The 72,089-nt window shown below is 37.7% G+C and overlaps 3 protein-coding genes across 3 annotated transcripts; 1 reads left to right on the top strand and 2 right to left on the bottom strand.

Moving 5' to 3' along the window:
* Positions 1-17,816: 17,816 nt before the first annotated feature.
* LOC105388728 (neuropeptide SIFamide receptor) lies at positions 17,817-68,859 on the top strand. The gene is made up of 3 exons (XM_048621794.1): positions 17,817-17,832; positions 18,679-18,778; positions 68,091-68,859. Exons 1-3 carry the CDS (start codon positions 17,817-17,819, stop codon positions 68,857-68,859), a joined length of 885 nt encoding a protein of 294 aa, XP_048477751.1.
* Positions 25,090-26,892, bottom strand: LOC119694140. The gene is made up of 2 exons (XM_038119853.2): positions 26,786-26,892; positions 25,090-25,788 (listed from the first exon to the last, which is right to left on the bottom strand). The coding sequence occupies exons 1-2, from the start codon at positions 26,795-26,797 to the stop codon at positions 25,522-25,524; spliced, it is 279 nt and encodes a 92-aa protein (XP_037975781.1). The 5' UTR covers positions 26,798-26,892; the 3' UTR covers positions 25,090-25,521.
* On the bottom strand, positions 38,471-39,315 carry LOC105388718 (pupal cuticle protein C1B). The gene is made up of 2 exons (XM_011559676.3): positions 39,184-39,315; positions 38,471-38,964 (listed from the first exon to the last, which is right to left on the bottom strand). Exons 1-2 carry the CDS (start codon positions 39,193-39,195, stop codon positions 38,566-38,568), a joined length of 411 nt encoding a protein of 136 aa, XP_011557978.2. The 5' UTR covers positions 39,196-39,315; the 3' UTR covers positions 38,471-38,565.
* Positions 68,860-72,089: the final 3,230 nt, after the last annotated feature.

Raw genomic sequence — 72,089 nt, 5'->3', positions numbered from 1 at the left:
CTTTGCGAAGAAATACAAAGTCAGTCAACAAAATAAAAAAGTATCATTGTAATGAATATCGGTCTTACATCACAAAGCAATCTCCTCGGGCAATCGTGATTGTGATCGAGAAGGGATGGAAATTAAAAAGGGTCTTGTTTTATTTAACTAGAATTCAATATCTTCTAGATATTGATTAAGCTGGCTGGTTTAATTTAGCTTTACTCATAGGAAATGTTGAAGTAGATTTTACTGTCATTATTTGTGTTGGGGGGGGGGGGGGGGGGGAATTAAAAATGTCTTACCTTTTTATATTCATACCAAGAGAACAATTTGTTATTTGACAGAGAGTGACAATAGCTAGCTTCCAGTAACTTTTTTATGAATAAGAGGGTTAAGGTATTCTTATTGAAATGTACTGCTCACAAACCCTCAGCTCTAGTCTTTATCACTGGCACGATAAGAAGACGAAGGCTGATGGATCTAGAACCTATACTAAACTATGTACTTTCGGGAAGTCCATTAATAAAATTCGAACAAGAATAACGAAACGGATTCGAAGATGAATCCATACAAGAATAACGATTGTGAATTTTATCATTATACTTCGTGTAGCGTCCCAGTAATTTTTTAATACTACGGAAGAATGATAACAATCAGCAATTTTCCAGCTCAGAAATTCAGAATAAGATTGCAGATGTAGAATAACCTATCTACATTTTCTTCAGAATTCTAATTTCACTAAAGCAATGATAATACGGAGAACGCCTTATTCGGATTTCTATAAAGGCCTACTTAAAGCTCATTTTATTATGTTTACACCATTTTAAGCTGCAATTACAAATGGCTGAAGAAAACAAATACTATCTTGTAATCATTAGAAGGTATAATGCTCGGTAATTATTAGGTATTATGGTATGCTACTCTACAATAACCAAATCCACAAAAAGCTTGAGAAGAAATTAAGCTATAAACTGCAGTGCTTTATAATAAGATAACATAGCGTATTATTATACCTTTGAGGGTAATTATAACATAAAAACGAACTCTACATTTGCAAGATGCTACCTATAGTAAAACGACTCAGACTTGAAATGACTCAAGAAAGCTATCCATTGACGTTTTAATGAGCTTATAGACATTCTGTATTGAAGCCAGCCGTCAAGCGATGCAGTACATTTGCGAAGACACGCGGTGGTACAGTCGCGAAGATAATAAGTTGGTTGGGTCTTTCTTTCTGACGGCGCGGGGTCGCGAAATCAGGGTACTGGGTCGATGTGTTCCATGGAGCTCTGTTAGATTCGTACTATTTTTAACCGACTTCAAAAAAAAAGGAGGAGGTTCTCAATTCGTCGGGATATTTTTTTTTATTAAGTAGGTACTTGAATAAATAGGCAACTTCGTCTTTACATATATTATAAAAAAAATATTAAGAACATTATAGGTATAATTTGTAATGAACGAGCAATGATATAATGAGTGTAAAGTGAATTTTATTGAAAATGGAAGAAATAATTTTTATTAGCTATTTTTTATTTTCTAAAATGCAAACTAAATAGAATTTAAAATTTTATTCCATGGAAACTACTATATTGTAAGTAGAATACACTGGTTGCCAGAGTCTTTTTTCTTGACGACTGTATATTTTACAATTCAAAAGTAATGTGTCTAAAAAGAGGTTCTTGCTATTTTCGCGGAGAAATGTAATGTAGGAGTTAGATATTTATTGTACAACTAATTACTAAGGAATTATTTCAAGAAATATGTTTAAAAATATTTTAAGAAATAACACTCTGTAGTTATATAGTATATAATTCAGTATCACATCAAAATATTAATGCAGCACCTTTGAAATAGTAATTTGGCCCGTAGGGCTTTCAGAGAATCGATTCGTTCTGTCAAAAACATATTTTTTTATTAAAATATCCGATCTTCAAAGAGTTTTTCGCAGAAAAATATAATATTCTCCAAAAATACGGATACCGGTGAACCGTAACCGTTGTGATCAGCAGTGTACCTAATCTAAACGAGGTGAAATAGGTAATACCTGTTATGTAACTCGATAAGTCACTCAACCATCAAGCTGGTATTTATTAATGAGGTCCCACTGACCTGGTTGCCTTGTTGGATCAATTCTTCAATGCAACGGTAATGTAATCGATTGAATTACAAATTGGCATGGCACGAAATAGGGGCGTTTACCCTACAGGGTCGCAACAAGCATGTCACGGTGGGCATACTCTAGCAGGTACCATGACCTGCCCTATTTTGTGTTGCTACCAAGTTGATGCACAACATATTAAGGGCTTGTTTCACAATATCTGGTTAGAGGCTACCTGACGGATAAAATAGGTGCTGTCACTCTCTGTTATTATTTGTTAGACAGTGTCAGCATGTATTTTATCCGACAGGTAGCGACTAACCAGATATTGTGAAACAGGGGCTAAGACTATTTCAATAAACTAACTTAAGTTAAAAACCCCGACATTCAACCTTCCGATAAATAATAAGTACAATTTTATTATTAGGTAGGTACTTGGAACGTGGACACTGACGGTAGGACTGGTCCACCGATTTAAAGTCGCTCAGCGTGCTATGGAGAGAGCTATGCTTGGGGTTTCTCTGATGGATCGTATCAGAAATGAGGTTATCCGTCAGAGGACTAAGGTTACCGACATAGCTGTCAAAATATGCAAGCTGAAGTGGCAGTGGGCTGGTCATATCTGCCGAAGAACCGATAACCGTTGGGGTAGACGAGTTCTCGAGTGGAGACCACGAACAGGCAAACGCAGCGTGGGACGCCCTCCTGCCCGCTGGACCGACGACCTTAGGCGGGTGGCCGGTAGTGGTTGGATGAGGAAGGCCGAGGACCGAGTGTTGTGGCACTCCTTGGGAGAGGCCTATGTCCAGCAGTGGATGATTATTGGCTGATGATGATGGTGATGACTTGGAACTTGTACTTATTACAGTAAGTAGTATATCCTTCAAGTAGTTTGATATTGGACCACAAGGACTTTTTACCTTAATAATCTGTACATAATTATTTTTTCTTTGAAGCAGTTTACCGTCCTTGTTGGCAATGTCTTCATTTTAATTAAAGTCCTTTACATTATTAATTTACGAAGTTGTAACTAAAAAGCCAGCAGCTGTCACCATACTAATTGTTTTAATAATAAATTCTAAGTTAGAACCATGGATTATAGTTCCATGGATAGAACTTAGGACTGAGAAAAATGTCATTTGGCTACGTAAAGTTTAAATATTTTTAGAGTCAGCTAACTGTAGTTGCTGTCTGTCAGCTAGTTTCACACACTCGATGATCATAAAGCCTTGTGAAAAGGCACACAACAGTAGTGAAGGGTTGCGTCGATATGTCAACGAGTTGTGGAGAAGTCTGACATAGATACCAGGGGAGCAGGTCAAGTGAGGAAGTAGCCATCGAGCAGCGAGCTATGTGACCACGCCGTGGCAAGACGTGACAGGGAGCTCTTGCAGAGTTATGCAGCCCTGGTATTTTTTTGGTAAACTACAATGAAAAAGTTACAGTGACAATATTTAATTACTCCTAAATCGAAAAGACTAGTTTAATGACGCGGTCTGCAATATTGAAGTACATTTAACATCGCACCAGAATATTACCATCTAAAAACGTAAATATTTTTATCAAATTCCAAATGAAATGATTGAAAATTGGGGTCATTTGGTGTTGACATTCTGTGAGTGGAACTTGCGAGTGTCATTGTACCTTCTATTGGAAGGGGCGGCGTGTAAAACTAAGGAGAAATACAGTAATGTTATTAAAATAGGTAGGTAATTATATACCTACCTATCTTTTTAATAATTAAATTAATCTGACCTTGTTCACCCCTACAATTATTAAGATTTAGGTTTAACTAAGTTTTGATACAGTTATCATAATTTTCGTTTACTGTCATTGTGTATCCCTATTAGAAGGGGCGTGTAAAGCCTAGGAGAAATACAGTAACGTTATTAAAATAGGTAGGTAATTAAGTATATACCTCATATATTAATTTATTATTTATTTATTTATTTTTAATAATTAAAATAATCTGACCCTGTTCACCCCTACAATTAGTAAGATTAAGGTTTAATTCCGTTTTGAAAAAGTTATAATCTTCATTTTATAATCAAAAATACACACAATAAATGCTAACAATGAACGAAATTCCTTTAAACTTAATCGGTTGTCTCTTTAAAAAGGTCGCAGGGTCGGAGTCTAACCTACTTTTAAAACTTTTGACCGAAAACTTTCTCTAAAGTTTTTTTATCTCTTTTCCTCTTTACCCAACCGTTGTCATTTTGACAGTGGCATTGAACAAGTTTAAAGCGGGTATCCCCAAAGGATCCTTTCAGAAATAAAAGACGGGTTTACACTTCTTAATTGGACAAACTTTTATCTCTTTAAACCTTCAGGTAAACTAAGAGTAAATTGTTAGTATTTATCTTTTTATGCTTCCATTTCATAGATTACGTTTTAATTTTCAAGGTATTCAAGACCTAAAAATTTGTAGTGATTCAAATTTGTCGTGCATGTAAGTCCCAATAGGCACCAATAAAGTGGTTTCTTAATTTTTTTTCTCGGTAAGAAATCAAAGCATATGATAGGTATTTGAAAATTGCAGCTGAAGATTTTTATAAAAAGAGAAGATTTTGCGTAAGAATAACTATTAATAATATGATTGTAATGAAAAAATCTATTATTACCATTACACTAATAGTTTCGAAAATCAACATAATAATAATAATTATTATTTTCTTCATTGCACCGGTAATTTTTCAAATGAATTTTTTTTATTATAATGCTCTGATGTGTATGGCATATTTATTTAATTTATCTGTACCACTAACACAACCTTTATTCACAAACTTTATATCTATAGTCAAATATTTTAGTTATTTTATCTTTGGCATTATAAATAAGTTCATTCCACTCAATAACTCCCATATCCATATCTACTAGAGTACACTTGCAGGTTTAATAAGAAATACGAGTGTTTCAGATTATGATAAATTGCACTCCGCCCTCGGCCAGACGCTTAGATTAACAATATACGACCAAATGGTGTGTCACATATAGAAACAAAGAAAAAAAGTGTCCAAATTTTGTTTACTGTCAAACCGTTTTATGTTCAACCTAATGACAACCATTGGTCACAAATCTTCTAACCTTCGACCATTTAAAGATCCTTTCACCACGGTGTCAAACCCTAGAATTAGTATAGGATTCCAAAGTGTGTAGTCTATTAGTTTATGGTGTAGGTAATAGGTATTATAATTACTTATGTCAGATGCTGGTGTCTTCGACCATCAAGGCATCAAAGCTTCTAACCTAACTAAAAATAAGAGCTCAGTGGTACAAGTGGGGTGTTATTTGTTGAGGCGTTCATTTTGCACTGACACTCCATCTAATTTGTATTAAAATATCGTTGTCCAGACTTGTTATAAATAGTCTGCAATAAACTGAATTAGGTGTTTAAGATTATCAAAAGAAAATATTTTCGATAATGCCTTTTAGTGTCTAACTGAAATTCGATATGATAATGAAGAAATATTAGAAATTATTAGCCCTTTATGTTTTATTATGTTTGATATGTTCATATATCAAGTTACGCTACATTATTAGTTTTCATTTGAATAGATTTCATATATGTATTCTATACACTCGTAGGTATTTCTGCGAATCATTCGTCGTCCTATCATATTAATATTATAAAAAATTGCTGAAACATAGATACGTTTTCCATTAAATTCTCGGGGAAGTGTTAGTACCAGCACTTAGCTCTCTTGAATGAAACCTTTGTACATATCCCCATGCAGTATATACTGCATTCCTAGAGGTATGCTTCGACTGAAAAATATAGACCAAAACGAATTTAAATCATTATATCGTCCACATACAAAAATAATGTGTGTCTTGTGTCGTGCATTTGTGCAACATTCATTTCCTGTGTGGGCCACACCACTGGTTCACACTATATGAATGAGTGCTGTGTTGTGTGCACACTAGCACAAAATAATAACTAACACTAAAGGGGTTCGAAAGTTGTAGGCAGAGTTATGTGTGGGGGGAGAGGGGGGGAGGGGGGTTAGGCTGCGTTTTGTCCATTAAAATTTCAAGTAATTTCAACTTATACATTTTTAGATATTATGTCCTCCCTACTTGACTCTGTAATTTAGGTACCATTAATAATTCAAATCCCGTTATAAATGGCAGTATATAAGTAGATACTTTAATGTCACACTTCCAGAAATAAACTAATTTAAGGAAACTCCTTGCAATTGAAGTTTTATGACGACTAGTTTTTATTTTACTTACAGCAATAAAACTTTGCGGACAGCTGGCTGCGGCGTAAAACTTAAAGTTAATAAAAAATAAAATACCTAAGTTTATATTTTTTCATTTATTTTTATAATTTTACAATATACAGGGTGCAATTTTATAAGTGAGCTTCCCGTCGGCAGGTCAATGGACCCCACGGGTCACGGCAGAGAAATCAGAGTTACTATAACCACTACACCAACCATTCGGTCATCGTTGGTGTTGATTTCTGGCGTGATATAAAATTGGTAATATATATTAATGGAAGCAAAATTCATTAAATTTAAATATAGGTTGTCTGAAGACTCAGACTCACTCTATATGACGAAAAACTAAGTTTCAGTGAACTACTGAGCGAGCCACGACGCTGTCCCGTTTGTAATAAACGTGCCGATTGAACGACAGCTCTCTCGTTTGTTTTTCGTACGTATAGAGTAACTCTCCTGTCTTAATTTGGGCCTAAACCTATGTAGAGTCTAGACACACACCTTTTAGCGCACATAATTATGACCCAAGTTTAATTAGAAATGCCTTACCTTTGCTACAATTATAGTACGGACCGACGCATAATTATCATTTAAATACCATGCCGCTGCATGCGTTTGAGCTTGTAATGATGATGTAGCAATGTACTAAGTAAATACCACTGTTACAGATAAATAAAAATATATTTTTTACAAATTGTCTGCGAAATTGTATGAATTAAAAGCCAATAACACCCGAATCCGCGTTGTACTATAATTCTTGGTGATCACTGTAAAGAATTCAGGTACCTACTTATTTAATATTAACATTTATAGTTAGGCTAGGTACCTTTAGTCATAATTTTTCTTAAGTTTAGAATAAGTTATTTAGATTGTATTGTGTACATAGATATTTACAGTTTGATTAAATGATTTGTATATTAACATAGGGTTTAGAAGATTTAAGAATAATATATGACCATACGATTTCTCAAATTTCCTAAGGACAAAAGTAGCGTAGAATAACCGCTTTAATTACTAGAAAAAATATTATTACAGTTACGTAATAACGCCACTTCTGATTTCAGTATAAAACACATAATAACAAAATCCAACAAAATTTCTACTGTTCTGACATATCGTGGTTAGCCCTTGTGTGGAAAAACCGCCACAAAGGTACATTATGTACTCGTTATATGTAATCAACCCGAGTTTATGTAACACAAACAGAAATTCTGACCCTCACCTGAAACTGAAATTCAATTTAAAATAACATTTCTAGCCACTCTATCCCAGTTTATGCAAATACTAAATTAAATAAGTTATGTTAAGTTCCCTAATTTACATTCCTCTTATTTTCAATATTTTTACATAATATAAAAAAATAATATTAGTAGTATTTATGAATTCTCATTTTTAGTTTATGAATAAAATACCTAAGTCATGAAATATTAATTTGCCTCTAAATACAGTAAGAATTTCGCTTATAAATAAGTTAAATCTATATGTATCTTTTTAGCATACATACTCTACATAAACCCACAATTATATTAGTAACTCTGACATAACACTGGCAAATGATTGTTGCCCAATACGCTATATTCCACAACCTTGCCCTAAAAACCCGAACCATCACTCATTTGCCTATCCGAAGAAAATTAATCATGTACCGAAGAAATGCAAGCAAAACAGATTCATAGTCAAATATGTTGGCCGTAACCCAAAAATCGTAGGCAAGATGAATAGTCTGGCTGAGTAGCCCGAACTTGCCCGAGTTACCCACATCTCGTGAAAAGAATCACTAAACACGCAACGTCATCGCGAGTTAGCAACTTGTCTCTCACTACAACACTCTGGTCAAACTAGGTCAATATTGTATGAAAAGACGAGTGTAACATAAGCAGGGATAATATTATATATTCAAGACTTGGGTAACAAATTTGTATCCGATGTTAATTTTTAAACTGAATGATAGACCAAGGAGAGCACCAATATATGTAAATATTATACTATTGAACAGTAAGAAATTTAATAATAATAATAATAATAAATAGCGACCCCACCCACCCGATGCCGGGGAGAACCCTGTTCCTCATCTCTGGCTTCCCTTTATTTGAATTAAACCATTTGAATTTGAATTTGAACACTGACGAGGAACAGGATCTCCCACCTCTTGCTTGCCTTCATTGGCTGGCTTGAGTGGTGTACCGCTAGAGCATTTTGCTCGGAGGAAGGAAGTATATCCAGTAAGTGCTTGTAGGGGTCTTGACCGGCATCCGCGATTGCTCTGAGAGCCTTGGTATACCTCTCCACCCTCAGCACCTCATGCCATGTTGCCCCCTTGTTGCTACGTCACTGTAATGTGCTAGCGACTGTTTTGGGGGGCCCATTTAATGTGTGTGCGAGTCACCCCCTGCCTTTTTATCCCTATGTGAAACATATAGGTCCAGGCAGGGGCCATAGTCCTTCCATAGTCCCAGATACCCAGTCCATTTAGCACCCCATTCCATAACCCTGTATTAGTTTTCTCCATATCCTTCAATAGTCCTGCACTAACCGGGGATTTTCCTTGGGTTTACTTCTATAGTTTACACAGGGAAAATCGTCGGTTAGGGTCACATTTCATATAGATTAATGTTGTCAAACGGGCCTCTACATGTTGGCTTCGGCCCCATGCAAGCCTTCCAAATGCCCGGGACCCCATGGTCCCGAGACGGTAACGACACAACATAATAATAATAATATGTGTGGACATCTTCACACACGGCCATCCGACCCCAAGCAAGGCAGAGCCTGTGTTATGGGTATCGGACAGCTGATATATCTACACAAATACATAGATAATGAAAAAAGCTATGAAATATCCTGCAAATATGAAGAATTTCTCCATAAATACGTTCATTATTTAGTCGGGCTTCAAATCAAGTTGATTAGAAAATAAGCACACCTAGTACCTACTAATAATATTATATTAAAGAATATTATGTAATACAGTTCAATGACACGAAACGGTTCAGGTAATTTATATATTGGAGAATATTCTGTACAAAATTCCAATTAAGTATTTATAGGAACTTTTCTGTGTGGAAGTTTCACATACTTGAGCAATTATGATTAGTGCCGACTCTCCCACGCGTCTCATGTAAGTTTTTGCTACGATTGCTTCTGTAATTTCATTCAAGTTAATTTGATACTAGAGTAAATATAAATAGTACCTTCTCGGATATTTAGTTATTCATATTTATTTATGACTTACATATTTAAGTATAATTATAATGTTAGGGTAATTAATACGGAGACTGTTTATCCGTATAATACGAGTACAAATCGTAACAGTTTGTTACTGAAATCAGTGCACATTCAACTATTTTTTGGGTTTCTAACTGTGGAAGCGTGAAAGCTTCCATAATTTTTAAATTCATCATCATAATTTAAAACCCTTTTGATAATATGCACGTATGATTTTCCAGATGAAACTTCCAGGGTCAATGAGAGCATCGACTAATGTCCTCTGCAACCATCAACGCGGAATTTCAATCAGGTTCCTTTTACTTAAACCCATGCCCTTGGCCCGAGGCGGAGAAATGCGTGTATTATACGCAACAATGTTCAGCCGACTTTTGAACTCAAGGATCCCATTATCGGGCCTGCTTTTGAACCTCCGGAATTAACATATGGCCTTCACTACTATGGGGATACTGAATGGAGACATTCTTGATTTTTTGCGGGAAAGTGTCGTCACATCATCCCACCTCTGAAGGTTAATGGTTTTAATCTGTGTGCAGGCAATGGCTCGTCCCAAACAGCCGGGGTAATGCAGCGATAAAAATTCAAATTTAGAATGAGATGTCCTTGCGGGCAATTTTTGGGGGAAATTATAATGCGTCCTGTTTTTAAGTGGCTCTCATTTCTGTTTGCCTCGTTTGGTGTTTGAGTTGTGGTTAGCCAATTGTAATACTTGGATCACAGAAAGGAATGTACTTAATGAAGTCATTCCCTTGCGCCTCACGGATACGATTTCTTCAGTACATAGGTACATACAACAAATTGCAATTGCCTTAGTTCTGTTCTGGCAAAAACTGTACATCCAATACGAAGCTTGTTTAACTGAACTGCGGTTTTCTTTGCAATTTGTTCATTGCCCGAATAAACGAGAAAGACCGATCCGTATTAACGAGCTTGTATAGCATTAAACTAATTAGTTAACCGCCTCAGTGTCAATGTCAAGCGTAGGTACCTAAAATTCGATAAACTAAATACACTTATCTATAATATGTCTGTATAGCTATTATTTAATCAGTAAATACCTCACATTACTCGGTATTTGCTGATTAACTAAGAGCTTTTATAAACCTTTACTGCCAGTTTCTATAACTCTATCTATCCATAACTGGTAGTTACTTTCATACAATTTTGACATAATCAAAAGTAACAATCTGTCAAAATCGTATGAAAGTAACTACCAGTTATGGATAGATAGAGTTAAAGAAACTGGCAGTTAATAAACAAGATACACTAGCGATAGATTAAGGTTTGTCAGAAGTTGATAGTTGTCCAGAATGACGAGATGAGTCACTTTTGGATTACCGTACAATTTTTGCAACACCTGTTCAAAACGAAGTGTTCCAGTCAACGATATTTTAATACGAACGAGATGGAGTGTCAGTGCAAAAGAAACACGTCGACAAATAACACCCCACTTCTACCACTGAGCTCTTGTTTTGAATTGTCTCGCTTAGAAGACTTGCGACTTATTCATTGGTACAATAGTTGTCGTTAGGATGAACTTAAAACGGTTTGTCAGTTGTCAGTAAACAAAATGTGGACAGTTTTTTGTTTTTTTATGTGACACATCATCTTGTTCGTATATCGTTAACCTAAGGTTCCAGTAATGAGTAGGCGGAGGCACTATTAAACACCGTTTAGTAACGCGACGCTTCAAACCACAACAATCACACACATCGAGTCCTGAAATCCAATTTCCCCATCAAATGAAGGAGAAGCGATCCAAGGCAACCATCTCCTTTTCAAGGCGCACAGTGATTGATATCAGAGCCTTGAACAATGGAGATATGACTGATGTAGGTTGGACCAGGGTTCGATGGAAAATGGTTTATTTTATCGAGCTTTTTAAACACTGTTGTAATGAACGATTGTTACTCGATAAAGAATTTTAATTAGCTTAACGAAACGCAATAAAGAATTAAATAAATAATATTATTATTAATTATATCAACGGCACTATTCAGTAAGTATTCAATGTATTGACAATAGATTGACAACAACATACATAATTATTCTATGGATGATTGATGAATATAAAATTTTAATAGAATGCGTCCAACGTCCCTATTCCATATTCTATTGACAATTGTTCAGTTTGGATGGACCATTGACAAAAGAATAAAGAGGACTTGGCATAAAAATCGGTACTTAAAAATATATCGTCGTCTCTTTTTAACTTATTGGTGTTATCGTACGTAAAAAAAAGGACAACAGTAGTTTTGTCTTTGCCTAAAATTACAACATTGCGATCGGTCGCCATGTTGATTGACCAAGATTGACATCCAAACACAAGGTACTTCAGCCGTCAAACAATTTGTTTGTTTACATTTTTCAAGAAAAAAGCCGCCATTTTAATTGACACCAAAGTTTAGGTAAGCGCATTTTTTTCGTTGATATGGCATGTCCTCTCTTTATTCTTTTGTCAATGGGATGGACACATTCAATTTGATACCCCATTTTCAAGGCCCATTATAGTTATGCTTTATTAGGTCAAAATTAATTATTAAACAGATTATGTTTCTAGTTTGAAGATTTATGATGAGAATCTTACTGTACTTATATCGAAACAAAACTACCTACCTACATAGTTGTTTTGCATCCTCTTATTCCCGGTGCTTTAGGTTTGATCCAAAGTTTAGGATCTCATGTCTAGATGAATAGTGTTTTGTGTTTATGTAATCTTAAACTTTATGTTAAAAATCTTGCTGTGTAACCTGTGTATGTGTTGTGTTAAGTAAATAAATAATTTATCTATCTATCTATGAATCTACCTCGTCCACATAACTAACGCATTTTAGTAGCATGTTCCTTGTACCTTGTTATATTTTATCATTTTAACGTATTCTACATTAACATTTGTCTTTGAGTAGTCTATATTATATAGTTTAGAACCCTTGACCCATAAATAAAATCAATTACAATCTATTCAAATAAAAAAGTAAGCACTTTATCTTTCCCTATATCTACATAGTTCAACAAAGGATTCTGGTCCTTGAGCCTTCAGAATTTCTTGCAATCTTTTCCCATCGGCCTCGGTGCAGGGTGGCTAGCTAGTGATGGACGTCAGGGCCACATTTCTACAAACTTGTATAGATCTCAATAGCATGGCAAATGGATTTAAACACTAGGACATGCCGAGTTGCAGGAAGAAATTTTAAGCTAATGTAGGTATAAAATCTATTTATGTCTCTTTCTGTCCGCTCCGTATACGAGTACTACCATAGCAAGGCAGCAATACATTTAAGTCTGACATTAGCTAAAAGATCATTTATTCATGCAACTCAGCGTTATTTACCTACAAATAACTCTCAGATGTGAAATTTGCGAATGTTTATACCCAATGGATATCTACAGGGTGTTGCAAAAGGGTAAACTAAGCCGAAACCTACATGTGCAGCATGTTATTATCTAAGCACAAAAATGAAATCAGAATTTTAAAATTCGCGAAAAATTTCGGGCTTAGATATAACATGCAGATGCTGCACATGTAGGTTTCGGCTTAGTATATCCTTATTGCAACACTCTGTATAAAATTTAGCAGACCAGCTCGTCCGCTAAGGTCAAGGGTCCACTCGGTTGGGTTCGTGCTTCGTTCATGATTTATCGAGGAACGTCACAGAGCAACCTTCGATGAAAGGGTCCGGTGATCTGAGGACTTGACAAACGATAGCTTTATAGCGCTAAATTATATTGTTATGTTCAAAAAAATGTATTTGATTGACTTGATTCAACTATTCACTACGACTCTACAATCAATTATGTCTATACTTAGAAAAACACAGCCTGCTTACCTGTAGCCTATTCTAGTTTTTATGTATTGGGTTTAATTCTAGTGTAAAATAATCCGATGTAAAACAAGCTGCCTTGATCGAGTAGCCTATATGCTTGTAATACTTACAGAAGCGATGTAAGGCCGTGTACACACCGGGCGTAAACAGTGATTCGTCACGGGATCGCTATCATGTGGACTCGCCCTAGTTTCCGACTAACAATCGGCACGATCTCATTGAACACTCACCTTTAACTGTGTTTGTATGACATCGGACATGGGGCAGAAGGTATAGAGAGGATTTTATACCAGTAAATTGCAAAAAAATTAAAACATTATTTTTTTTTAGTACTTTTACAATAAAATATAACTTGAACAAAGAGATCGGTACAACGTTCTTGCATCTTAGACTCAAGAGATTAACTCATCGATATTCTATTGAACCCTATTCAATATTCTGGATTTTGAGGATTACATTCCACAATTCTACAAATCCCGAGCTTAAGCATTTAGGTCCCCGATCGACGTTTATCAAAAAGTTTGGCCGAGTCTTTGAGTGTACTTTTGGGGATAGCCTTTGGAGATACCCTGCATAGTGTGCATAGCCTTTCGTGATTAATAAACTTTAATAGTGTTCGAAGGATGATTATTTTTTACACTAGGTTAGAAACATTGATTGAAAAACGTCATCAGTTAATCAAGGGTTGACTGCTGGATATAGACCGCTCCAAGGCACAACACTCTGCCCTCGACCTTCCCTGTCCAACAATTACCGTCTACCTGTATAACAAATGAATAAAATATACACTTTTAAATATACTGGATACCTGTGAAGCGTATGGTATTTATCAAAGTAAATAAGCCAAGGAAAGCCCGCAAATAGAACGTAACAGGTGCCTAATTGTGAAACATCTTGATATCGTCGAGAGGCGCCCGGCGGCGGCGGCGACGGCGGCGGCGGCGGTAACCATGATTTATGACTCACTGGGACGTGGAGCCACTTGCGACAGGGGTTACTCTCTAAATCTAAAAACGAACGAAGTTTTGTTTTTCCGTAGCTTTGGAGCATTGGGCTAACCACGAGTCTATCCCCTTGGCGATTGCGGGACAATTCTCGTTTGTTCGTTCTTCGGTTTAGAGAGTGACCCCCCGGCGCTGGGAGGATATATTTTTTTTAAAATGTTCTTATTAGATACTTACAGGAAGTTCTTACAAGAAGGCTTACTTGGCGCACGGATATTTAAAACAAAACACAAGTAAAGTAAAAAGTAGCAGCATAGAACGTTCGTCTGGTTATTTAATTTAAAAACTTTAAATCGACTCTTTCTAAATAAGGATAAGGCAAGGAAGAAGAAGAAGAAGAAGAAGAAGAAGAAGAAGAAGAAGAAGAAGAAGAAGAAGAAGAAGAAGAAGAAATCGACTCTTTCTGGCTAGAATCAAGTTAGGAAATAAAAAGATCACATGTTGTTCTTACTTATTTGCTGCGTAAACCATGCGCCATGGTGCATTGTTGCGGTCACAAAACTAGCTTTTAGGGAGGGAGGGGGAAAAAATCCTGAATAAAATAAAATAATTTACGCGTAGCCATTTATTTTAAATATATTTACTCTAAACGCTATTCAAACTAAAAAAAATACACACGCATATCAGTTGTTAGAAAAGTTTCCAACCGACACATATTTACTCGGATCTAGTTTATCTCAACTAGGCCACTCCTGAGTTAGCCGCAGGACCGCGACATAAATCTTCAACTCCTCTCGTAAAATAGACCTTAAGTCCTCAAGCAAAGATGCTACTGGCCAGTAGAAATAGTGTGGTATTTGTCACCTAAAATAATTTTCTTAGATTCCGGAATCTGTGGGATTATGTTGTTGGAAATTGGAATGAAATGGGGGGCATTGGGGGGTGCGCTAGAAAATAGTTTTTTGGGTTGGAAAGGAAATCGGTTTAAGATAACTCAGTTTGGAACTGGGTTTAGGGTCAGCTGTTTCAGTCCCTAATACTTTTTGACATAAAAATATTGTTTGATCAGTGTTTTTCTGTAGACATTTTGGTGCCAAGTTTTATCTTTCAAAATATAAGTTCCAGATACTAAGCTATTTAATTTGTATCTAAATGTAGCTATTTTAAACGTGCACAACATTGATGTATATTTTGAAACACTTATGTTTTCTGAGATCTTAGATTAACAATAAGTATACGAACGTTTTCTTTCCACTGACACTCCATCTTGTTCGTATATTGTTAATCTAAAGCCCAGATGCTCAGTACAAGTGTCGGGAAGCCGGGTGCTGGCAGGCGGTGAACAAGGTCAAGGACAAACTCTCGTGCATTGCTTTTATCAACATTTCTTCACATTTCCTCATTATTTTAATATCTACCATTTTACGAAAATGTTTTTTTTTGTCTTTCAGTGATATTATAGCAACATGCTAGGTTTAATATCGAAACAATAATTAAGTACCTGCCTACTTAATTTCATACACATTATTAGCACCATAATAATGTCGGTGACATACACTAGAAAATAAATAGAGCAATTATTCGTTTTTATTCAACTAATAAAAAAAAGAATATTTAACGACGTAGGAAGAAGGTTTTTTTGCTGCAATCAGCGAAATTTTTCACATTTATCTTTTTTATACTTATGCCCCTTTAATCTTACTATCGACAAAAAGGCCCTTCATTCTACCGCCAACTATTATTATGGTCTTCCTACCCGCTACAGTTTGGACCGCGCTCGCATGCCCTTTGTAAAGCGTTCAGCCGCGGCTGCATATTTAACCGCGTGCCGTGGCCTTGCGGAACTAGGCCGGCGGGTCGACGCTCGCGGGTACTGTAGGGCACAGGGTACCGGGTACTGTAGGGTACAGGGTATTGTAGGGTACAGGGTGTAAGGTATAGTAATAGGGTACAGGGTATAGGATAGAATAAAATACTTTTTATTTTGCACCATTAAAGAAAATATTACAAAAATACAACTTATCAATAAAATAGTACAAGAAGGCGGCCTTATTGCTTAAAGAAATCAGACAACCTTTGGATGAAAGAGACAATTTATAGGAGGGTACAAGGTATAGTAGGGTACAAACTACAGATGAAGCTGAAGAGACAATAGGGCTAAATGTGGAGCCAGTATCTACCCATATCTGTCTATGCGTGTGAAATGTGTTATTTAAAAAATAATAAATATCTTACTTGCATACTCATAGAACCTAAACAAAGTTTTTCTACCTTCTTCTTCTTAAATTTAAGAGCCTTGCTCTTGTCGGTGTAGTTCCCGCCCCCGCTGTTCTACCTTAGATAATTAATAATGTAATTTTCCGTAGATACGTGTTTAATGTTTTTCTATAGTGACTTACCGCATATGAGAGGTTTCAAGTATTAAATACGCCATCATTTTTTTCTATAGAATACGCGCTTACCATGTGTCCTTAACCTTAAGATTATGTTGTGATCACTACAATAAGGCTCCATGAATAAACAAATGTTATTATATAAATAATAAAGGCCTCAGTAATAAATTTATTCGATAATCGTGAGTATCGGAGGCTGTAACTCATGTTTTAAGCTAAAGGTCATTTCGGAGGCTTACTTAACTAGCTTGAGGCAACTTAATGCGAATTTAAATGTTTATAATATTGAAAATGTAATTTATAGCCTTTTGTTTATCTGCTTAAGTCAACAAATTAACCGTTAATTAATTAATTACGTACTTATTGAGTTTCAGAACATTGAATTCGTACATGTATACTTACATTTATTGCATAATTATTTACATCACTCAAAGCTTTAAGCGGATGATGAAAGAACCTACAATTGTAGGTAAAATAATATAAGAAGCCCACATACACGTAGCAACATTTATTTCGACCCTAAAAAACAAAACTTTCTCGGAAAAACGTACAAAACACATTAACATCATTAAAAAACTACACTAATGTTCAACATTCGATACAATATGTCCGTAAACAAATCTCGGGGTCATCATTAAAAACAAATCAGTTCCACAATTAAAATCGATCGAGCTTCGAATGCACCACTGTGTTCCCAAACAAAAAGGCACGTAATGACTATACCCATAAAGCACATTACCGCCGTTACCACATTTGTATTTCCGTCTTTTCTACTTCGGGTGGCTTTTCTTCAGGACAAGGCCATTGTTAGAGGGAGATGGGTTTACGGCTGGTTGGGCGGGTGTGAGAGGGAGGGAGGAATGCACACGGGTCACAGGTAGGGCGGTGACCTGACCTACTTCTGGTGGTATCAGACAGAGCTGGCTGGTATCGATTCCCTGACCCCGGGGGGTTACTCTGGCTTTGTTGATAGGCTCTGTTTTGGGCAGGGTAAGCTTTTTATTTATTGGCTACTGTTGAAGTATAAATAACACCTGAAAAACTAGATGCACATAAAACTAAATTTTACGGTATCAAATATTTATGCATTCACAAAACTTACACGGTAACAATCACCCGTTACTATGTTAAAGGCTTTAGGTAATACTGCGGTTTCTGGTAACGTTAACGAGGACCATCTATTATAACTTATATATAATAAATTCTTAACTTTATATGAATTCGATTTAAAATAAGTTTGCAGCTGATTTCATTATTAATTTCCCGAATACCGTGTCAATGCGATAGCCTAGCTTTCATCGTAGTACAATGTTGTAATTTCACATGTAATTCCATGAACGTAAAGCCAAAGTAGCCCCCCCTGTTGTATCGAGGGGGTGTTGTACTTTGCGGACGGTTTTCTAAGAAAATGGTGGGTATTATTGAGTCGTAAATATGCATTAGTACGGCCGTGTCAGTAGGTTACAGCTATTGTTGCTAGTTTCGACGAATCGGACTAATCTACTATAATGATGCTAGTATTTGTGCAACTAAAACAAATACAGATTAGAATTCAATGGCTTACGATGAATTTTCTAATATTGGAGGAGATAATTATAAAGGCAGAAATGTAAAGCAAATATATAATGTACTTGCCTTATTATGTGCCCTCTCTAAGAATAGAAGGAAGAAAATAATACAGTCGGCGGCGGGGAAACCTGTCCTATCTCAGATAATACAAGGCAAGAGGCCCAAGTGTAGGGACTTACCCCATAGAAGAGAATAGAATAGATCATATATTATTTTGATATTAAGTTAGCATCGATTTATGTGTCGACATCTTCTCCATTACCATCCCGTTCTGACCGCTCTCTGGTTTGGTACAAGACCAACCCTACGGCTTTGATTATATACAACCCAAATGGTCGAAGCCTCAGTGCAGCATCTAATAAATGCATTTTCTTTCTTTCTTTTCTATTCTAACTTCAAACCCTCCGTTTGTTTCAGCGTGGGTTCTGGGCTGGCTGATGTGCAAGACGGTGCCGTACGTGCAGGGGCTGTCCGTGGCAGCCTCCGTGTACAGCCTCGTCGCCGTGTCGCTCGACAGGTGAGTCACTTACGAGTCACGGTCGGAGAGCAGCTGTTTGAACACAGACCAGACCTGGCCAAGCCTGGGTTACCACCACCAAACATTAGCAATTAATAATACGAGTCACGGTCTGAGAGGAGATGGTTGAACATAGGCCAGACAGAGCCAGGCCAAGCCTACAGTGGGATTACCACGAACGTTAGGAATTAACTCTTCGCAAATCAAGTCTGACGTAACTTGTATGGATCTGACAGATGTTTGACAGGCGAGCGACGTCGCTTATGGGTTGTTAATTGCTAATGTGCAGGCTGAATTATTGTGATAGCACAAAAGTTTAGGTGTAAATATTAGGTACTCTTAGGTACTAATTTTGTAACTGTTGCCTAACGGCCTTTAAGTAAGTTCCTTATTTTTCCGGTATTATGTTTCTTCGTAAAGGTTACACGTTTTGGTAAATACTTCAATAAATTATTGAAAACTTCAAAGGAATTGTGTACCTACATCAATCAATCATTGTTCGCCCGAAACAATAACAAATGTTTCTTTATTAAAGAAGTTGAATAACAAAAATATTTCAGATTCTGAGAATTTTCTAAGTCTTCATCCACGAAATAAGTGCTTACCTGGCTTTAGGTCAACATGGTAACTGAATGTTTAACTAGGAACAAGGTTTTTATTGTATGTGAACGTATAGTGGAGGGCAAAGAAACATGACCCTATCAGAGTGAAGAAATGATGTACTTACCTTCGGCGGCGTGTGGCGCTCGCGCTCGTTGCCAATAGGCCGTGGCAACCCTAAACAATCCTGACCACCCGTGGCCAGATCATTATTAAACCGCGTGATCCGCCTGACTTAACAGATTAATTCCGTCCTAAACTATCGTAATCGTAAACACAATATTACGTGGCGCGATTAGTCCCCCGTCCTTGAAACTACGCTAAGCTCAGAACAATCACTGCTACCGTCATTAATCATACAGATTACTACAAATCTGTATTTTGTGTCCTTGAATAGACAGTTTAGGCAAAATGCTATTAGTTCCTATACGAGTAGTAATACGGAACATGTTTCCGTGACCCGGAAACTCAAGTAGACGCAACAGTTGGTAGAAAACGTCGACGTGTATTGTGTAGCAGCTGATTTTGTAAGGCGCTCGTAATATTGAACGGTAGTAGGAAAATATGCGGTTTCACGAAAAACGTGACATGATAGTATGATACGTTTTTGAAACTTAAAAGTCAAAAGAGCTTTCAATATACCTATCCATATTTATAAAAGAGAAAACAATAATTACCGAAATAGGTATACAGTACTAAGACATTATTACACACCAAAAAGTTTAGACAATACAGCCTATTCAGTATAACACGAACACGTAAAAAAGTAACGAGATTTCCAAACAGGAAATGGTGTGGCTTTACCAGGCGCGACCGCGGTTGTCGATTCAAATTTAATTGAGACAAAGCACTTGAAAAACCCTCAAGTGAAGACGCTTCCTCAGTACCCGCGGGTCAAGGATGCAACCTGGATTTTTGACCCTTTTAAATATTAGTGCTGAGGAATCTTCGGACTGCGGGCCGTTCCTCGGGCGTATTAAATGGCGGTTTTGTTCTGTGCAAGGCCGATGGCCATAGAATATACAACAGGAATCCCAATAAACTCATCAATATAATGGAACGCTATTTTGGCTGCAAGAATACAGGCTAACGTAAATAGACATAGGCGTGAAACGGTGTGATCCGTTTAATATTATTTATATTTTGTGTGGTTTTGCTAAACGGTGTACTTTTAATCGCATCACGTAGGATATGACTGTGTGCATATCTCGTGTGGTTAATATTTTTTCAATAACAGTTCTTTGATAACACTTTACTTTTATTTCAATAAAAACTTTTTAAACAAGTACGTGCGAATACTTTAAAAAGTCTATATTTTTACCAGTGTTTATTTTTGGGCTTTCGTAAAACCTGTACGAAGAGTAGGTGTTTTGGAGTAAAAATAAACAATAACAATGGAATGTGTCAGTGACTTATCATCCGAGATCATTTACCTTAGACTAAACATCTGTTTATGGTTTCAGGCCGCTACGGATGAAGGGTTTGGGCCTAAATGAGAAATAATAATTATGAAAGTTATGAAATGTGAAATATACCATACACATACCATGAGTCATGTCCAAGTGTAACATAAATGAAAGTCTGGAAAAAATATAATGTACATACATTTAACACAGTATTGAGTATTTATATTTTTGCTAGTTATTCCTGTAACCAACCTATCAACTATCAATAATATTTACTCTGCATAGTTACAGGAAGTACATAGTAGTCCAATAAAGCAACGAATTAAAAACTGAAATTCAATACCTCTCTATATTATTTGATTATTTACAACCAGGAGTAAAACTGATGCTCAATACTATTTATTATTTCATTATTTCCAACTTCGATCATAATTATCGAAGATTTCCAACCAGAAAAGTCAAAACATACAAACAAAATAATAATATGTCCAGACGGGAACGCGTGGCGCAGTAGTCGTCAAAATTGATATCTCAGTAATGATTAGTGATTCACCGCACGCAGCTCCTCGGCCCGAAGTTACTTCACCAAAAGTACTCCGGATTTACGTACACAGGGCCCAGGGGGTTACTCTATACTGACGATAAATGAACGAACGAGAGCTGCCGTGCAATCGGCACGTTTAATACAACGAGATAGAGTCGTGGCTCGCGCAGTAGCGCTCCGAAACTTAGTTTTTCGTCATATAGAGTGACCCCCCCAGGATCCGTGCCATGCCATCCCTACCTTCAATGCTATAGGCATAAAGTTTACTTTAGCAGAGAGCGTTAATGCTAGGATTCTGGAGCCAAAGCAAACACCAGATAAACGAATTCTTGCACGTAGGTAATTAAATGATACTTACTATCACTTTTCTCTTTAGGGACTTTCATATACGAGAAGTAGCTAAAGTAAATCTGATGTTCATGAATGGATATAAATATGAAAGGAAAAACGGATCGACTGACTGATATTGGCGAAGGAGTTTGAATTATTGTGTGAAGACCCTAGCATATCAAAGAAAATAATATAATAACATCATAAATATATTGTGTTGATAATATTGGAAAACTAAATTATACACAACAATAAAAAAAGACAAGGACACTGTCTCACAAAACACCAATTTTCCCTATTATCCTGTGTGGTCGTAGAAAAAAACCAATTTACCACAGGACCTTCCAAGGACTCCATGGGCATGGGCATAACTGCCATCCCCCGTAATGAGACACTTCTTGCACCGATACATTCAGTCTCAAGGGCACACAAGCGATAATCTGCGCGTACATTGCTGCCTTTGAACCGAACCATGTCCTTGACATAGAGGCGAGCGCGCGCTGGGTAGCACATTGCGATATTGTCACATTGTCCTTGCCGATATTGGTTCCGGGAATCCGCTTTGCAAGATGGATGGTATAGTGTGGTGTGCCTAGTGGAATAATTGGATTTATATTTATAGATAACTATTTTAATCACAGATTTTTATTCATAGATTCCTTTTCAATAGCGAATTTATTATGTGTATTTTATTGAGAATTGAGATTCATGTCAAGAGTTGACTATTCTCAATAAAAATCAGAAAGAAAAGATAACCTTATTCTAGGAAGCCTATTTCAAGAAATCTTCACAATCTTATGATATAATTGAAATGCTATCAGGCAACCCTCATGTATAAATCCGTTTAACCCAAAAGGATTTACATTTCAATACCGCCCACAACCTTTGTCTCCATAATATGAAGTAGTAGAGTAGTAGATTAACCACGTGTAAAAAAAAACAAAAAATATACTTAAAAAAGTAAAATTATTAACACAATATAATAATATATGATATGAGGCAGCTTCATATATGAGATCCAGTATCCTTATAAATTATGTAGTTTAATATAACATCTATCGCCTTTCGCATCAAAGGAAAATCCGTCGACGAAAAAAACTCAGTTATTTCTGCAGAAGCCATATTTATAATAATTAATAAATACAAATATTATCTTGAACATATAATAATATTTATGTTTCTTAGTAAAACATATATGAATATGATTTCCCAATAAAATTAAATGATTAATTAATTTGTACACAGTCGATAATATGAGTACTCCGGCACAAGTCGTCGAAAATCGGTGATTAAAAATATCAGCTTCAAAAGATTTAATTTATTACTAAAGAAACCTCTTTAAAGCTTGTAAAGGGAATGCCAAGATCGGAGCATAAAGAGCTAACAGCCCACAGATACTTATACTTATAAATGATTCGAAGACAAGTCAAGGACAGGCCACGGGAAATGGGCCGATTCGCGAATAGAATAAAATGGAATATAAAATAAATTTTATCTCCGCCCGCGGCCTACATCTGCCGACAAACAGGATACAGGATACGATACAGGATGCAAGGAAATGGTGACTAGTATCACTGTAATGGAAGTTTTTTCTTTGGCCTATAGCATTGCTGGACGTAGGCCTTTCCCAAATCACGCAATTGGATGCCATCTACAGCTTTCGCAAGTCGTCACCTCATCTATCCGGAACGCGTAGATTTTACGCACACAATGCAAAATATACAAAATTAATTAAATCTATGAACGCCGGACTGAAAATACCAATAAATAATTAAAATACGCCCGCATGTATCCCGAAGGCCGCGGTAAGAACCGAGCCTGGCCGGAGGGCCACTTTAGCTCGGCAACAAGCGAACAGACGAAAGATGGCAAGCAAATGGTACGCTTGGTAAAAAGACAAGAGTCATGGTTAGCACAACAACACTCCGAAACTTTGTTTTTTACTCCCGATGAAAAAGACTGTGTTTATAAGTTTAACGTGTCTGTATATCTGTGATAGCGTAGCTCCCAAGCGGCTGAACCGATTTGGATTCATTTTTTTTGGATCATAGGAAATGTTACCTCGCGTGTTCTCAGCCATATTTTCACAAAATTGGCTTAGCCATTGAAAATATGTTCGCCTTTTAGTGTTAAATGTCGAGGGTTTTTTACTTTTTTATTTATTTATCGTAAGCTAGAGGCCCGGGCCCGGCACTGCACGGATTGTACGATAATTTTGATTTAGGACAAGGTCACTCTCGGGTCCACTGCATGAATATTTTAATGAGCCTACGCGGAGTATTTACGGGGCATACGTTTGCTGACAACTTAAGATACATGGCGGGACCTTTATGGTTTCGGAGGCTTTTGTTATGATGCGTAAGAATTGCAAAAGTATTTTTTCGCACATACGCGTCATAGCGCTTTCTTGCAGAGTTAAATAACAATTCTTGGAAAGCTACGAAAAGATTCCATCCATTTTTGAGTTTTTGGTATAGAGTTATGTTACGAGTACTATGCACGTGATACTTCGTTTATTTTGGATTCTGAAAAGGTTTTTATATTTTACTACCTTGACCATTTCCAGTACTTAACACTCAATACCATTTAATTGATATTCATTTTATGGGGCTATCGATTTGAGAGCCCATTTCGTTTGGCATTGATCGACACATATGGCTATTACTAGCTCTTCAAGGATAATCACCGACGCTTGTATAATGTGGGCCACTCTCCCGAGATTACTTAGGGGTCTTAATGTGACCTACGCTGAGGTCTAGGGAGATTTTGATCGCTCAGCCTTGGACCCTTTTATATTGGCTATCATCAATACCGCAATATTAGGGTTTGAGTTGTTAAACGTTTTGAGGGCCGGTTTCAAAGGAGACATTACAATGTACGTGCAGTATGAGATGAAGACGTCAATTGTTTTACAAAACTGCTTATTCCTTTTCGAGAGAAGAAGATTCCAAGAGGATGTTTTGATGGAAGAGAATGCTTTTAGCATTAAGTTCGCCTATGTACAAATTAATTTATGTGCAATAAAGAATTTTAATAATAATAATAATGTTTCTTAAAGTTGCCTTATATTTTTTCAATATTACCTAGCTATTCTTATTCCTGTATATCGTCGATAAGTGATACTTTCTTGAGGAGGTCATCCGAATAGTTAGAAAAGCCACCAAATGACTCAGAAAATGTATCCCTTATTTCCACAAGTGAAGGCTCAGTTTCGACAGCACTTGTTCCTATGTCCGAATAATATACTGACGGTAATAAAAATTTAACATAACGTAAATCTCCCACTTTATTGTTCGTACATAAAGGGGGGCGCAATATTCACTCTTCTATGGACAAATAAATAGTACGTTTCCTTGCTGAGATATTAGGTCAAACATATTTGCAGACACTGTCTCGGGCTGGGGTCGTTGAACTAAAAGATTCTATTTATAAACGAATACCTTTATTTATAGCAAATACAGATACATAAATATTACGAGTATTATTATGACTAAAGTTGGCTGTAATAAATAAGGGAAAGGATTTTAGAAATACTTATATGTTTCATATTTTCCGCCTAGTGTAGTCAATCACATTTTCAAATCTGAGAATAGATTATGAAAATTATAATTGACGCACAGGTTTTAAGAAAATATGAAATGATAAAAGACAATAACACCAGCAACCGAGGGCGGTGGTGGACGATCACTCTAATAATTAGATTTGTGAAGCAACTTTTCTAATTAAGTCGACAAGATTTCAGTCCTTAAAAGTTTCGCGTCTGGATAATTTCGCCAAAAACTTCACGAACCGATGACTTGACAACTTTCATATCACTGGCGTTTTAAAATTGGCAAGAGACAACTTCAGCTTATCACACGTCACTAATGATGGATGAGGATGGGCGCATGCCTCACCACCGGGATGGGGTGGTGCACCAGCGGCGCGGCGTGGACCACGGGCGCGTGGACCACCGGGGCCACCACCCTCACTGGGGCCACGTGGTGGACCACGCTGGAGGTGTGCGAGACGGCCACGGGGTGGTGGGCCACGACCGGGTGGGCCACCACTGGATGGGCCACCACGGGATGGGCCACTAATGGCGCGATCACGCCAGCCGACGCCACGGCGACCAGAGCGACGAAAACCACCTGAAAAATAAAAGAAAAATGAGTAAAGCGAATGTAGGTAATGCCGAAAAACCAACGACCAATGCCGATGGCGTAAACGAGTTCTCAAATGCTGGAGAGTACGAACAGTCAAGCGCTGGTCCAATGACATTAGAGAGGTAGCTTTTAGGCTGGATGATTAACGATGAGGACAGAGTGTTGGGAAGTGGACGATTAAAGGCTGTTAGTGAATGACTCCGTTTAAAATACACAAGACATGGTGTGAAAAGATACACGAAAGCAAAAACTAATCAGTCTATGTCCATGCAAATACCTAAGAAGCTTTCTCAATAATTTGAGTATCTGCAGATTAGTAGGTTTCTTCATAATGAATGATATATAAAAAAAAAAAAAATGAGTAATGAGAGGCTGAAACTTTCAGACCATCACTCAAGATTCACGTCTCAAATGGTATAATTTCAGTTAGAAGTCAATGGCCGAAAATTACTAGCGTACGAGCATCGCAAAGACACCAAATATAAAATATTTTATATGAATAAAATTTCAGTTGGTACATAATCAACTTATAATAATAATTATAATCATTTTGAACTTATTGCAACAGACATTGTTTACAAAACTATGCGTTATTGCTGTAGCAATGTTGTTTTGACCTGTAAAGTGAACTTTAATATTTCTGTTTATATCGAAATTGATTTACATAAATTAGAATAAGATTAAGGAATGCACACTTTTTCTAGATACTTAAAGTGATTATTTTTAAATTATGATTTTAAAAAAATACATGCAGTGGTTAGTAACTGACTCTGAAGGTCCCAGGTTGAATCCTCATCCAGGAAAGTTTGTTAAAAAACAGATAGGTACATATTTGTTATCGGTTCTTGGCTGTGCCCAAAATATGGAAATATCGTCGCCCCCTTTTTGTGTTGCTACAACTCATAGAAAAACGGTTCTAGCAATGATAGAACGCTACAAAATCTTAAACACGTATGTTACATATTAAGCAAAATCAATTTACCAGTTTGATCATGATGAAGACTGCAGCTTCTAGGTACCGATGAGTAGTGTGCCTTAACCGCAAGCCCTAGGTCCTTTTATAGCCCTCCTCGGTCTAGGCTAAGCTAGGCTACAGGCCACTAGTAGTGTAATAAATCTCGCTGTTTGCCAATCTGTGCAACCCGAGTGCGTTACTGTGCTGCAAGTACAACCCGGGACAGTCGAGATTGCCCTTTATTTATTAAGTTTATTTAAAGGTGTGTGTGTGTGTGTATCTTATTCTTTCATGAAAAAACTACGCTCTATGGCAGTGTGGACTCTGATTTGAATCGGCTATACTTACTTGTTTTACTGTCTCATTTATTTGTTAATAATAATTAAATTCATTTAAGTAACAAGACTCAGATATTGTTAGTAGACACGATTAATAAATAAATTTCAAAGATCTTCTTTCAATCAAAAAATAATTGCCTGTCTGAAAAGGTTATTAGAAAAAATTCTGGCTAGGGTAGAGTAGTGGACATAATTGTGTTTTTTTTACAAGAAATTTGAATTAATCGTTTACCGCTAACTGTCAATAAGCTTTCGGTGGTCAATAAACGTCTAAGATGTTCATTGCTTCTGCCTTGAAATTGATTTTGCTTAATTGAACTAGGTATAGGGATTTCACCAAAGGACTTGTTAAGTTAAAATTAATTGAATTTGATACTTCAAATGGTTTTTATTATTGAAAGGTTTCTTGTTAATCATTGGATTATGCACTTAAGTAGGTATATCAATTTACTTACTAGGTACAATTTTCAAAATCAAACACCTTCATTAAAATCATATACATTACAATACATTATACAATTAAATTGAAGAAAGATTTATATGCGTTGAAATGTTTATTATAATGTGAACGTTATAATATTACAATTTGAACATATATTGCATTGTTCTATTTTAAATCTACTAAGCCTGACAATGCCATAAAATCCCATCCAATTAAACCTCAAAACTAACTTTCGACCCACGCATGTATCCTTTCCCACCACTGACTGCACGCACTATACCTCTCCACTCAAGTCGCATGACTCAAGCTACTCGGCGCGGCGATACTGAACTATTGTTAATTGATATCACTATACTTAATTACTATGAATAGATCGTGGATCTAAGCCGCCTTCGGATGGACCTGTCACGAAATGACCTACTTCCTGGGAAGGAGTAGGTGGCTGTTACCTACGCATAGTGCAGGTTTATTGTCTTTTGAAGTAGGAAGTTGACGATAATAAAAGAAACATTGATTGAAGAAAGGGTTTTGTCACAAATATTTAAAGTTCTATATCTTTCCGTTTTCTTTCTCTATTTAAACTAAAATAATAATCAATACAACTAAATCTAATATAGAAAGAACATTCATATATAGTGTTAATTATATCGTTAAAATATGTTAAAATATATGGTTCAACACGAAAAAGAGATTAGGAGATTGTTCATTACGATTCAATTTTACAGAGGATTATGAAACTATGTAAATTGAAAGGACACTAAATCTGGTTTCGTACACCGGTTCATTTGTATACAATGGCTGACTCTACATCATGTTCTAATAATTACGATGTAACCAGAAACCAGAAACGTGCTAGAAAGCCCATCGTTTTAGTCAATGAACATTTAAAGACGGGTAATTTAGTTAAGCGTTGGCTAACCCGATAATAGCTCTCTGTTATGAATTAATATAGATCATTAAGATCGGTTAATAAATTGATAGCGTAATAAATTGTATTTAGCTACTTTAACTCTACACTTTCTTGCTAAATATTCCTGAAATATAGTGCAATGTTTTATGATAACGTAAAACATAGGGTCTTCTTTGACTTATATGCTTTAATCTTAAATATAGCTGAAAGGATTTTAGCCAGTCGGATTATACATCACTGGGAAAAGGCATTTTTAATGTAAGAGGAGGACCCCTTTTATGCAATCACAAACTTATGCACCAAGCGTAAACTATGAACCTTGTAATGTGTGAGCATTACGCAGATATGTCATAAAGAGACTAGTTTTATCCCAAATGGTTCATAATTACATTCCGAGCTCACCTGACACGCGTGAGCGGCAAACGGTAATTATTATAATTATATTCACACTGTCCTACACAACACACATTACTTTAATAGTTGTTACCTAGGTAATACCTAACTTTGGTGCATAATAAATATGTTATTTAATATTAGGTACACACATTTCAGAAGCTTTCAGTGTCCTAACATTGTTATAATTACTCACTGTTTTAACAGTTTTCAGACCTTTTGTTACCTACCTAGTAAATAGTCACTCAGCTATGACTTAACACCTAACGTGATAATATACACACACACACACTCACGCCTTGTACTAATGTACTCCCTTGCGGGGTAGGCAGAGGTGCATTGCTGCACCCACTTTTCGCCAGAGCGTTATGTTATGCTATTGCCATTTTACGGGCACATCCAAGACCCGAGAACAAATATCTGTGTTTAAACAAATATCTGCCCCATCCGGGAATCGAACCCGGGACCATCGGCTCAGTAGTCAGGGTCACTAACCACTACGCCATTCGGTCGTCTACAATAACTGATAATATACATTTTAAACTGTTTCCAAACCTTATTTACATTGAAATACCTAATCCATTAAAATATTATAATTACAGAAGATTTAGAGCCTATAATGTATTAATCCTCCCCTTATATTTTATCTTTATGGGTAAAGTTCCACTTCCTGCAGTGTGAAGTGACACTTGTTATTAAATTAAGGAAACAGAACCTTCGTTAATGGGTGTTTGTAACTCTCCGGTTCAATGAACTTTGCATCTCCTTTGCCCCACTTCGGAAGGTAGTAGGTGCCGACAACTGCCAACATCGTAAAAGCCTAGAAACACTGCGATTCATACTTTTTGTGACGTCGTTTAGCTGGCTGGAGAAGGAGCCTTATTCGGAGAAACTCAGCTTTTCTGAAGCGATCCTGAATTCGTAGTGCGTAAACTATGTATTCTGTTCAAGCATCAAAGAGTAGATGTACAACGAACTGGCAATCGCTTTGGAAAAGTCGAGTGGTTATGAATATAGAGATACCTAACTGCAAAGAGTGCTATTTTTACCAAGATCGCAAATAGGCAAAATCTATAAATGCGTACCCACTGAATGTACTGAATGTTGTTTTGACATTTTACCCACCGTTGTTTCTTTATTTTTTACCAATGGGATTTAGAAAGTGCCGTTTCGTTATACTTTGTGGAGGCGGTCTGATGGCTGATAAGGATCTACCTGTTCTAAATGCATTGGACATGCCAAATATCAAGTGTATCTATAAATTTTATATGAACTTACCAAAATTATACTATGTTATACATTTCAATTCAACTCTTACAACGTACGAATTAAGGTGCAAAGACCAAGAGCTAAGTTAAACGACTGTTTTCACTGCACTTGAGCAGATCACGTACCTCGTAGTTTACTCCTGAAATTACTTCAGAGATAGTCTCCGAACTGAAAAGATTATTAAGTTACATTCTCTTTAAGCTTTGTACAAGATTTCAGCCATCCATCTTAGTCAAAGTATATTTTATGAATTTTCATAGAGAATATTTATATGCTAATGCTTTTGTCTACGTCGTTTACATTCTAAACTCTAACTCTATTGAAATAAGATGAATAAAACTTGATAGTTCGAAGGAAATGGTTTGTGTAAAAGATTTAACTTTCCTGGTATTTTGAATAAATCGTTTGGAAATCTATGTTTCATGTCTACAATCATGTTCAACGAAGATGTCTGATTATTACATATTTATCTACTAGTTATTAATAGAAAATAAAATATAATTGAGTATAATAACCACACTCTTCAAATTATAACCCCAAAATGTCTACATAGTCAATAAAACAAAACAAATACGGTATAAAAACTCATTTATTCTTACCAAAAACTAAAACATAAATACATATTTACAAAATGACTAGCAACAACCAAACACTAACCAAAAACGTGGTAGTGATTCTTGACTTTGTATTTCACTACTGGAGCGTGGACGGCGTGCGACGTGTGGTACACGGGCACGCTATGCACGGAGTGCACACTGTGGTACACCGGCACGGAGTGGACCACCGGCACGGAATGGACCACTGGCACGGAGTGGACCACAGGCACGGTATGGACCAGCGGGGAGGTGTGGATGTGGATGCCGGGGATAGGTACCGCTGTGGCTAGCATCGCTGATGCTAGGACCTGAAAAAAAATAATATTTAACTTATTAAAAACAAAGTCCCTTTGGATTTCTGTTTATAAACTTCCTGTTAATTGTAATAAACCAAACCTACATGCTGCTGCAAACCTACTGCTAGACACTGTCAGTATGTTATTAAGTAGGTAGTTTCTTGAGTGATAAGGCTAACCTTTCATCTCCAGTAAGCACTTATTACCTAGTAATAATGGGAGCCTTACCGTTAGCGCACATAGTGTCAGTGTCATCTTGTCAGCTGGAGGTCCGATTATGTGCAACTGGTTGTGGGTCACTTATTTATATATACGGAGTTTTTTCGCCATAGACTTGAGAAACGACTAGACATGTACTGTGGTAAATGGTTAACACAATAGCTAGGAAACGTGTTCATCACGCGATGGTTTTTCTTGCACTTGTTTCTGGTGGAACTTGTACTAGTCTAGGCTTGGATTAGATAAGAAACCGGATGGTGGAGTGGTTTGAGCTATGGTTAAGGGCAATTGGTTAAAAATAGCAACCATTAGTTAAAACTTGACTTTACATCGACGGGGACAAATATACTGGCTTAAGTGAAAAATATGACAAAAAATGTGGTTCGTTAGCACAGTATCACAAATCCTAATCCTAATCCTAACTAATATTATAAATGCAAAAGTAACTGTGTCTGTCTGTCTGTCTGTCTGTCTGTCTGTCTGTCTGTCTGTCTGTTACTCTTTCACGCCAAAACTACTGAACGGATTTGAATGAAATTTGGTATACATACGGTCTAGACCCTGGGAAAGAACATAGGCTACTTTTTATCCCGGAATTCCCACGGGAAAACTTTTTAAGGCGAAGCGAAGCGCGCGGGAACAGCTAGTATTTTATAAAAACGAAAAAAGTTGCTTATAAAGATATAAAAATACCAATCGTTTTAGTATAATTAAATAATAAGTCATAAATAATGCATCCTTCTACCTATTTATGTTGCATAATATTGATGCAGTAACCATAACAATAGAAAGGAAACTATTAATGGCCTACGGTGATTCACGTTTGCTATTTATACAGTAAATACCTGAACAGTAAGGATTATTACTTACTTATAACGATCCAGTTTTATTTACGTAGTTATTTGTTTTTATAGTAAATATATAGTATTATCTCTATCCTCCACGGGACAGGCATTGCCTAGTATGGGGGTCAGTACTTCACCATCTCTTGAATATTTTTAAAGGAAATAAACATTTTTACTTTACTTTTAAATTGACCTAGTATATTTTATACAATCATGTACTCTAAATCCATGAAAATCGTGCAGTTTAGACAGGCCGTGAAATTAATAAAAAGTAGGATAAAATAATATAACTTTTCCCCAACTCTAGCCATTCCGAAGTCACAGAACTTTCCCTTATACGAGATAACGAGACGTCCTTTTCCACTATAAAGTACCTACACACGCGTACAAAAGTCAGTGTCACCATTATCAAGGTTATGTCAGTTAAGTCGGTCACAACAGACTCGTATTTATGACTACAATTATAGGTATAGGCGCCGCGCTTGCGCACTGTAGAATGTTCTAGAGATGAACGGGCTTACGATAAAAACTAGACTATCATAATGTTCAGAATTACCCCCTGAGCCACCCCTCTTTGGCTTACTTTACCACTTTTGCAACATCTAACTTTGAGATATTGGTAATGCTAAATGACATTAGAAATAAATAGTATGAACAAGGTATTAACACAGAATAATGTGACTGGTAATTTAAATAACAGATATAACTCGAGATTACTGCTGATTAAAGTTTGACGGTTGATGTAAATATTATGTGAAGCTTTTAATACTTAAAGCTCAGGTGGCTGAAATATATCAACCCAAGGTATTATTTAAATTTATGTATTGACATGTTTATGTTAATTTATGATTTATAGATTTCTATACATGTCATGTACGCAGGATTTAAATGTCATTATATAAATTCAATGGCGATTTTCAGATACACTGTTAAGCGTTTAGGTACAATTTAATTTAAAAAAATGATAGTCGTAGCTCCTACTTGTTTCAGAGATAAGTAGGTACTTAATGAAGATATTACCACTTAACAGAGTCCGAAAGATCGATAGTTTTGCAATGGATTGTCGATCGCCAAAAAAGATTCCTTATCAATTGGGAAATCGGTGCTATCAATAGTTCTTTGGTTATGTATTATTATGCATAGTGTTCCTGTTTACTAATAATTATTACATATTATTATGTTTACTTCAACTATCGACAGACAATAGATATGGGTTTATCGAGCCGCGAACACCATTTAACACCCATTGTGGACAAGTGCCTCGACTAAGCGGCTACCCGCGGTGTGATATCCTCATTTCTATGATCTCTATTGAAGGTCTCCCACAGTATAGCGGTTCCGACTATCACTTCCGATCTCTCACTTCTCGGGTCCTTGTCCTCTTCTTTATATGACTAAATGGCGATAAGATTTAGGTATATAAGACCACCTATGTATTTTCACAGATATATATTTTTAAAGCCTTATGATTTCACACTTTTGGGAAAAGGGCTCCTCTTTGTAGTTGTTATCTATGTATGTATGTAAATTAAAGTTTAAGTTTAAAGATACAGAAGATCTGATGTTTGCGTGTAAATTCCTTTCTCAGATATATTTTTGTAAACAAACCTTTTAAGGTCTGTGGACGGGCCGTGATAAAGTTCCCTACCTTACTAATTAGCAGAGAAAAATTCTGCCCAATGTCACTGCGAAATTACGTACATATAATATACCTATAATTTTTTTTCAAAAGGTAGTGATATATCTTGAAGCTCGAATATTCTAGATAAAACATGACAAGTTGACTGAGCTATTGACAGTTAAAGGTAAAAGTATCCAGTTTGCTGAGGTCGTTAAATATAACTTGCAATCATTTCGTATTGCCTAATTATATTCAGAATTAACCTTTCTAACCTTCTTTTTTCGGTTTAGGTAACCAACAATCGAACTTGATGAAGAAATGTACTATGGTGAATATTAAAATGACTAACATTTTTAAATGTTAAGAAAATAGAGTACGTACAAACTAGCTGCTTATCTACAAAAAATGCAGTCAAGATACTTTTAATGCTAGCATGGTTCCCATACCACGAATAGCAGGCGCCGACGGGCTTAGTTAAGTCATATTTCTTAGAATGCCTAAGGCCTAACGTAACAAAAATAGTCCTCACATTACGATTACGAATTCTAACTTAGCGTGAGTTGAGGAAAATTATAAACGGATTTGAAAATAAAATAGACTTCTTAGGAAACACTATTTGAAGCTTAAACCGAGGCTCAATAAAACAAACAAAACATTTTCAAAGCTTGCTTTAATTAAATTAACTTCCTATAATATGTACATCCGTATGCGTAGCCATATTGTCTCTGCTGCTCTCCTCGGACCGATCACTCAAACCCCCTAGTAGTAGGGCAGTAGCGGCGCGGCGGGCAACACCGGCGCGGGGTTGTAGACCGTGCTGACGTGGGACAGAGCTACAGGGGGGTGCGCGAGCAGCGGCGCGCGGTATACAGGGTGGTGGTAGAGAGGCGCGGGTAGCACCGAGTGCGGGTACACGAGGGGCGCGTAGACGGGGCGCGGGGCGGGCGCGGGGGCGGGGGCGGCGCAGGCGCCGGCGAGCAGGGCCAGGGTTGCCAACTGTGGGGAGAATGAGTGCGTTAGTTTTGATTTTTTTTAGATAGAAAAGTAAAAAGTGAAAAAAAAGTACAGGTCATATCATATCGTACAACTTAAGTATAGTATTAAAAAAATTAAAAAACCGACTTCAAAAAACCACTAAAATGTAAGAAATAATTTAAGGTTTACACAAATTCTACTCGTATGTGACTGTACAAATATACCTAAGCAGGAACTGTTCTCTTTTGATGTTGGTGCGGTGACAAAGTAATCTGAAGAAATATGGCACCAACTTCAAAAAAGAACAGTTCCTGCTTAGGTATATTTGTACAGTCACATACGAGTAGAATTTGTGTAAACCTTAAATTATTTCTTACATTTTAGTGGTTTTTTGAAGTCGGATTTTTAATTTTTTTAATTATTATTTTATTTTATAGTTTTTAGTTTATTTGCAATATTTTTCAATCACAAGTAAGGTGCAAATGATACCAAAAAGTCCTACTAATCAATACGAATCATTCAAGCCTAAACACGAAGTAGTTGCTATATACCGTTGAGGAGTTCCCCTGACTGCCTTCCGTTTCCATCATCAGATCAGCTCAAGGTCACCATCATATTTTTTTGTTATAAGAACTATATTTACATTCTGAATTTCATTAGAATCGGTTAATATGTGCCCAAAATGGAAATTCATACCCTGCTTTTACCCCTTTACCCACCCTTGGGGGTGAGATAAAATTCTGAAAAAAAAATGGGACCACCTGGGAGCTCAACCCAATACAACAAAAAAAGAATTTTCAAAATCGGTCCATAAACGGCGGAGTAATCGGTGAACATACATAAAAAAAAAGATAAAAAAAAAAAAAAAAAAAGATCCCGACGAATTGAGAACCTCCTCCTTTTTTTGAAGTCGGTTAAAAAGTAAAGTACCCTACATTATAGTACCTACATAATAAATGCAACATTGTGGTAATTAACTCTCTAAAGTCCCTTTACAAATAACACATGTATGGATGGCTATATCTCCTAACGGATAACAATTTAAGAAAAAGTTCCTTTCCTTTTGGAAAATACCAAACTGCCAATTATCCTTAGGTTATATCCTAACTTAAAACCTTATATTATTTACCTACTTGAAAATAAAAACATGATATGAAAGATATGATAGTTGATTATATTATCAAAGATAATGAAGACAAAATTAATATCGGGGGTAAAAAATAACTCTGAAAGCACTGTAGGGTTAAAAACAAAATTATTTTAAATATCCAATTCAACAAATACTTCACGTTAAGCATGATTACACAACAGTCATAAATTAAGGGACAATAGGACGAAGCTATAAATCTTTAAACGGTTTTCAAATTAAATGGTTCATACATGATGGAAATTTATAGCCCACATGACTGTGTTGTAATGAGTAGTGACAAAACCTTTTATTTCACAACACTGGACAGTTCAACATCTAAAGGCTACATTATAATATGAAAATAATATCGATATAGCTCCTTTAAAAAGTATTTCATAAATCAGAGGTTAGTTCCCACAGACACACACAATAATAACTTCAATTTTTTTTTTTTTCTTAACCTCTATTGTCCCACTGCTGGGCAAAGGTCTCTCCCTGAACATTCCACTTATCCCTTTCTTGGGCCTGCTCACACCACCACTTCAATTTATCTTGCAATAATTGCAAACGTTATCCTGTAAATTTTCCAAAATAAACACAACCACCGTAATAAAATTTCAGCATTTGATAACTGTATTAGCGTTATTACTTACCAGACGGAACATTTTGATAAATAAATTAGTAATTCAATTGAAATAACTGAGTCGGCTTAATCTTAGAGACTGACTAAAGACTAGGAGCTAGATCTCTCAATTTATATCTAAAAGAAACTATTTTCGGTATTTTTTTCCGTCTATACGTAACTGAATATTATGGACAGGAATGTTCACCGAGAAGGCTATGTTGAATTTCGCACAAAGTTCTCAAGAACTTGAACCGAGAATGTAGGGTGACTGCTTCTTTAGTCGGCCCATTTTTTTTCTTAGATACTACTTTGATTTAGTAAAGACTATGTCCAGTAAAAAAACTACATTCTATTCTATTATTTGAGTTTTTTTGGACTGGTCACTGGACCACACTCCCTCGAGTGGAACATTTGTGCATATCCCATGAGGCTTAATTGGTTTACTTAAAATTTTCACCACGAAAAATCTTGAAAGGTTAATTATTGAAATATTTTAATACAATTTTACTATAAATTTATTTTGTGTACACGTCATAAAACGTGACTTTTACCCTACAAATTTGTCCACGTTACAAAGTTGTCAGTTCTTCACTAGTTGTTACTACTCCTGAGTTATACTTAAAATACAGAGTACTGACTTATCAGAGAACTTGACACGTACATTCTATAAATTTACAAAGGTTTTGGAAATCAAACACGAAAATACAAATCTAAATGAATAAAACTGTACTTGTAATCATTGATTTCGATAGTACCTAACTAGAAGAGGAAATCTAAGGACGAAGTTTTCAGACGTTGAAACAAATCCAAAAAAAATGACAACAAATGAACCATAATGCTTAATCAACATTTTAAATCAAATTTACTATCTAGAAATCTTACTCTGTGCAAATTATCTATAAAAGTGCCATCAAACATGGATGAGTATGTGGGCAGTGCCATAAATGGTCGGATGACTCGCATGCCGGCGATGGGTGCGTTTACCCCATACATATGCATGGGCATTAGAGGAGCATGTAAATTGTTGTGGCCAACTTTTTTGCTTTTAACCTATTAAATGATAGTGAAACTTTAGCTTTGAGGATAAAGAAGAAAATTTGTGCTAAATTTCACATTTGACAGGGATTCCTTTAAAGATCTAAACTCTCTGATGATAATTATAATGTGATTTAATTCATGTGTGTGAACTCTCTGATTTGTAAAAAAATACTCTGTAAATTTTCTACAAGCCACGTTTCTTAATTAACGGAGAATCAATTATAGAGAAATGCGATCAGATAATTTTATCTATATCCAATAAGAGGAAATGCTCTAGATTTACTTCGAGGTAAATGTATAGATAGATGTGGCTATGTATTTGTAAATTAAGAAGTTATTAAGTTTGATTAGTACTTTACAATAAAACTTAATAAATATATTTTTAATAATATTTCGTCGTGTAAGGCTTATGTAACAACTACAGCCTATACTAGGCTATAGTGTATTACTGGAACAAATTATATGAATTCACTTATTATACTAATTCTTCGCAAAATACGCTTATAAAATATTTGTTAGAAGTTTTCGTTCCATAAGGGTGCTTTTCCACCAGAGATGTGCTATGCAGCTATGCTGCGAAGATGTGATATCTACGCTACGAAAATATGTGACCGTTTCCACCAATACTACGCTAGGTAGCTGTGCGAGGAAGATGCGCTACGAAGATGCGCCGCCGTAAAGTAGCTGTGCGAGAAAGATGCGCATCTCGAGCTATGCTATGTATCGATAGTAGGGAAACGACAGGGGCGGCGGCGCCATAGCTACACCACTCGCGATGGTCCATAGCACATATCCATAGCACGCATCCATAGCACACATCCATAGCACGCATCATTCCATACAAAAAACATATCTTAGTTGAATCCGTTTCCACCAGTGCTAAGCTATGTGCACCAATAATATGATTGGTGGATATCAAACACATCCATAGCATCGTAGCATAGCACATCTCTGGTGGAAAAGCACCCTAACTCCTTATTCTCTCATAACTCACACACCAAAATCAAAGACAGAAATAGTTTCAAAAGAAAAATAAAGTATATTTTTAATTTACATAAACTTATTTACAATCCTTCATTGAAGAACTCTCTACGTATGTATTTACAAGTGTTTAGTGGTGGACAGCGACCAGAGGGACGGTCTTCAGGACGGACCCGTGGTGGACAACGGAGCTGGAGTGAGTGACGGCCACGGGGGCGGTCTTCACGACCACAGGGGCGGTGTGCACGGCGTGGACCACAGGAGCGGCGTGCACAGCATGGACCACGGGAGCGGCATGCACGGCGTGGACCACAGGAGCGGCGTGCACGGCGTGGACCACCGGGCTGCCGTGGTTCACCACCTGGCTGCTCTTAGAGATGGTGGTCTTGGTGCCGACGACGGGCACGGCGTGGACCACCGGCGCGGCGTGGACCACGGGGGCGGCGTGCACGGTGTGGACCACGGGAGCGTGGGCCAGGAGCACGCCGGGGGCAGCGGCGGCCACGGCCAGGAGGGCGGTGAATACGACCTGTGGAGGAGAGTTGGTTAAAAAAATGATAGAGATTGAAGGTGTGCATGATATCGGGATACGGTTAAAATTGAGGATAGTTTGTAAAACATTATTCTATGATCAATTATTATATACTTTGCTAGGTAGGTATATTCTGTAGCCATGGGTTGTTGTTTTAGCAAACTCAAAACACTAATGCTTCTCACTCAAAAAACGTATTGTTATTTTTCAACTTACGAATCTCTGCATGTTGAATAAGAGGAGGTTGGTTGTGTCGTGAGGAGATGTGAACTCGAGAGGAGCTTAAACAGTTGTCTATCGAAAAGGTCGAAAGCTCGGCTATTTATACTGGGTGGAAGTCAAAATTCGACAATGAGAGTGCACGCAACTTCGGCGTTCTTGAACGATGTATAAATTAAGTTGCACAGACTCGAGAAGCTGCCGACGCGGTGAGCTGGCTTTGGACATGGCACTTTTAATAAGCGTTTTACAATAATTTGTGTTTTCGTATGTACATACTAACTATTACACAATAGAGTTCTTTTATTATCAATTAAAAATACGGCGACAATCTGCTTACTAAGGGCATAACGAATCTTTATCATATACATAATTATAATAAGCTAGTATTTTATTATTCATTAAGTAAGTTCTCGCACCCTATTGCATGCTGTTATAAATATCTGAACCAATAGTTAACTCAACTTAACTATATGCCACATCCAAGAGCTTTCGCTGGCTCCCATCGCTGTCAAGTCACTCACAGAGCAGATTAATGTTCAGACAGACACACAGACAAACAAACATGGCCGCCGTAGGCCGGTGTCAAGTTCATTTACATAATACATGTAATTGTTATCCACTTCTACTGGCTTGTAGTGCTAAATAAGTTACGAAATACAAATATTGTTAGCAATATTGGAATAAAATGAGTATTATTTTATTTGAGGATGTCGATGGGTCGAGATGAGCTACGCACGTTGGTAAATAATATTAATAAAACAAGGGCATGTCAACATCTTTGTAGGTTAGGGCCCACTTTATTAAGATTTTCAAATTATCTTTGTTCTGCGTATTTAGGACGCTCATAGTCTTATTAAATTTTAGCATGTTAATGCATAAGTAGATTTTAACATAATGGGAAAATGACATTTATTTATATTTTTAAATTATTTAGACCATTGTAGACATTTGTTTTAATTATTTTTGTACTTAGCTTAATATTAATGTTTATGTTTTGTGTTTTGACTTATTTTTCGTAGTTTTAATTTGATTTTATTTAATTTGTATTATTATCTTTTGCATGCATAAATGATTTATTATAGATTTATATGTACTTATATTTTTTAGAATGATTTTAAAAAAGACTTTGTGTGAACATAATGTTGTTACTCCAAAATAAATTTAATTTAAAAAATGGGAATACTGTTTGTTACAAACTTAAACAAATAAACACACCATTATTACTTTAATCGTATTAAGTTAAAATAGTATTAAATTAAGGAAGGAAGTACCTACCTATGTAGTCGCTAATTAACTACTTATTAAAATCGAAAACTAAAAAAATAAAACCAGTTTTGTCATTTCAAAAGTGCGAGGGACGCATAAAATGCGTATCTTTTTTTCTTACGAACAAGGTCATGGCCACAGTATCGCGATTAAATTGCGTCACTATAAAAAATGATGCACAAGTTTTGAATAATGGCTACTGTCACTGTAATCGATTTTGATCAAAAAAGCAATGTGGTTTTTAAGAAGATTATAAAGGAGTTGTGAGGCGGGGATAAGATAAAGATATAAGAGAAGAACACTTAATAATATTCAAGACAGCCTTCTTGTTGTTTAGGACTATAGTTCTGACGCTCGCTGCTACGCATCACGCTGCATGTTGGGTAAATGCGTGTTAGATCAATGCTCCGTTTGTATAGAAGAGACACTAACACTAACATTTGTATTAGTATTTTTGTATACACGGAGAGACATTGACTTATAGAGACAATTTATGTAGGTATTAAAATTATCTGTAAAGGTTGTTTGGTAAAGATTCCTTTAAACAATAAGGCCGCCTATTTGTACTACTTTATTTTAGTTTTTAAGTAGTATTTTTTCATATTTTTATTCATGGTTCGACATAATGTTCTCTATTAATGAGTAGATTGTATGACGATACTACTGAAATTATCAGGCCAGAGAGCAACTCAGTGTACGTCGAAGCTGAAAAATTGTATATTTTAAACTCATCGTTTCAATATATTAAAAGTCAAGATCACAAGATGGAAACAGTTCGTGAACCTTACCCTTTATGCAAGATGGCGGGTATTAAGTGAAAAATACGAAATTGATTATTAATGACAGGTTCTGTTTAAGGGAATTGAATTAAGTGTTTCCAATGGGACGTAATTGGGTGTTCTTTTCATTTACGCCAAGTTATGGCACTTGCATCGTTTATTTTTGTATGAAATTAATTTTCATATTTTGTCGATTAACATTTATTAATGTAAGAGTAAGTAATATTTTATCCATGGATTAAACTTTTATGTCCGTTACGTCATATAAAATTCATTGGTAGGGATTCTATTCTATATGCTTACCGTTACCGATATGATGAGTTAAGAGTTTAGTGCCTATTTAAACCGCAGAGTATCCACTACTGCTATCGGTAACAGTATACTTCGGCAATAGTATTTAAGTACTATTGCAAATACTATTGAAAACGAATTACTAGTTCACTTACCCCCTTTCGGCTAACTATTCCTCTTTACCAATACCCTGTCTCTATAGTTCTGTAGGTACGTACCTATTTCCCCAATCAAGTCCTTCGGATATTTATTCAAAGGCTACCATTTCGAAAGTTAGAAGCCACCGGAGTCAGTAACAAAGTTTTAAGTGACAGTATCAGACGACTGACACAACTTAGTTATGTTTAAAAGACAGCCTTGATTTTACATTAAATATTTACAACCAAACAGTTCTTTAAATTTTCGACTGCATGAAAAAAACCCATGCTACGTATTTTTTTCTTTGTTTTCTTACAATTCTTTGATTCATGTGGACGGATAGGGATACAAATATTCTTCTCCACCATTTAATATTCAGGCATAGAATCATTAAACAAATCTAAGGGAAGATTTAATTTTATAAATGCAAAAAGGTGAAGCCCAAAAACTTGTGCCTAAATGTGGCTAAACCTAATCTAGGTTAAGTAGAGATGGGTTGAAGCCTAATTCAGCTACACGGGGTTTTCCGTGTATTTTCGGAAGCATAAAGAATGAAAATTAATGACTTTGCATCCGCCGGGGGCGATGACCTTCCGTTATCGTGAAACTCATGATGCTATGATTTAATTGCCAACTTTTGACAACTTCCGATTTGGATAAAAAGTGTTTTTTTTTTCTTTTGTGATTAATGGTATAGGCCACTTTGGGTATCTAACTTTTACTTTTCAAGAGAAAGGAAACACAATTAAATACTTTTATGAAGGACTCAGGGTTGTCCGTTGTGAAGCTTTGAGTTATTTTAAGGTTCATTGTCGTTACACTTGGCATCCATCAAAATTTATGAATGCCTTTGAATAACAAATTAACCGTTGTTCAATACAAAACAAAACCAGCGTTAGGTTAAAATCACTTTATTAACACTTTCATAAACAAACAACAATCAGTAATCTTCATCAATGGTGGGAGTGGAGGGCGACCAGAGGAACAGTCTCGTGGACGGACTGGCTGCTGTGGGACACCGCCGAGTCACCTGTCTTGACCGACAACACCGGCACATGGTGGGTGTGGACCACCGGAGCGTGGACCAGCGCGTGACCGCCGTGGTTCACCACCTGGCTGCTCCTAGTCACAGTCGACTTCACGGGCGTTGAGTGCACTAAATGAGCCTGAGCATGGACCACTGGCACCACTGGCGCATGGACCACAGCGTGACCGCCATGGTTCACAACCTGGCTCGACTTGGTGATCGTAGACTTAGTGTGCACGGAATGGACCACAGGCACGGAGTGGACCACAGGCACGGAGTGGACCACGGGCGCGTGAAGCACGGCGTGGCCCCCGTGGTTCACAGACTGGCTAGAGCTGGTGATGGTCAGCTTGGATGGTACAGTGTGCACGGTGTGGACCACGGGCTCGTGGTGGGCCACGAGGTACCCGGGGGCGGCCGAAGCGCACGCCAGAATGGCACTAAGGATGATCTGGAAATTAAAAGTTTGAATTAAAAAAAGGGTTCAATTGAAAATTAATTGTAATTCAATAAGGTCTTGTGAAAGAATGTTGCGGGATAGCGGACGTTTTCGGGTCAGTTGGAATTTTAATCTAATATGTTTTGTTCCCGTTTGGAATCTGAAATTCTTATGAATATATTATATTTTTAGACATATTGTTCCATTGTCTGACTCCATTGATAACACACTTTATAGTTCTTGTTACTTTTTAATGAACTTACAATTCTGCACATTTTGGTACTAGTGTTGTCCGAACGGTAGGGATCGAATGATGTACTGACCGGTAAGTGCCAGCTTTTTATATGAAATTGCATTCTTAATACTGCCCCAGATTCGAGACAAATTGTTTGGGCGTGTACTTGAATTTCTTTCTGTATAGAGCTTATAAATTAAATTTACAAACTTTTTTTTACAGTTTGGCTGGACCTTATTGCTAGACGCATTAGTGTCAATTTACTCTGACTGCTTGTCAGGTGTAAGGTTGTTATGAGATTATAATGATTATGATATGACAGTGATATTGCTAATGATAAGGGCTTTGACGTGTAGTGAATAGGAGTGGTATTGGCTTGATATGACTATTGGTTAATAGTTGGTGTTATGTCATAGTGTGGGTAGCAAGTTCAAGTTGAATGGCCTTGGAAGTTTGAAGAAAGCTTTAGTTAAAGAGTTTTAGTAAAGGAGAATGGCAATTTCTCTTAGCGCCATGACCCAGAGCGGCCATTGATGAAACATACACTGATGTGTAGTCCGTGACTACAGTATATACTGGTATTAATTTTATTATTATGAGGCATGGGAGAACGAAGATATAAGTGCCGAAAGATCAAGTCTTTCTACTGTACTAGATGTTACCCATGAGCTAAAAATAGTTTTTAAAAGTGTTCCCGTGGGAATTCCAGGATAAAAAGTATTCTATGTTACTTCGGGATAACGGGAACTTGAATAGAATGAAATAATTTTTGAAATTGATCTCTTTATAAAAATAGGTTTCCGAGTGTGAAATGTGCAAAAATAATCTTGATATTATTTGCAGAAATAAAATCATGTAATACATTTTGTGATGCACTATGTATTGGGAATCTCATGATTTAGATTATAAAACTTGTTTGTGCGTGTACTATTCATCAAAAACTTATTTAACGAAAAAAAATCTATTAATTAATTTACTTTTGAACCCTAATATCTCAAGAACCCCATGGTTTAGATTTTTTTAAATATTTTTACCTGATAGTAGACATTTTTATCAATAACTTAAAATAGGTTTGGTTAGTGGCTGCTAACTTACGCAAAGCGGGTCAGGTTTCGCCATTCTTCTTTCATTTACTTCTGCGATTTATTAATAAAAATTGTCATAAAAAGATTAGCATTTTACTAACAAAATCTTCAAAATGTATCAAGCAATTTTTTTGTGAATATTTTGATCTTTGAAATTTTTAAACATTTCGTGATAAATTCAGTTAGCCTAATCAAATTTATATTCTAGTTAATGTAAAAACTAACTTAAAAGTTGGACTGTTATTCTTCCAGAGTTTTGGTTTGCAGCAAACATTTCCAATATAAAATAAGTATATTACCTATATTAAAAACTACATTCACGTGCAAAGAAACAGTGCCACTTCAAAATTCCAACACTCTAATTTTTTATACATTTGATAGGTAATTTGAACAAAATGTTTCAGATTTTAGTTGGTAATATTCTGGAGAGCATTTACATGTACTTCAATATTGCAGACGGCGTCATTAAGCTAGCCTTTTCCGCTTCGGAATAAGTTGGTGCTTTTTTGAATGGAATTTTTTTATTGCCCGTGAGTGTATTTGTTAAATATCTTACAAACCATGTTAACAAATGTGTTACCATATTATGAAAGTACCCCGGAAGTTGATATCCGCAGCAGTGGATTTCTGTAAAGTCGAAAAGTGAACGAACTCGGGAGGTCAAGCACTCTTCCTCATAATCATCTATAAAAAATATTTTAATTTTAAAGATGAAAAGATATAGAAATATTGAAATATTTGTCACACTTACAACAACTACCTAAAATATTACAATTTAAAACAACAATAAAAGATATAGACAAGAATAAAAAATAAGCAACAACACAAAAGGTTGCTGTCCAGAGCGTCAAAAAGGCACCAGCTCAGCATGTGCTGTAGACAATAAGGCCACAGCGCTGGTTTTCAGCTGGCTTTTACATGGTGACCTATGCAATGATTTCAAAAGGAAGGATAGGCCCTTCAGAACATTTTACTCAAACCTTCTTCATACAAGCAAAATAACTGTTATCTGTCATAATTTGTTTGAACTATGTCAGTGCCTAGCAACTATCTTGACGACGTAACCTTGTACGTGCGTTAATAATTTACCATCCCGGACATTGTTTTATTATTTGCAGGCGCCATATCAATAATTGAAGACAAATCCAACTACTATAAAATTAAAACTGTTTTGGGCTGTAGACCTGTAGAGCGTCCCGTACAAATGGACTAAAAATCACGCTCCAAAACGTAAGTGTGTGCAACAAGAAAATGTTCTCGGAGGATAGTCAACAAAAAATGACGTCCGCACAAGGTTACAGCGCGCGGCCATTGTAGACTGTGGTAGTAAAATAATTATCACTTTATAATGTGTTTATTACTTAATTTAATGGTAATTACCGATGATACGATACTCGATGTTTCTTTTTGACCTTCGTATAATGGTTTTTGCAGCCTTTCACAACACAACTACATATTTATCACAAGATTCACAAGACCATCTCTCGGCCACAGACAACTGTCGACTGAGGAGCGTTGGCCCTAAAATCGTAATTTTAGGGCCAACGCGCGGGTGCCATTTTTTTGAGTGGGAGGCCCTGTCCTTACGCTAGTAATATATATGTCAATGGACCTATGTCATTTTCATAATATTAATCTTTCATGGATGAAACTATTAAGTGAAAAAGTTCCAATACAAAATGTGACATCTAAAGACCCCAATTTTCAAAATATTTATGTTTTTAATATTGAATTCCATTTAACAGAGCATGAGAATATTAGCAACTAAGAACGAAAATATTTTGTTAATATTTTACGTACCAAAAATGTATGAAAAACTTGGGTTGGTGTGGTGTCGGAATGTTGTGAGTGGAACTTTTTCATTGCTTGCGAGTGTACTAATTGCTTGGCAATCTTGCCATTGTATTTTTAACCAGTTGAACCTTAGTGTCGCCGCACACGGGCCACCGGCCACAGCCACAAACGCCGCCACGAGAAGCTTTTGTTGGGAAACGATTTGTAGCGTGTGGCCGCCACCGGCGCCAACCGTGTGCGGCGAGTCCATATAAAACGTACGAAAATTACAGGAAATATGCCAGTGGCGGCGTTTTGTGGTTGTGGTCGGTGGCCCGTGTGCGCGAGCCCTAACACGCTCACTCAATGAACCGCACGGGATCGTTCACTTCGACAACTTTCTAGAAAGTAATCTTCACGAGACATCCAACTTCTACAAACAAAGTGCAAGTTTTTCCTCCACCCCTAAATAATTTCGATATACGAACAAAATGAAATTACACGGAGCATAAACTTTAAAGGGCTTTTAGACGTATAACGACTCTCTCCTTTCTCAAGATGTTTTTAATTTTAGATGCTAGTTTAATGTCTAGCTGCTTCCTGAATCCGTAATCTGAACATGGCTGACAATCATTATATTTCTTAATATACCGAACGATAGTAACAAAAGTTTGGTTATTAATCGTTGTGTTCAGAGGAAAAACTATGAAAACCTTACATAAACTGCTGAAATGTTAGCATTTTTTTAACGAACTCTTCCTATACTCGTTTCGAGCGTCATGTTTTTAGTTTATAAAAAAATCCTATTAACGTTTAATTCTGTTAGGTAAATCGATAACAGGTAAATACCTATACCTATTTTTATCAATGTTTGCCAGGCGCCGCGCCGCCGCTCAAAAAAAAAAGTTGTATTTTTTTCCTGCAGCCAGAAGCATAGTAATTATTGGCGTAGGTCGTGAATGAAATCCGTACCACAGTCATGAGGTAACCGAAACCTATAATTTTCCGTTTATAAAACGTGTTTCGGACTCAGTACTCACAGCACCTTATTTAGCAGTAGCATCCACGTCCCTGTGGCATTCTCTTTAATTCGCATGGAATAAAGCAATTAGTCAACTCAATGGCCACTGACACAAACCCGCCTTCGATGCAAAAGCTCAAGTGTTGAATTAATTGCACCGTTTAACTTAAAATTATAATTCTTGTCTTGATAAAGTCACTTACGAAAGTCTACGTTCTTATGTGTCATTTAAGTTTCGCAATGTGATTTACATGACTGAAGTGACGACAGCTTCTTTTAACTTCCAAAAGCTTACACTGCAAATACAGGCATAAATTTTATAATTATAATCAAATTTCTATTCATACTTCAATGAAAGGCATAGTGTACCTACCGAATGAATGAATGAATAATTTTTTTTTTTGATGATGGTGATGATAGATTCGTGACCTCTTTATTGCGGGGTCGATGTTGATTTACCGAGCGACATGCGAGACCTTTTCACATGCTCAGGGACCTATTCTGGATAATCTGTACATTCAATAGTGATTCCCAGCAAACGATTACCTAATTGAATTTCTATTCACTTGTACGTAACTATTTATCTATTTATGGTAAAATTAATATTTACCGACTAAATTATGCGATGATCATCAGTATCATACATATTTATCATCATCACCATACGTAAGCTAACTAGCTAATACAAAGATTATTACACGAATTTTTACGAAAGAAAGGTCCAAAATTTAATCTCATTTGTAAAAAATACTGTAGTAATTATGTTATGTAGTATGAAAGCCTCACAACAGCACTCAGAATACGCCCTTAAAGAGACCTTTTAGCATGTCTCTGTTGCACCGTGATAAGGGCACAGCATTGTATTTGTATATTTGCGTAACTGAAAACTGCATCTTCGGTTGCAAGTTTAGTCGAGGCCGATTTATACCTTAAAAATCTCATCATCATCATCATCAGCCTATAGCAGTCCACTGCTGGACGTAGGCCTCTCCCAAAGCACGCCACTGGATGCGATCTTTAGCTTTCCGCATCCAATCATAACCAGCCACCTTTCGCAAGCCGTCACCCCATCTAGCCTAACCGTCATCTATCTTACATAAATATATAAGTATTAAACTCATTTTTATTTAACGTTTAAATAAATACGGGACGTGCAACGTACATAAACTAAATATAAACTATTTACAAAGTTGAACGTCGTATAAATTATAATCTAGGAAGGTAATTTAAGCGAATAGCTTCGTCATTAACCTATATAACAAATGTTATCAGCAATATGCCTCGTCAAAAATCACTCAAAAAGGCCACCCCGAATCGTACCTGGCCCAAAGGTACCCATTATACTCGCAGCATTACCGCGTTGTATAGCGAGTGATATCCTTTGAGCGAGGTACGAACCGGAGCGGCGGTCATAACCTCTGATAACTATACGTCGTCCAAGGCCTTTTAAAAAAGACCTTGCCTCAGACCCCCATACTCCACTTGTCTCAAATGCTACAGGAATAAATGTGTAGCAGTTCTTCAAGGCAGCGTATTTCAAATGTTTGGATCTAGCTGCGCTCTCCGCCGCCGACCCGGCTGTACGTGTGGTCCCTGGAAGGTGAGAGGCAGCAAATGTGCTCACGCAAGTCGCGTCCCACAGCAGGCTACGTCCACGCTCCCAAGGGACCAAGGTTAAGCCATCAGGGCGTTTACCGTCACTGCGGCTTAAACCAGGAGGTTCTAAAACACAGGGAATGTTGGCGGTGACCATTGCCCTGCGAATGATTTCATTCAAGGCGTGATGGCGAGGAAATCTTCCTGCGCATCTCTGGCAACTCAATCCATGATGTCCTCTTGTGTCTACCTGTGCTCCACAGATGCACACATGCTGTTCACAAATATTACACCCCAGCCTCAAAGCTACAGCTATCCTTAATGTGTCATTATCCAGCAATGTACCCATTTGTGGTGAAGGCAAGGCATGGAGCCAAGCACCTGACTCTGATGCAGATGCAGCTCTAAGTCTGGCCAAGTCCACACCTGAACTGGTCTCGATGAGGCTATCTAATATTGCCATCGAGTTAATCTCATCCCAGTTCCTTTGCATCTCAGGATTATCGGGAGTAACCTGTCCCGGACGCTGAGTCTCCCATTCTGCTAAAGCCTCGTTCACAAAGGGCAAGCGGAACCCGTCACCATCAACTGAGAGAATACGAGTGACCAGTTCCGCTGCCCCATGAGCCGAGGCCAAAAAAGCCGAAAGACTAGTGTCTTGTACCCGACGAATCCCGAGGCCACCATGTCTTATGGGCAATGCAGCCTGTTGCCATTGGACATCATCAAGGCTAACATTGAGCAAATCCTCAAGCGTACACTTAATGGCATCGTCGATTCCTTGCGTTTTATCGGGATACAGCCAAATCGGGGAAGTTCTCACTGTGTATGTTAGCTTGGGCATTGACAAGCAGCTGCGAAAAATAGTCAATGCCACATGAGCCGACAGGTTTTTCAAACGTTCCCGCGACTTAACGATACCATCCTTTTTAGCATCCAGAATTGATGGTAGAGCCTCTGGAAAGATAGGTGCTCCTAAAAGTGTGAAGTTTGCTTTATCCAATATTTTCAGACCTGGAACCACTGCTGTTAAGGTTGAGATGTCTTCGTTCGGGTTGCAACAAAATACCTCACACTTATTGGAGTTTAACTCAAGACCCAATTCCTTCAACGCTTCGACAATTTTCTGCACATCATTCACAACTGTATTAACACTGCCACCAATTGTTCCATCATCCAGATACCATATATTTAATAGGGACTGCAAGTGCTTGACAATGTCATGTATTGCCAAGCTGAAAATCATTGGTCCTAGTGGGTCTCCCTGTTGCGCTCCAACCTGAGATAATATTGGCACTGGACCATGGAACAACTGGCTTGGTTTTGAGTAGCATTGGTTCAGAAACGGAAAAAGAGTCGGAGTGTGATCCTGTATTTTCGACAGAATTATGTCCCTTTCTAAATTGTTAAATGCATTTCTTATGTCAAGCTTAACAATTATGTCATGCAAATTGTTTCCACAGCCAGCTGTAGCAAAACTGCGAGTGGCATGAATCGCCGCCTCACAGCCTAACGCTGTGCCAAACCCCAATTGATGCGGTTGTAAGTATGCCGATACATCTGACTTGACGGCTTTACACCCAAGCTTGGCCACCAACCGTCGAAACACAGATCCAACAGCAATTGGTCTAATTCCTCCTCCGCTCTTTGTGAGTGCACAAAGGGAAGCGCCATACAGATACGGGCAGATCTCTATATTTAGCAATCCCTTTAACAGGAAATTGCTAAGTTTAGTTAAAGACTCTAAGAGACGCTGCCCGTTATCACCCGCGGACACAGAAGTAAGCTCCTTCAGGTGCTGCGGCCGAAGTCCATCCAACCCGGCAGCTGAACCGCTGTAAAAAGAGCTTACAGCCTCCGCGACATCGGCTACAACGACAGACAGCGCTGGAGAAGAAAGGTTTGGCTCAGGTGGAAAATTTAGTGAGCGTGACGGCGATGGGTGTTTTTCCTGTAAGCCTGTCAACGTATCACTGTTATTGGGAGCCAAAGAGTTGTCAGAAGTCAGCAACCGCACAGCACCTCGCAAATCACCATCGTAAACCTTTGCCTCTATCGTTCTGTATACTGATCTGTGCCCCTGATCGAAGGGATAAACAGTGACCAAAGGTTCAGTGAAAGAATTTATATTTTCTTTGACTTTGGCTGTAAGAGATCGTGGATCATCAGTGCTCGGGGCCCGCAGAGCAATATAACTGAAAGTCAGCAACTCATACCATTCCTGGCTACCATTGGTCTGAAGGCAGGTGTCAATCAGCTGTGCAAGTTTGCCTGCAGCTAGGCACCTGGCGCCCTTAGGTATATGCTTGAGGACTCGAACAGTGTTTTTTAACTGCGCTATGTGAGTAAAGTCTGGAGTGTTGGAAATCACAGAATCTGTTGTAGCAACAGATATTGGCGGTTGAGAGTGAGACGGTGCATTTTTATGCACCCGACCAATGTGAACATTAAGTCCACGAGGAACAATGAACTGCCTTGAAGAACTTGGACAATGTGGGCATGTAGACCTCTGTTGGCTCATAGTGAGTCAACATACCTATACAGTACATTTATCATTTGTAAGTGCTTATGTCAAATAAATAAATAACATATATGTCAAATATATAAATATTAATAAGATTGTGATTATTAGGTAACACTGCACTTCTCAGCTCAGCACTAAAAGTTCACTTTACACTAGGTAGATCTCCAATCTCCATAGTTAGATAAATAAGGTACACAATCCCTGCAATAAGCAGCAACATTCACTTCACCAAAGAAAACTTTTCTCTTCATTTATTGCGGTTAATTCACAGATTTTCATGTGTATAACATTTTCACTACATCATTACACAGTGACAAATTCAAATACGTGTTGTTTTTTAGTTAAAAATAGACCGATATATTTTATTTACAATTTTGTTTGTTTATTTATAAAATTTTCGCTGTTTGCGATTTGACAGGTTGTCAGTAACTTTATATATCCTTTTTATTTAACTAGATCCAAAAATATTTCTTTATAATGTGGATCAATCCAGAAAGCTTACACAGCTAATTAATTAAAATACTTGAAAAGGAAATTAATACTTAAAAGGTTTCCGAGTGTACCGTCTAATAAAGTTTAAATATAATTACAAGCCCATATTTTTAATGATATTAACTATCTAAATAGTTTAACTTCGTTACGTAGTAATACACTCACGGGCAATGAAAAGGTTCCACTGAGAAAACCACCAAATTACTCCTAAACGGAAAAGGCTAGCTTAATGACGCCTTCTACAACATTGAAATACATTTAACAGAGCATCAGGATTTCAGGATATTACCAACCAATAACCATAATATATTGTTCAAACTTTTGATGAAGTGTTTGAAAAAATTCAGGTCATTTGGTGTCGGCATTTTGTGAGTGGAACTTTTTCATTGCCCGTGAGTGTAGTATTTAAATTCATGTTTTTTTATGTTGGACACGCATAGAGGTTTCGTTCCATACAATAGGTAATAATATAAGTTATCATCTTCGAAAATCGGGTTGTGGTGAAATGTGTCAAGATTCGAATGCTTCCATGAAACACCTCCAGTCTTGCTAGCAGTACTAATTACACATCATATACAGGGTGTTGCAAAAAGGGTATCCTAAGCCGAAACCAGCTTGTGCAGTATGTTGCGAGTATATCTAAGCCCGAATCTGAAATCAGTGCACATGCTTAGTATACCCTTTTTGCAACACCTGTAGAATAATTACAAATCATTATCTGGCCCAGAATGAAATCAGAGGTTAGTTCTCAAACTATGAAGTATTACACTCCGAACTCACCTTGATAAAACTAAATCTCATATCATGTTTTGTTGTGCATACACATGTAGATCGTTATCGTATTACAGAGATAACATCTTAATACTTTGGAATTGGCAACCTTTCGCATTCGTAATGATATAATATTAGATTTTAGCTCTTATTAATTGTACGAATACGTTCGAGCGAACGTACGTACGAATGGTAATTACCTACCTAACAGTTACATTAAAAGGCTACTGTGCCTAACTAAACTGATTGACATGATGATATTTAATTACCTACTTATAGAATATAACGCAATTATTGTTATTTCGTCATTATAATGTCTCGTTTAAGGCCATTTTTTTTAAAGTTATTGTCTACACCGGCTCCGTTGGCACAATATTTTTTTAATCCTATTGATCCTTATTGTTATTTGTGATCTGTTTAGTCAATAAAGTAGTATTCTATTCTATCCTTTTCGCATGATTTTAGTTATGTTTTTAACAATTTGAAATTACAAAATGTATCGGTATGTAATTCTGGACAACTTTACCACTACTAGCTGTTACTAGTTATTATTCTTTCCCACTAGGTACTTAGGTATATCAACTACTAAGAAATAGTATATACCTAGGTATTTTCGGATGCCAGTTTAAGTCCTGAAGTTGAGTATTTCTAACCGATTAATTGATATGTTTAACCGTTTCATAACATTAACTGAATATTATATTAATGCGTTCAACAAGTGATTTTTATGTCAATGTCAATACAATTTATCTCCAAATCAGTGACAGGGTCTGTCAAAAAAATGGCACACTTTGCATGCAAAATAAACAAGACAACATTACATACACTATAATTTGCGACTTACGAAACGATGTGATAATTTTATCAGTTAAGTAAAAAATCAATGTCGATTCTTGATTAACGAAAACTGCAAACATTATTTTGAGTAAGTATGCCATTTATACGTTTTATTTATATCAATGGCTTATGGAGGCAAAACACTGTCTTTAACGAGTTATCAAATCATTTATGTAATTTACTCTTATACTTCAGCCGTTCCTTATGTTGCCTTCATAACGTACTGATATTTTATAATATAAAAGCAATCATTTTTATAAAACAATCCCCTTTATTTTAACGGGGCAATAGTAAACAAAAAATTTACACCTTTATAGGTAATTTAAGTATCAATTATGATGGTGATATTCATGTAACCACCACTGATACTGATTCTAAATATGTATATTCAATTCAGTAGCAATTCCTCATATTCAGCAGAAACAGACAATATCAAACACAATTAATGTAACAATTAGAATAACTTTAAAACGGCTGTATCAAATCAACATAAAGGGAAGTGTCTGATGGCACAATGGCACTCTACAGAGCATCGGGTATTCCCAGAAGTTTGTGACCTTTGACCTGAGGGACACCCCCGTTACCCCCGTATGCAAATACAGTATCCAAAGCCCGTTTCCTTTATGTCTATTTTGAGCTTGGGGTCCAGTCTGCTATACAGTTGCAGTGATGCGCTACTGTCACAGCATTCCCTATAAAAACCACACTCGCATCTTTCAGGAAGAGCAACAGCGATAATGCGTAGATACGTATAGAGCTTTACCATTCCCGTTTGTTACTTATATTTAGTAGACTTAGCCCTGATGATGTCCTCCTCATCGTGATCCGATGACGGCGACCTCAGGGGCTAGTAGGACTTCTTCGGCGGTGGGCGCGAATGTGACTCGCGAAACCCAGCTTCGTGGCAAAGGTCCGGTTACAAGCATTGCAGAATAGTTCGCCACGGCCGTTGTAGGTGTAGTTGTAAGTGGGCTTCGGACGAGTCTTGCGCTGCAGGCGGTTGGAGTCAAGAGTTTCTAGTCGGGCTTTTTCGAACTCATTTACTCTGGAGTGGACTGTGGAGCGCCATTCGTTGCGATTGTGGGCTGCTTTTTCCCAGCTGTCAGGTGGAATGCCGGAAGCAGTTATATGCCTTTTCAGAACATCCTTGTATCGCAAGTGCTGTCCGCCAACTGTTCGCGCACCTTTTGAGAGCTGGGAGTAGAAGACGGCTTTTGGTAGTCGATCGTCCTCCATACGTACCACATGACCACACCACCTTAGCTGCGCTTTCATGAGCATGGCTTCCATACCCTGCATTTGTGCACGCCTTAGCACTTCCGTGTTTGTCACTCGGTCTTCCCAGTTTATCCTCAAGATAGTACGCAGGCACTTCATGTGGAAGATGTCAAGCTGCTTTATATTTCTTCTATAGAGGCACCAGGTTTCGGAGGCATACAACAAAATGGGAAGGACCGTCGCCTTGTATACAGCCAACTTAGTCATCAGTTTTAAATCATGAGATTTCCACACCCGTTGGTTTAGTTTTCCAAAAGCAGAAGCAGCTCTGGCAATTCGCACCGGAATCTCGGTGTCTAGACGATTGTCGTTTCTGATCTCACTTCCAAGGTAACGGAAGTGAGATACCACGTCCAGGGCACCATCTCCCAAGAAGATGTTGGGTGCTTCAGCTGGGCTTCCACGCGGAGGTTGAACTAGTATCTGGGTTTTGGAATTGCTGATTGTCAAACCAAATTTTTTGCAGGAGTTATGGAGGTTTGTTAGGTATGACTGAAGTGCGGTGTGGCTGTCGGCCATGAAGCAGGCGTCATCTGCATAGAGTGCGTCAAGAATTCTGAGCTGGCGACATTTTCCCTTTGCCCGGAATCTAGATAAATTGAAGATCCCTTTATCTGTTCGTGTGGTTATAGAGATGGAGTCGTCGCACCGCTGAAGAGCATCAGTAACCACAGCTCCAAAGAATATTCCAAAAAGTGTTGGAGCCATAACGCAACCCTGTTTGACGCCGCAAACCACAGGAAACCCTTCAGAAAGGCAGTCATCAAACTGCACCCTTCCCAGCATTGAGTCATGAAATTGGCGTATAATATTCACAAACTTAGAGGGGCAGCCGGATCGCCTCAGAACTTCCCAGAGTAGCTCCCGGGGAACACGGTCAAAGGCTTTCTCAAGGTCTATAAAGCAGAGGTATAGGGGTCGGTGTTGCTCAAGGCTCTTTTCCTGAATCTGCTTTACTACAAATATCGCGTCGATTGTTCCCCTGTTTGGCCGGAAACCACATTGACTCTCAGGTAGGATTTCTTCGGCTACAGCACTCAGCCGCGTGTTAATTATATGGGCAAGTATCTTTCCCGCCACCGAAAGAAGGGAGATTCCCCGATATGAGCCGCATTCGGATGCGTCACCCTTGCCTTTGTACAGTGTACAAATGGAGGCATCTTTCCATGCTTGCGGAACGTTTTCTTCAGCCCAGATCTTGAGAATAAGTTGGTGCAGACTGTTATGGATTGCTGGACCACCGTACTTAAATACTTCTGGAGGTAGGCCATCAGATCCAGGTGCCTTTCCATTCTGAAGCCGGTGGATGGATTTTCGCATCTCCTGTATGGTGGGGGGTTCGTCAAGTTCGGCGATTTCTAGCCTCTGGGGTACATCGTCCAGACAAGATACATCATAGGTGTAGCTTGGAGGGTTAAAAACGCTTTGGAAGTGCTCGGTTCATCTGAACAGGATGTCTTGTTTGTTACTAAGACGTCTGGATTTATCAGCCGTGCGCATAGGAACAACCTTTTTAATTTTTGGTCCGAAGATGGTTTGTAGACTCTGATAAAACTTTCCAATCTGCTTAGTATCAGCCCAACGTTGAAGCTCTTCAGCTCTTTCAAGCCACCATTTATCTTTTAGGCTCCGAAGCTTCTGTTTTAGAGTCCTTTGGACATTATGTTTCTCAGATGTTGTGATAGTTGGGTTCCTAAGAAAGCGTCTATGCTCTGCTAGCAGCGTTTTAATTTCAGGGTCATTCTCATCAAACCAATCTTGGTGTTTCTTAGATGGTGGGGTGAGAGATTCAGTGACGGCCTGAGATAGGTTGTTAGCAATGGCCACCCACGATGAGTCAACGTCTGCCGAGATTGATGGATTCTTTGCCGAAATGTCATGAAATTTATTGTCAAGCTTAGCGCTAGCGTCGCTACAGTGGACAAGACTTGAACAAAGCGCTCTAATTGGCTTCTTATGTGAGGCACGACGAGGTCTCTGCAATACCATACGTAGTTTGGATCTGAGGAGGCGATGGTCAGTCCAGCCATTAGCCCCTCTCATTGCACGGGTTATGAGAACATCTTTCAGGTCTTTCCTGCGCACAATGACGTAGTCAATGAGATGCCAGTCTTTAGATCTTGGGTGCATCCATGTAGTTTTATGCTTATTGGGGAGTCTGAAGAAAGTGTTCGTAATGGCTAGGTCAAACTGAGAGCAAAGCGTCAGAAGGTCGATACCATTACTGTTACAGTTGCCTACACCATGAGGTCCCAGTACATTGGTCCAAGCCAGATGTTCCGTGCCCACTCGAGCATTAAAGTCTCCAAGGAGTAGGATCTTATCTGTGGGTGGTATGCTCTGAATGATGTTTCGGAGATCGTCATAAAACTTGCCTTTATCTTCATCTGAGGCCTTGAGTGTTGGCGCGTATGCACTGATGAGTGTGACATATTTATTATCGGCAATCAGAAGGCGTAGGGTCATTAGTCTATCACTCACACCTTTGGGTAGCTCAGTAAGCGATCTGGCTATACTGTTCTTCATGGCAAAGCCGACACCGTTTCCTCTCTTCTCGGTTACAGGTCTGCCTATCCAGTAGTATGTGTAGCCACTTCCTTTTTCGCAAAGTTCACCCTCTTCCAAGAGATGGGTTTCGGAGATTGCCGCTATGTCGACTCCGTATCTATATAACTCCTTGGCTATAATTGCAGTTTTCCGTTCCGGGCAGATATTGCTGTCGTTATCAATAAGAGTTCGTACGTTCCAAGAAGCAATGCAAAGGGATTGTTTGTTTAATTTATATGTTTTCTTGTAATTTGGACCGCGTGACGTTGATGCACATACAACCGCGGTTACTGTATGAGTAGGTTTTGGGGTGAACTTTGTTTAGGCCACCTTTTCTAGGCCCCTCCCTGGATTTGGGAAGGCAGTGCGTCCCTGAATAGGGCTGCCTTGTCACCAGGCGTGCTGCCGAGCTCGTCCTCTCACCACCATGAGTCCGAAGAACGACCACTCTCGCCTGATCGCCTACGTGTAGCTTCCAGCTAGAGCCGATATTCCATCAAGATACGACTCTACCACCAGTACACTATCGCCGCAGGACTTGGTTTTTGAAATCGGAGTCTTTCTAAAGCCTGAGGTCATCTGCGCGTGAATAGATTTCAGTGAGTAAGCGGTTGCGCTGGTGCAGACTCACTCTCTCGTCCTAGCTTCCCTGGGACCAATGGAGCAGTTGCCCGCCACGACTGGAGGAAAGAAGGATGCAGTTTCTAGCCGCCGGTTTCCCTGACCTCTACCGGACGCCCTTCAGGCCTTCCACGATGCCTTGCTACCCCGCCATGTCCGCCAGCATAAGTCGCTTATCAGCCTTTAATGTGCCTTCTATGCCGGGGCAGTCTTTGTGAGTTACACGAGAGGTTTCCGTGATGCACCACATGTTTCATGCCCGTGTGGCGAGGCTTGCCTCTTCCGCCAGATAAGCCGTGTTGACACCCAGTGTCTCCGCCTTCTCCACCGTTGAGGTCTTCACCCGTAACCCTGGGCACGGGTTCTGCGCTATACCCCGCAGGCCTGGGTCCCTGGACGAACTCAGCCACCAGCTCACTCCGGCCTACTGAAGAGAGAGGTGCCCACCCCCGCGACGTGGACGCGCCGAACAGGAGCTACCCCAGTGGGGCTCAGAGAAGGTGTCTCTAGTCCCCCTGGGGCCGGGTTAATGATCTTGTATGTTACCAAGACCAAAAGCAGACTTAGCCCTAAAGTGTCATCAATCAAGAACACGTCTCATATTAAACGTCAAGCGGTGGGCAAGTAGTTGTGGTCGTATTAGGATAAATGCTCTTTTTTGTTGCAGGGTCATTGACCTTGTCGTTAGCCGTTAGCAATAAGTGGCAGTCTTCATCAAAAACAATAGATTTGTATCAATTTGTACTAACAATAAGCTTTCAGACATTGGTTTTAAACATACTTTTGCAGATAAAGGCAATAGTTTATATAGTTTTGTATAAAATAAAATAATAATATGTAGGTGCAGAATTACTGGTATTATTTACATAAATATTTTATAGGAATTAAATCATTAGCATTGACTTTAACGGCCTCCAATGGTCTAACGGAAGATTATGCAAAAATAACAAATAATTACATCATCAAAATTATAACGGCGCAATTACAACAACTGCGGTTCACAATTACAGTAATTCGACCTTGCTAACGATTTACTTAGCGATTAGAGGTTAATACCTAAGTACCTTACTCGAAATTAGTTAAATTTCATTTTCATAGGTGGTACCGTACCTACTCGTAAGTTAGGACACCAAAATTAAGGCGATTGTTACGCGGGCGAACAAGCGCCGCCAATAATTATTGAAAAAAATATATAGGTATTGAAATAACATTAAAAAAACCGGCAGTACCTACTATCTTAAAAAAATGCACTAGTATACTAGGTAACAATTCCAACGATTACCTCAAATTCATTTTTGGTTTACGTACTCATACTTAGGTAACAACTCAAAAACATGAAAATAAGATTAGGTAAGTACCTCTGTAATAGAAGCCATAATCTTGTCAACCACAACCTATGTAGCTTGGCGCCTCCTATGTATCTCTAATTAATACGGTGTTTGTGTACTTACTATCTATTCATCACTACACCGCCTAAAGCGACAGGAGATAATTAATTTATCAACATCCAAGTTATGTAAATTATCAATAAGCTGCCGTCTAAATTACCAAGGCTTTATACTTTTGAGATTTGAGATGGTATCTCGGTATCGTTCTAAACTTACATTATCCTACTTAACTGCCACATAGAAGAAAAAATCAAGGTGTCAAAAATATATTATCATAGTCTGACAAACGATAATGTCTACGCCAATTCATTCATTGCTTTTAGTTCATTCGCTCGCATATTACGTTCAATAATTAGTTCATTCAATAGATCAATCACTCACTCTCTAAACGCCTCAACCGATTGTCGGGTCAATAAACTCTGTAAATTTAAATAATTCTAAATAGAAATAAACAGCAAGATTACTTGAAGAAAGCAAATTCTTTTATTTCTTGTTCTATACAAGAAAATTGGCGACCGTGACAGGACCTGCAATCGTTCAGAATCCACAGATAACGAGAAAATTCCAACGACAACGAGGTCACAAAAAGGTCGAACGCCACGCTGACGTAAAAAACACGCCACGTGCAGCATCTCGCCTTTCGGCTACTTCACAACAATCTAAGCTCCACGAAGATCAAATTCAAAAACAGAAGCAAGAAAATAGAAGAAGAAAATCGAAGAAGAAATTCGAAATCGAAAACTTGAAAATCGAAGCTATCACGTGTCAGTTGCCACGCCAACCAGCCAGCAGCCGCCGCCCCTGCTCCAGCCAGCAGCCGCCGCCCCTGCTCCAGCCAGCCGTCGCCGCCCCTGCTCCAGCCAGCAGCCGCCGCCCCTGCTCCAGCCAGCAGCCGCCGCCCCTGCTCCAGCCAGACGTCGCCGCCCCTGCTCCAGCCAGCAGCCGCCGGCCCTGCTCCAGCCACACGCCCTGGTCAACGGAAGATCAACCCAAAAGGCGCCGCAGCACCTGAGCCAACTAATTTAACACGTGAGCTCCTTCCATTTTATCCTTCCTTTCCGCCCCTTTGGCCTGTGTGATCTGGATCTTAGTTTCTCGTTTGCCTACTCAGGTACTCAGATACCATTCTACCTAATCTAGTAACATAGGTTACTTATTATAACCTAAAAGTTTGTACAATCATTCTTTCCAAAATTGCCTACGTGGGTACCCTTTTTACCTACCAAATTAACTTACTTTCATACCAATCCATCTAATTACCCCGCTATTCCTCATTGCAAGGCTTAGCTTAGCTTTTATTTTGCTAAATAGCCACTTTCAAAGTACACTTTTACTTTGACATATTTATTATTTTCATGTAGTTACCTAAAGCAAAGCTACAAGCTAATTACTTATTTAAATACCTTAAGTACTGTTCTACCCAGGACATATTATTACTTTAGCCTCATTGAAACACTTTGTACCTTGTTATATACCTACTTAATTTGTGAGTCGTAGAAGTTTATTTTATTTATCCTGCTTAGAATTCCCGATGATGAAAATAAAGGAGGTCTGAGGGATAAATAGAAAAGGAAAATTTACTTGACACTGCATCTTACATCTCGGTTTGGCATCCACTGTACCTATTTACTTATAATATTCATTTAATTCAACGCTTCATAACCTAGGTATCTAGGTACTTAATTTATTCTATAAATAGAACTCGTAAGTTCACTAAAGGCTATTCACAACATTTCATAATTTAACTTTTACATTATTTGCAATAAGTACTTATATAAAATAGACATAACAAGTACATACCTACCTAAGATTTCGCAACAATCCATTTCAGCTAGCACAAGGCAACAGCTGTTCATTGCCAAGGTCAAGTCACTGCCTGGGAGCCGTCGAGCCCCGCTGTCGCCGTACCTGTACCAGGCGCTGCCAGACAGTCGCGACGCACGCCGGAGGAACAAAGCGAGGAGCGTAACGTACCCTTATTTACGTAAACTTCTTCTCTGTTTGTTTATTTAATTTTAAGCGTCATGGCTGAATTAATTAGACTAAATAACAAACGAAGTTCAATAAAGGGACGCATAACAATATTTAAAAAGTATATTGATCTTTTAGCTTCTTTCGAAAAAATGCCTACGCTTGAAATTGGTAAACTTACATTGAAATTGTCTAAATTTGAAGCGTTATTCAGTGAATTTGACTCGTTGCAAGATGAAATAGAACAGTTAAACAGTGATAATCTAACATTAGAGTTGTCCGAGCGTGATCAAATTGAACAAAGTTTTTATCATTGCATAGCAACTGCTCAAGCCATTATTCGCGAGAGTACATCTTTAGAAGAGGTCGCTGACGTCTCTAATGTTACAGTTCAACAATGTAACAATCATGATGATCAAGAATCGTTAGGTTTCAGATTACCTACCATTCAAATACCTAAATTTGACGGATCTTATTACAAGTGGTTGGAATTTCGTGATACATTCAACTCTTTGGTTCATTCTAATAGTAAAGTAAATGATATTCATAAATTCCATTATTTGAACTCGTACCTTGAGGGCGATGCAGCTCGCGTTATCAGTAATTTTGAGGTAACTAGCGACAATTATGCGGAAGCTTGGAAAATATTGTGTGACCGCTATAATAATAAGCGGCAATTAGTGAACAATCATTTAAAGTCACTTTTTAACATCCAGCCTTCAACGCGTGAATCTGAAAGGGCCCTAAGATTTATTATTGATCACGTGACTAAAAACTTGAGGGCTCTAAATACTCTGGGTCAACCTACTCTCCAGTGGGATACATTAATCATATTTATGGTCACGGCGAAGCTGGATAGTAATACTTCTATTAAATGGGAAGAACATAGAAATTTATTATCAGACTTACCCACTTTAAATGAATTTTTAAATTTTCTGAGAAACCGCGCTGACGTTCTAGAAACGGTTCAAAGAAATAAACAAGATAAGGATAGGCATGCATCCGAGAACAACAACATTCCATTCCGGCATAAATCTCAAAGCTCTTTCATTGTTTCACAAGAACGCCTTCCTTCACAACCGCTTCAATGTGTCATTTGTAAAGGTTCACATCGCATTTTCGATTGTAATTCCTTTAAAAATAAATCACCCGAAGAAAGATTAACGCAGGCCATAGGTCTTAAGCTTTGCCATAACTGTCTCAGGCCAGGCCATCACACACGTCAGTGTAGACTAAACGGAACATGCCGCATATGTAAAAGGCGACATAATACATTCTTACATCAAAATAACATTCAAAATACAACAACTGAAGTCACAGGTGAAAACAATGTCACACCCAGTCAATCAGAATCAGTTTCATTGACGGCTACATCTTCTAGTGAAACCTTATTGTGCACCGCTTTAGTAGATTTAATAAATCCAAACACAACCGCAGTTACAACCGTTCGTGCCTTGCTGGACAGCGGAAGCCAGTCTTCTTTCATAACAGAAAGTCTCAAATCTAAACTTAATCTGACTTCTCAGCATTCCGACACGCACAGCATCATAGGTATTGGAAACACTAAATTGAGCCTAAATTCCGAACGATGTGTCGTACAATTAAAATCAAAAAATGATTCATTTAACGTTTTACTTTCTTGCTTAGTCTTGCCTCACATTTCAGACGGACTACCTAAAACACACATAAACATAAAACATCTTGATTTGTCAAATTTTCAATTAGCGGACCCTACATTCAATGTACCATCGGAAATTCAAATGCTTATAGGCGCCGACCTGTTTTGGGATTTGATTGGCTCAAAGCAACACAGTCTAGGTCCCAACAACCCAATATTACGCAGTTCCAAACTAGGTTGGTTAATTTCCGGCCCAATTATACAAAATAATTCAAATAAAAATTCTACATTTTGCAACTTTGCTATCTCAAACGCGGAGTTACATGACGAACTCACTAAATTTTGGGAACTAGAAACCTTTTATAAAAATCAACCTCATTTATCTGAGGAAGAAAAACTTTGTGAGCAACATTTTATTGCCAACACAGAACGTCTACCTAATGGTCAGTTTTCAGTTAAATTGCCTCTAGTCGATAGCCCGGATTGCTTAGGCGATTCATATCCAATGGCCAAGAAGCGATTTCTCAATTTAGAAAATCGTTTCAATAAACAACCGGAAGTCAAAAAAATGTACACAGAATTTATACACGAGTATGCCGAATTAGGTCATCTTACGGAAATTGATACTAAAAATATCGGTGACACATACTTTTACCTCCCCCATCACCCTGTCATAAGAGAAAAGAGCGAGACAACACGATTAAGAACAGTTTTTGACGCCAGCGCCAAAAGTACATCAGGATTGTCCATAAACGACCTCCAAATGACTGGTCCTAACATACAAGACTCCTTATTCAGCATCCTGATTCGATTCAGGCAGTATAAATATGCTCTGTCAGGAGATATAGAAAAAATGTACAGAGCAGTATCTCTGCATCAATCAGATCGTGACTTACAGCTAATTCTCTGGCGTGACAGTGAAGACAAACCTTTACAAACATTACAATTGAACACTGTCACATACGGTTTCTCAAGCGCGAGTTTTCTAAGTACGCGCTGTCTTTGGCAGGTAGGTGAAGAATGCGAGAATAAATTTATTAAAAACATAATTCAACACGATTTCTACGTTGACGACTTGTTAACTGGCTCGGATTCCGAAAAGGAATTAAGCGATATAAAAGACTCTGTCTCAGAGGCTTTAGCTAAGGGTGGGTTTCATTTACGCAAATTTCGCTCGAACTCATCCAATTTATTACCACATGATTCAAAAAATAAAAACTTCATGATTAGCTCTACCGACAGTACACTTGGTTTAGGCTGGGACACATCATCTGATCAATTGAATTTTCCATTCAAGGTGGCATCTATCGATGTTGACAACTCTATTGTCACCAAACGTAGTATCTTGTCAGCCTCACTTAAAACCTTCGATCCCCTTGGTTTATTGTCACTATTTACAATAATACCAAGAATTCTTATACAACAGTTGTGGTCATTAAAGATAGATTGGGACATGCCCGTTCCTGAAGATATAAAGAAAGCGTGGAAAACATTTATAGACAACTTTAAATATTTCGAAATGTTAAAATTACCCAGACAAGTATTGTGTAATAATCCAAAATCGATTGAAATGCATGCATTTTGTGATGCATCTCAACGTGCATATGGCGCATGTGTATATATAAAATCCGAAGATTCACAGGGACACGTAGAAGTTCACTTAATATCAGCAAAATCTCGCGTAGCTCCTATCAAAGCTTCAACTATTGCCCGTCTTGAACTAAATGGTGCTTTATTAGCTGCACAATTAAGCCATGCTGTAACTCAAGCGCTTCGTTGCCCAATAACACGACATATTCATTGGACTGATTCCACTATCGTCCTAGGATGGTTGAAGTTTAAGACAACAACTAGCAAATTGAAAATTTTCGTTGCAAATCGAGTAGCGGAAATATTAGAACTTACAGATCTTTCCTCGTGGCGCCATGTGCCTACAGCGCTAAACCCTGCAGATCTAGTATCCCGCGGCGTAGATCCCAAGGCCGTGAATGAAATCAAACTCTGGTGGGAAGGCCCCTCATTTCTATTAAAACCAGAGCATTGTTGGCCAGACACACAATCTCAGCAAGATGAGATAACTGTTCTACCGGAAGTAAAAGTTCTTTCGGTACAAACCGTTGAAGAACCATTTTTATTTCATCGTTATTCTAATTTGAAGGTTCTTCAACGAGTCGTGGCGCAAATTCTAAGATTTTACAACAATTGCAAATTTCCTAACAATAAAATTAACATTTCATGTCCATTGCAAGTCACAGAGCTTGAAAATTCATTAAAAACATTAATTAAAATGGCACAGAAAACGTCGTTCAACAGGGAACTATTAATTTTATCTAAAAATCAACCACTCAGTTCAAAGTCATCTCTGTCTTCACTTAGCCCCTTTCTTGACTCGGACGGCATTATTCGTGTTGGTGGAAGAATAGCAGCTTCAGAATATAGCTACGATAAGAAACATCCCATACTTTTACACGCTAATCACACTTTGACAAAACTCATATTTGAGCACGAACATGTCATGTTAATGCATGCTGGTCCACAACACCTTTTAACTTCCATACGTGAAAGGTTTTGGCCAATAGGTGGTAGAAATCTTGCTCGACGCACTGCTCGTTTATGTTTTATTTGTCGAAGAGTCAGAGGTAGAACAATGAATAACGTAATGGGCAATCTTCCAGCAGAGAGACTCACACCTGATTATCCTTTTAATGTAGTCGGCTTAGATTTTGCTGGTCCATTCATGATAACCGACCGAAAGGGTCGTGGATGCAAAATAACAAAATGTTATTTATGTATATTTGTATGTTTCAAATATAAGTGTATACATTTGGAGACAGTTAGCGAACTATCTAAAGATGCATTTATCTTAGGTTTAAAGAGATTCTGTGGACGCCGAGGCAAACCGCGTCAAATCAACTGTGACAATGGTACAAATTTTGTTTCCGCATGTAAAGAAATAAATTCTTTTCTAGAAACCTACAAAGACCCCATATTTGATTTTGCAGCCGATGAAGGCATTGAATTTCGCTTCTCTCCGGCGTACGCTCCTCACTTTGGAGGCCTCTGGGAAGCGGGTGTAAAATCGGCAAAATTCCACATATCCAGAATATTAGGGAAAACTCATCTAACTTACGAGGAACTATCTTCTTTGTTCACACAGGTCGAAGCTATCCTAAATAGTCGACCTCTTTGCCCCTTAAGCCCCTCTCCTGACGACTATTCCCCCCTCACTCCCGCTCACTTTCTCATCGGCAGGCCCTTCACGTCGCTTCCCGCACCGTGCCTGCTGGAGCACAACACCAACCGCCTGGACAGATACGAGCGGCTCGAACAATATAAGCAACACTTCTGGCAGCGATGGACCAAAGAATACATCTGTGAACTCCAACAAAGAACCAAATGGCGTGTCAAATGCAAGGATCTGCAACTGAATGACTTAGTCTTACTGAAGGATGACTCACCACCCCTCAATTGGAGACTTGGGAGAATCGAAAAACTGTTTCCCGGATCAGACGGCATACCACGTGTAGCTGAGGTCGCAACTTCAAGGGGAATCGTGCGCAGAGCATTAAATAAGATATGTTTGCTTCCCACACCTGAAGACACTACAGACTCTTGAAAACTTTTAGTTTTCAACGCCCGGGACTATGTCTACGCCAATTCATTCATTGCTTTTAGTTCATTCGCTCGCATATTACGTTCAATAATTAGTTCATTCAATAGATCAATCACTCACTCTCTAAACGCCTCAACCGATTGTCGGGTCAATAAACTCTGTAAATTTAAATAATTCTAAATAGAAATAAACAGCAAGATTACTTGAAGAAAGCAAATTCTTTTATTTCTTGTTCTATACAGATAATATTCTGCATTCTACTCCTACAGCTACAAATTTTACCCAACACAAACCAGAAACCAGAAACTCATATTTATCTATTCAGATGTCATTAATAACCCCTAAGATGGTTGAAAAAGAATGAGAAAACGATAATTTTGATCAATTTTCCGCAATCGACACGGCTGAGTTCAGCTTACAACTTCCCACTGGCGATGGCGGAATAAAATGTAATGACATAAGCGGATAGCGGTTGTATTATCGAGGAAATCTTACGAGTATATCCACGCGGGAAAGGCAAAAATGACTAAGCGCATATTTTTTTATAAATTACTACGCTTAAATTTTAGAACACATATTATACAAAAAATGGCACGTAGTATTTTTTGCCTTTCCAGCATCGAAGTAATATCCTGGGTGAACCCTGGTCGGTTAGCAGGGCGCGGCGGCGGCGGCGGCGGCGGCGGCGGCGGGCGTCTGTCTGTAGTGGACATAAGGACATGTTTCAAACAGCTCTATTACTCTACAGGGCAATTCCCTGTTAGTACATCTACAATTTTATGGCAAACACGAGTATTGTCGAGACAGCCGAACGAAGGTGGACCAAATGTTTCGTGTTATTTACGGAAAATATTATGCCTTGCTATTTTTAACCGACTTCAAAAAAAGGTGGAGGTTTTCAATTCGTCGGGATCTTTTTTATCAGATTAGATTTCAAAGCATATTTTTGGACCAAAGATGTTTTAAACAAACCAAAAGAAAATATTACTGTTATAGGTAGCTCAAACTACCGCAAATAAGCATAAAACGCGATTATTTATTGACATGTTTCATCTTTGATATTACAATAGATATGATAATTTTATTTCCGGAGTGTCAAACTGATCCGTGGATGATCTTTATTTCAGTGTGGCCCATGAAAAGATCTCTTTTACTATGTATAACCAAGACGAGGTTTATTTTATTGTCCATTTTCAGGTTTATATCTAGGTATATTATTATGGTCACATTTGCTACAGCCTCTAACTTGGGCTGTAACGATCTTGCTTGTTTTCGCCGTCGTCCAATTATTCCGTGTTAGTGAGCCACTGTTCCGCTCAACTTTATTCTTAGTCTCGGACAATTTCCTGCAGCTCAGAGCGAAAACACTGAAATCTGACGAACTTTTCTCCCGTTAACTAATATTGCAGAAAACTTTACGAAGATGTTATGACGCGAACATTTTCAGACTGTACTAAATAGTTGAACGACTCTATCAACAACTACTGTTTTACGAGTATCTATCGTTATCACGATTTTACGTCTTCCGAACTGTGAATACGCATTGGATCCACTTCACGACAGAAGACTAAAGTGGTTCATTTGTTTACAGGTTCCTGGCGATCTGGTGGCCGCTGAAGTGCCAGATCACGAAGCGGCGCGCTCGGCTCATGATCGTGTTCATCTGGATCTTCGCCATCCTCGTCACCATCCCCTGGGTGTTCTCCTTCGACCTGGTCACGGTCTTCGAGGACAACCCGCACGTCAAGCTCTGCCTCGACGTCTGGCCCAACCCCCTCAGCGAGGTCCTCTACTTCGTCATCGGCAATCTCATCTTCTGCTACATCCTGCCGATGCTTCTCATCACCATGTGCTATATCCTCATCTGGATCAAGGTCTGGCGGCGTGATATACCTTGTGAGACGCAAGACGCTCACATGGAGAGCATGCAGCAGAAATCTAAGGTGAAAGTCGTGAAGATGCTAGTAGCAGTGGTTATCCTGTTCGTCCTGTCGTGGTTCCCGCTGTACCTGATCTTCGCACGGATCAAGCTCGGCGGCGCGATCCAGAAATGGGAGGAGGACATGTTCCCGATCGTGACGCCGCTGGCGCAGTGGCTCGGCGCGTCCAACTCGTGCATAAACCCGATCCTGTACGCGTTCTTCAACAAGAAGTACCGGAAGGGCTTCGTGGCCATCATCAAGAGCCGCAAGTGCTGCGGGCGGCTGCGGTACTACGAGACCATCGCGCTGCAGTCGTCGAGCACGTCCACGCGCAAGTCCTGGCACTACAACAACAACACGCACGCTTCCATCACGCGCCGCTCGCCGCCTGTTGACAAGAACAACGTGTCATTCATCTTCAACAACACGGGCGTGTAGAGACTGGGGTAGTGCAGCTGGCCTCACCCCGCGCCCCGCGCCGCCTCCGCGCCCCCGCGCCCCGCGCAGCCCCTGCGCTCGCCCGCCCGGCGGCCGGAGAACACAAACCATATCGACGACTTTTGTATGCTTCTAAAGAGGTATTTTATGAGTTCCACAGTTTGATGTTGTCGCGTGCGAAATCTTGGTGTTTATTGTAAGTAGGCTAAATTTAAGAGAACATAATCAGTGGATGTCTTTGAGAACTAAAGTAATAGTAATGTGTAATTTTTATACGTAAGTTGTTTATAGAGGAGAAGATTTTATTTTTACACTTTGATGTACGTTGGTTAGAAGATGAACGCACACGGCGCATTGTTAAATATATTCTTGTCCTTTTATTTATATAAATTTCACAGAGTAAAAGAAATTTAATTTTCATTAATACTACTTTAAAAAATTCTGATAATTATTTATTGTTTATTACGTTTAATTAATACTACTTATTAGGTTTTCGGACACTATAATGGTACATATTTATCGATTTCTGATGAATGTAAAGTGTTTACTTTCATAAAATAATATATATCTCTTCGCTTCTCAACAAGTAAAATAAAATTAACTACAGTACAAAGTAAAACATTTAGTAGAATAAGCTTTTTTATATTAAAAAAATAAGCGTACTAATATTAATAACCCAAAAATATCAAATACACAAAAATATCGACGTACAATATAAACTTATTATAGCGAAGATTTTACCAAATTGATTTTATTAATACACATATAAGTATATATTTATATTAAAATTATTAAACATTTATAAAACATACCTACATAGCAGTAATATTTTATACAATTTAATAGTAACTTTACATGAGTTCAAATTTTATTTGTAACAAATACTAAATTCCATTATCTATAAAATATAACAAAACCTACCAACATGAAATAAAAATTGGAACAGTGATTGTAAACAAATACAGAATTCAAAATCAGATACGTGTCCACAGTAACACAGTTTAAAATAAAAGTTGTAAAATTTAATATCGAAAACATTTGAATTAGCCAGTTGGTTTTTCATTTTAAATTAAAAATAGATCACACATTGTTTGTATATTTTATAAAGTAACAAATACATTATAAAACTAATTTACGAGATATTATGTAAAAATAAGTAAACTAACTAAGCCTTACAAAATTAGTGACTAAAAAATTAAGCACAAGCTGTGTGGTGATTGAAAATAGTAATAAATAATAATTGTGAATACTCGTATACATAATACCTACCTAATTATATTGTAGACAATTAAGTTGCTAACGGTTTAATGTTGTCTATGTATATAAAGATTGCGTCTTAAAAATACGAAGATTATTTATTTAATGTAATAAATTTAATCGCATTGAAATCACACAACAGCATGCACTAAATACGTTCGCACATATTTCAGAATGCCATGAAGCGTATGCATCGTAGGTACATACATTGTATGTACGGTCATGTGCAGAGAAACCTGACCCCCCTCCGATAGTAACAATGCTTCTGAGAGGGGTCAGATTGATTTGCCTTATACTGTACGATGAATAGTAGGATAGCTCAACCGTCAGTGACACAGAGGACCGAGTGTAGGTTTTTCTTAATCGATCCAGCAGTGAAAATCGACACAAATTGGTATGGCGATGGCGCCGAGCTAGTGCGGCGCATATGCCACTAGGTGGCGTTTCTTCTGCGCTATGCTATGCAAATTCACGTTTACTCGTTACTACTCGAACGGCGTAAAAACTTGCACTCCGCTTTCAGAAAAGAAACAGTTTGAAAACTTTATACATAATATATAAAAATATATTTTACACCTTATTTGATGTTGTAATGGTGTTGATTATCGTATTATAATATGAAATACCTAATATCCCTACAATGGGCCAGGGGTATGCCGCTTAAAATGCACAAAAGTTTCAAGAAGTAGGTATATAATTAGTACTTAATTAGTTTAAACATTATAATCCGTATTTAGATTTACGGATAAATAAATATTTTTATTATTTAAAACCTTATAAAACATCAATATGTGTTTTTGTGTGTAAAAAAAATTACGTACAAAAACCTAATCATTATACAATAGATTTTCGTTCGTTAAAAATATGAACACAAGAATTGCATTTTTATTGCAGCATCAATCAAATTATTTCTCTATCAAAATTAAGATCGAATTTAAGCAAAATTTTAAATAACAATTAATTTAAGAGTCAGTATAGGCAATAATAGCATAATTTTATGTAGTAAGTATTAGAATAATTTTCAATTTAAAATTGACAAAACATATTTTTATACTTCAGCAAAGAGAGTAACAATTTTTTACAAAATATTGATCTTCAAGATCACAAAAATGGTCAAAAGAAAGTAAATTTTAACTTGAAATCATGGCTTTACTTCTTCATACTGAATTTCAAAAGATGTAATGTATGTAGATATACATAAAAATAATATATAATGCATTCCGCATATACCTACCTAATGAATATTTAAATATACCTAATAATAAAATACTTACCAGCTCCCATAACAATATCAATAATTAATATCTATCGAATATCTGTCGAATCTTAATAATTTATCTAATTATGAACATTGAATGAAACTACAAAATCCATTGGACTGAATCTGGCCTTAACTGTAATCAAGGGTATTTCATATGAAACATGGCATTGTGGATAAAACTGCCAGATTCGGCCCACAGGTAGTAGATACCGGTTCTAGGTACCTACCAGAGCAGCGATCACAGGATTCGAAACTACACTAACATATGGAAAAAGAATAGTATCGTCAACTGTCACAGTCAAAATGTAAGGCAAATTTTTCAGTTCCAAAAGTGACATTCGTTTGTGTAGGTATATAGATTCGAAAATAGTATCGAATTCTGTGATCACTGCAAAGTAGTAATTCAATATTTCAAGGAAACAAACCTGAGGGAAGATATTTAATTAATATACATATAGAATGGTAGAAAAACGCTTTGCACTACCTAACTTTGTCAAATAATGAAATAAGTCATATACTTATATTGATTTTGGATCACACATCGGAATGGCACAACATGCAACGGCTATACTTATCTCAAAACTGAAATCATTAAGCGTTAAATATGTAAATATCTTATTTAACCGGCGAATTCGGTTGTTTTATTTCAAATAAAGCATTCGATGAAACACAAGCTTGCAAGACTGATGGCAAGGTTTCCTTCTGAAGGAAT

This window comes from Plutella xylostella, chromosome 6, assembly GCF_932276165.1.
Source record: "Plutella xylostella chromosome 6, ilPluXylo3.1, whole genome shotgun sequence".
In the NCBI taxonomy this organism is placed as follows: domain Eukaryota; kingdom Metazoa; phylum Arthropoda; class Insecta; order Lepidoptera; family Plutellidae; genus Plutella; species Plutella xylostella.
The sequence above is the reverse complement of the archived record's forward strand: the minus strand, read 5'-3'. Positions and strand labels throughout refer to the sequence as shown.

What these genes read in the sequence shown, in the direction of transcription:
- LOC105388728 (XM_048621794.1), top strand. An exon ending in GTCGCCGTGTCGCTCGACAG is followed by an intron (nt 18,779 to 68,090) that starts GTGAGTCACTTA and finishes ATTTGTTTACAG; the next exon opens with GTTCCTGGCGATCTGGTGGC.